Source organism: Sorex araneus, chromosome 2 (genome assembly GCF_027595985.1).
Source record: "Sorex araneus isolate mSorAra2 chromosome 2, mSorAra2.pri, whole genome shotgun sequence".
Classification (NCBI taxonomy): domain Eukaryota; kingdom Metazoa; phylum Chordata; class Mammalia; order Eulipotyphla; family Soricidae; genus Sorex; species Sorex araneus.
Genome location: NC_073303.1, coordinates 342,163,006 through 342,235,094, shown reverse-complemented (window position 1 = coordinate 342,235,094; position 72,089 = coordinate 342,163,006). Strand labels below are relative to the sequence as shown.

Here is a 72,089-nt window from a genome sequence, read left to right as displayed (position 1 = left end):
TCTCTCTGGTAACCCCAGTAGCAGAGCTGCCATGAGCAGTGGCACCATGGTTTCAGCTTGAGTTTCCCAGGCAAATGCATGAAGCCAGTAAGTCATTTTGACCAGGGTGAGAACCATTGAGTAAAGAAGGCCACTCATCCAAAAGCTTTACCTACTGGCATGTGCACTCAAGTGCTCCATCTTGGATTTCCTTTGTAAAAATAGTAGACCATGAAGTCACTCTAACCATTACATACAGTTATGAAGGTCAGAGAGAGTGGCAGGAGATCTTTATTTTTTATTTTTTATTTTTTTTTTTGCTTTTTGGGTCATACCAGTGATGCTTAGAGGTTACTCTTGGCTCTGCACTCAGGAATTACTCTTGGAGTGCTTGGGGGACCATTTGGGACTCCGGGGATCGAACCCAGGTTGGCTGCATGCAAGGCAAATGACCTACCTGCTGTTCTATTGCTCTGGCCTCGAAAGATCTATTCTATGTTTCCTTTTTCCTTACAATTATTTTAAATAATTTAAGAATGTCACTACCCTGCAACATTAAACTGCTTTCTTAGTTCTTCTGTAGCACTACACAGAACTGACTTTCAATAAATTCTTCCAATTGTTTACATTTTTTACATGATAAATCACATCATAATGATCATCCTTGTACAGAGATCTATCAGTTTAAGAGTATTTCCTGTAGTAGCACCTTGCTGTTGGAGTGTTTAGTGAGTCAAGATTATCATAGGAGGGACCAGAGTCATAGTACAGTGAATAGGGATTCAATCCCCAGCATCCCAAATGAGCACTGCCAGGAGTAATTCCTGAGTGCAGAGCTAGGAGTAACCCCTGAACATCACCCAGTGTGGCACAAAAAGCCAAAAAACAAACAAAACAAGACAAAACCAAAAAGATTTTTATAGGATACATTGGCAACTGATGTTCTTCATTCCGCATGAGCAGATCTATGTTAGGGTAAAGGGTGGAGGTCGAGGGAAGACCTGCAGAAAAGTAGTTTTTCTCTACCTTTCTTCTCTTTCTTTTATTGCTTCTTTGATTTTACCCCATTTATTTTGCTAACTCTCTAATTTGTTCTTTGGGCTGTGAATTGGGTAAGGTATATCCTTAAAACATTATTTCTAATTTTGAAGACTAAATTTCACACTAGTTACAACACAGTGGATTTTACTACCTTTCTGAGGATGTTCCAGATTGTGTGGGAATTTTGTTGTTCATTGCCAGGGAAATTCCTGGATGAAAAAAGACTCATCCATTTGGAAAGCATTAATTTCCCCATCTTTGGTATTCACTACTGACAAAACTGTTCTCAAAAGAAATCTGAAGACTGTTTTGTGTATCTTTGTTCATTTGTGTTATCCTTTTATGTTAATTTTTTTATAATGCCATGATTTACCAAGTCGTTCATAATAAAGTTGTTGCAGGAGTTAAATGTTCCAACACCAATTCCATCACCAGGATGTTCTTTCCTTCACCAATGTCCCTAATTTCCTACCCTTGCAGGCACAATCAAATTTACTTCATACAGTTTATTACAACACAAAGGCAAATGGAATAATCAAATCTTAGATCATTAAGAATCAATTTGTGATAGCTGTTGTATCTCACAATTGTTGTGTCCAAGTTTCAGATCCTCAATTGCAGAGAGACCGAGTCCACACACAATAATACAAAAGCAACGGAACTTTATTACTAGCCTGAGCCAGCACTCACTCGAGCTAGGGTCCAAGTCTTATTCAACACAGTGAATCCTTGACAAGGACTCCGACTCCAAATCACAAGCAGTTTATATAGGGTTCAGAGTTAAGAAGCAATTTATATACTGGTCTATTTTTAGCATTGGCCCTATTACAATGGTGGTCAGCAATTAGGCAATGGTTACCAACAGTTTGTAAGGAGGGTACAGTGACCCTTCATCACTGGTCAGAGCCAACTGCTCAGTTTCTTATCTTGGCAAATTACTCAACTGGGAATTTTCCAGAAGCTGCAAGTCCTGCTCCGGTGAAACAGAAACTGAGGCCTAGCTGAGACTTAATGTTAGCTGCAGCTTGTCATGGCATCGGTTTCGCCCTCACAACAATGATGTTACTAAAGTCACTGTCTGAGGATCTGCTGTGCTGTGCAAGGCAAACGCCCTACCTGCTGTGCTATCACTCTAGCCCCCGAAGTATAGTGTTTAATGGGTGTTCATTCTCCTAGAAATTATCAGACAAGGAGAGATCAAGCGTCGCAAAAGTTACCCAGTAGTTTATTTTATTTTTTAAAAAAAGCTCCTGAAAATGTCTAAATATACATTTATCCTATGACTCACAATTCTAATCCTAATAATTTTCCAAAAGAAATGATAACATATGGCCACAAGGTCTTGAGTAAGAACCTTCATAGTAACTTTATTCTTGATAATATAAAACTGGAAAATGGGGGCTGGAGTGATAGCACAGTGGGTAGAGCGTTTGCCTTGCATACAGCTGACCTGGGTTCGATTCCCAGCATCCCATATGGTCCCCGGAGCACTGACAGGGGTAATTCCTGAGTGGAAAGGTAGGAGTCACCCCTGTGCAATGCTGGGTGTGATCCAAAAAGAAAAAAAAAGCCTCAAAAACTGGAAAACAGCCATCTGTCAGAATGAATAAGCAACTTGGACATAACCACACAGCACTAGTGCCAATGAAAAATGTATTGCTTTTATACAAAATACCTGCATGTCTCAAAAATATTATGCTGAGTGAAAGACATCTTATTCTAAAACCCACAAACATATGATTCATTTTATATGAAGTTTTAAAAAAGGGAAAACCTGAGCTAATGTGGGAGCAAACAACCAAGCAAATAAAACTTTTGCTTGTAGGGGTTGGGATGGGTCCCAAGCAGGAAGAGAAAACAAGTATTTTGTGGTATAATGATCTTTTATACATTTTGAAGGGGGACACATTTTCAGAAGTTAGCAAATAAATATTTAAAGTTGGTAAAATTTCATGGTATGTAACTTTGCCTTAGGGGTGGTATAAACCAATCTTGAATGTTAAAGATAGACAATATGATACATCTAAGGGGAATTGTACTTAATAGTTATTGGAAATTTATTTTAAAAAGATAAAAAACATTTACAAAAGTAATGGATAGATAGAAAAAAATGGCTAGTAGATAATATGTAATAAAAGCAGCACATGAGTAGTGACCTTTAGGTGATACAAGGTATGCTATTCAGTTAATTTTAATGCTATTTAATTTAAGGTCAGTTCAACAACAACAACATATTGTGTAGCTGTCATATATAAAATACTGTCTTATGAACTGAGGCTAAATTAAACAAAGTTCTTGATTCAGAAAGCCTACTCTTTCACAAGCAGGACAAAGGTGAAACCAAATAGTGATGGTGTTGCAGCGGGTTAGGACCATCTCTGGATTCGTGCAGGGTACATTGATTGTCAGTGTAAGATAATCTCATTGACCCATAGAGTGATTCAGTGCTAAAACCCTTTGTATTTAGCAGCTCAAGTTGGTGCATCTCTGCTGACTGGAACGACTGTAGAAACTGGAGCCTCTGCCACCAGTTCCACTACACATCCAGGTCAGGAACCTTCAAGATAGGATTAGCTAGTGACTTGGGTTTATATATATATATATATATATATATATATATATATATATATATATATATATATCTGTATCCTGTCTCCCTCCCCCTTGCTTGCTTGTTTCTGCTACTGGATTGGCTTCCCAGCTTACATATGCCCAGTTAGATAGCCTATGGACTAACCCCTGTTGTCTCTGCTATTTTGGGACCAGCCAATTAGATTGCATACGAAGAACTCAATGAATGCTTGAATTACTAAATGCTTTTCTACTTATTTCTTCCTTTTCTGGCTCCTCCTACATGGTGTTTTCCTGATCTGGCCACTCCCCCCTTATTTCCTCAGTATGAACAGGGACAAACTTATATCAACATTTTTCTAGAATGGTCTAAATTCAAGTTCTTTTATTTAATTTTAAACATAGAGGATTAAGTAAATCACCAATGTTATTTTGAGTTCTTAACTTTGCAAGACATTTTTGATCATTAAATTCTCAGGTAGGGAATTCTCAGGATCAAATGCTATATTCTAGTTTTGTTTAGGAAAACATTTTTGCCCTAGCCACATCTTGCCTAGGTCCTTGCTGGTTCTATGGCCTTGTTGATATAACATTTACAATTTACCATACAGCAAGAAAATAGGAACTGAAAATACAAAGAAAAATCAACAAAAGGCAAAAAAAAAAAAATCCAAACAAACCCCAAAGAGGTTAATATTTAACATTCACCTGGCTTGGAGTGATCTTCAACTTTCTCCTCCTCTCTGCGGTGTCTCCAGCTCCAGTTCAGCCTCTGCTCCTTCCAGAGCGCAACCTCCAAATCTTGGTCCTAAGACTTGGCTGCTGTGTTGGGTGTAGAACCATGTTCTAAGTCAGTGACCTGGAGTGATGTTTTCATTCCTACTCTCTTCCTCTACACATTTCCCAATCCCCAGCAAGGTGGGGCTCTTTCCAGCTTATCTTTTTTTTTTCTTTAATTTTATTTTTAAATGAAAAGTCCACCTCTGTAAAAGACTTCTTAGATATTGTCCTTAGATTCTCTCTTCCTCTTTCCTCTCCTCCTCCTCCCGTCCCCGTCCTCCCTCTCCTTCTCCTTCTCCTCCACTTCTTCCTCCTTTCCGTCCTCCTTTTTCCTTTTCTCTTTCCTCCTTCTCTTACTCTTCCTCCTCCCCCCTTCCTCCTTCTCTTCCCCTTTCTCCTCCTCTTGAACTCAGGGCTTCACAACATGAAAGGTGAGAGCTGGAGAAACAATACTGTAGTACTGCAGATTAGGAACTGGCCTTGTATGCACCTGGTGCTACATATACCAGGTAGTGTACCTCTGAGTGCAGCTCTACCAGGAGTGATCTCTGAGTACAGAGCCAGGGGTGAGCTCTGAGTACTGCTGGGTATGGTTTAAAAACAATGAAAACAAAACAAACCCTTGCTCCCCCTTCCCAACCTCCCCACCCTCCAAAAAGTAACTATTTACTGCTGAGATACACCTGGGCTCCTGAATATTTTTTCCTCTTTCTTGGATACTTTTTTATAAAACATTTGAGACTGCTCCAGTTTTTCAAAGAAAGTGTTTGCAGATACCTCTGCACTGCAGTCTGGCTCACTGGAGGGCAAGGGCTAGATCTCCCCCATCTTTGAAGCCACCAATCTGCTTTGCTCGTAGGTAACTCCACAAATGTTTGTCCAAATTAATGTAGTTGAAAAAAGTCAACATCTATCGTGTCTGATCAATCCTTTGTCCAGCACCATTTCTGCCCATGTCCAACCTTTTTAATAGAACTGAAGGTTCCTGATTGACCTTTAGAAAGACATTTTTGTATTTCACTGTAGTAGCATTTTTATCAGACTTCCACGATCTGGACCTTGTTTCCTAGGCAATCCGGAAGCATTTCACGTTTTTGGCTTGGGAGAAGTTGAGTCAGCAAAGGGAAGTAGAGGTCTTTATGAATTCGCTTTAATTATTCCCCACCCCCGCCCCTGCTTTTACCTTTGATAGATTGACTTCGCCTCTTTACTGTGTGCATAGTGCTATCTTGTGGCTAAAGAGTATATGACACTCATCCTCACCATAGTTTTGGATGTGCTGACTGGCTCAGATCATTATGTTTATGTTATTTCATTTAGAAGATTTCCAAGCAACACAAGAATTGTTAAGTGAATATTCACCTAATATGTTGCTAAGCTAATTCAATGTGTGGTTCATCTAGCAAGTCTTTTTAGAACTGTTTATCATGTTTGTATTTTTGTGTGGTTTCCTACTTCTTTCATGAAGGTATCCCAAGGGCTATTTTTCCTTTCCCAACCAATTGTTTGTTTTTGAAGAAGTCCCAGGTATATCTGGAAATATTGGAGGCACACTCCATGGACTCCACACCAGGGGTGCCCCAGAAGTGGGGCAGGTGAGAGACCTTCCCGCCCCAAGGAACCCAGCCCCAGCAGCCGACCTCCACTACCCCACCATCGCCACGCTCCAGGCCTCTTTCCACATGTTCGGGCCGAACCTCACATGCGGAACTTTGTGATCTTGGACTCTGAGCTCAACGGGACCGGGAGCAGAGATCCTCTGCCTGCTTCCCCCAATCTCTGGTGACCCAGGGGTCACACCCATAAGCCACCTCCTGCTGGCGCCAGATAATCTCCTCATTGGTCACCATCCAGAACTCACGACTGCTTCTTCCGGAAGGGAGCATAAAATGAGGCTCCCATATCCATGCCACTGGACTCCGCGCCAGGCTGTTTCCACTCGGGCGCCCCAGACGGGGGTGGGTAAGAACCCTCCCCGTTCCAATGGACCCAGCCCCAGCAGCTGACCTCCACTGCCTCACTGCCAAAACGCTCCAGGACGCTTTCCACATGCTCGGGTCGAGCCTCACGCAATGAGTGAACATATTCCTGAATCGCGTGGCTGTGAAGTGGTCGCACGATACCTCATTAAAAAGATGTTACTGGCGCTTGCTCAAGTATATTGATGAACAATGGGATGACAGTGATACTCCATGGATTGGAAGAGAATGAAAAAGCTCAGGATTGCTTCTAAATGAGAAAACTCAAAAGGTTGGCAAATTTTTCCAGGCTGGAGCGAGAGCACAGGGAAGAGAGAATTTTCAAGAATGCTTATGAACAATAGACCTATCCTATTATCAGTACACATCTGAGGGCTAATAACCAAGCCACATCTCAACTGACAGAAAGCACCCCCAGATCTCCCAAATCATAGCCAGCTAGCAAGGTGGCCACACTGCCGACTGCGCCCTGTTTTCCTCCCACAGCCAGTCACACTCCACTCCCTGCTAGCCTAGGGAAGTGAAGGTCTGAGAAAGTCAAAGGTAAACAGTTTTGGTTTATATTAAAAAATGCAAAAAAAAGCACCCACTCCGCCCCCCAAAAGGGGGCTGGAGCGATAGTACAGTGGTAGGGCAAATGTCTTGCACACGATCAACCTGGGGTTCGATTTCCAGCATCCCATTATGGTCCCCTGAGCACTGCCAGGAGTAATTCCTGAGTACAAAGCCACAAGAAACCCCTGTGCATCACCAGGTGTGACCCCCCCAAAGAAGCCAAAAAAAATTTACTGAGTAGGAACAGAGAGATAGTACAGCAGGCAGGGCACCTGCCTTGTACATGGTCAAGTGATCAGTGTTCGATCTAGTTGAACACGGTTTATGGTCCCCCAACCCCTGCCAGGCGTGATCCCTGAGCGTGAAGCCAGTAGCAAGCCCTGAGCATTACTGGGGTATTGCCTTAAATTTTCTTAACTCTCTTCACTCTAATTAGGGATATACTTATAGGGCTATCTATTTCATGTAAGTCTTAAAATGTCTTATTATGAAATTGTTAATATTTAAAAATTATATGTCTGTAAAATAATATAGTCATATGGTTTTTGAGAAAAATTGTTTGATCAACTTTACAGTTTTGTAAAGTTGATCAAACAATTCACGAGTTTAGCTCTTTTTATCTATGTGTTAGTATGTAGGTGTCAGCACTTTCGCACGTGCAAGAGAGAGAGAAAGAGAGAGAACTCATATGTGGGATAGAAGTGTCATGAGAAGGTGTCATATGGTCTAAGTCATTGGTACTGAAGATTTTGTCAATAGAGCTGAGTTTACATGGGTGGGTATACAGAGGAGACTGAAAAAGAGGAACAAGAAGTTTAGGGTTTATTTTAGAAATTTTCTTTTTCTGGCCTGATGGTGAAATGCAACAATCTTCACACTCCTTAAGGAAACTTTTTTGTAGCATTTTCAGCAGTTTTTCATAATAATACAAAATATTTCTGTTCTGCTTTGGGGCAGGGATTGGGGTTGGGGATAGAAACATCCGAAATATGTTGGTGGAAGGTGTAATGGTGTTGGGATTGGTGTTTGAATATTAAATGTAATTAAATATTGTGAACTACTTTATATCACTTGTCATCCCATTGATCTTCGATTTGCTGGAGCGGGTGCCAGTAATGTCTCCATTCGTCCCTATTGCATGCTAGTGTAGCCCAATGGCATCTGCTCACTCCAGGAACACAAAGAGCCTCAAACCGTTTGTTCAAGGTTTTGACGAAGAAGTCTGGCCATCTCTTAGGTGGGCGGCCACGTGGTCTTTTGATGTCCCGTGGAATCCAGTTGGTAACAGCTCTAGTCCAGCAGTAGTCTTGAAATCGCATTATGTGTCTGGCCCATCTGATTTTTGATGCCTTGGGAAATGAGACAGTATTCCTGATTCTTGATTATCGATGGAGGTTGAAACTCCGGATTCCTTCTCTCACTTGAGTGAAATGTAATATTCCAAGCATAGCTCTTTCGATTCCTCTTTGGGATATAGCATTCTCGTCCTGTTTTTATAGGGCCCAGGTCTCTGAGGCTTATGTTAGTGCAGGAAGAATGTTGGAGTAGAAAAGATGTGCCTGGAGCTGGAGGTTCTTCATCATATTAACTACTTCTTCAATGCTCTTGAAGGTGTTCCATGCTGCTCTCTTCCTCCTGTGCAGTTCAGGTGCCAAGTCATTCCTCATATTGAGTTCTCGACCCAGCTGCTGCATTCAGAGATGTTCGTTCAGTTGAGAGCAAATAGAATGTCAGGGACTAGTTTGTTTTTCATGAACATTGTCTTGGTGAGATTCAGCTGCAGTTCAATTTTTCCACATTCATGGTCGAAGTCAGTCAGCATTTTTTGCCTCTTGGCTAATGTTTGGTGTTATTAGAACGATGTCATCAGTGAAGCAGAGGTGGTGTGGTTGCAGACTGTCTATCTTCACTCCCATTTCTTCCCATTTCAGTTGTCGAATGATGTTCTCGAGGGTGGCACTGAAGAGTTTGGTGAAATGGTATTACCTTGCCGAACTCCTCTCTTTACGTGGATGATCACTTCCTGGTAGAATGGTGAGATCCTGGTGGTGAATTTGTAATACAGCTCGCAGAGGATCCTTATGTACTGAGTTTGAATGCCCTGTTTGGCTAGGGCTTTGATGACCGCTTCAGTCTCAAAAGAATCAAAGACCTTCTTTAAATCGGTGAACGTTAAACAGAGCGGCATCTTGAACTCTCTTTAAACCTCAATGAGCTTGGTCACCGTGTGGATATGGTCAATTGTGCTGAATACTTTTCGGAACCTGGTTTGCTCACATGGTTGTCCTTCATCTAGTGTTCTGCCTATTCTATTCAGTATGACTTGAAAGAACAACTTATAGATGATGGATAACAGGTGATAGTTGCTGATGTTGTGGATGTCTCCTTTCTTGTACAACAGAATGGTCCTGCTGGTTTTCCATTGGGACAAAACCTTGCATTCAGACAGGTAGCATGTGAAGAGCTGAGCCAGTGCATTGATGAGTACTGGTGGCAGATTCTTCAGGTGTTTGGATCTGACCTTGTCTGGACCAGGTGCTGGACGCTTCTTTACTGATGAAATGGCATGTCCGATTTTGGAAAGGAGAATGTTGGGAACAACATATCCATCCTGCGGAATTTTGTATGTGGGCGGGTGGATGTGGCTGTTGAAGAGATTCGAGTAGAAGTTGTGAATAATCCTCTCCATTGCCTTCTGGAAGATGCGATAGATTCATCAGGATATCAGAGGGCAGTCATCTTGGACTTGTAGTTGGTGAAGGACAGGTGAGCATTTCGAATACTGTTCCCGGCTTCTGCTGCATCAGCCAACACTGCTGCTCTTCTCTTTTTGTGGTCTTCCTTTATTGCTTCTCCTTGTCTTCCTTTATCATTTCTCTTCCTTTATCGCTTTGCAAGCTCAGACATTAACTTGTGATTGCCTGAGGCTCGTGCCAAACCACGTTGGTGAATGAGCTTGAGAGTTTCTGAAGACAGGTGTCTGTTTGTGGCTTTCCCACTCTCAGCATTCCTCACGCAGTCATGGAGGTGCTGAACCAGCCGATTGTACTTCTCGTTGATGTTGTCAACAACGGCATCTTCCCATGTTGCTACAATAGTGCCAAAGCGCTTCCAGTTGGTGGTCATTCTGGTAGTTCTCTTCTTAAACGTAAACTTTGCAGCCCCTTCTCCCCACTCTGTGAAGTAAAATTTTGCACGAAGAAGATGGTGGTTTGGAATTTTTGGGACAACAACGACATCAGTCAGGCAAAACCTCTGATTGAATATGATGTGGTCAATTTCATTATGGAACTGTCCACGGGGAGACTCCCATGTCCAACGTTTAGATTTGGCCTTCTGGAACTATGAGTTACTATGGATGGTCTTGGTTGACATGATGACCTCAGACAGTCTCTCACCCTGTTCGTTTCATTCTGGGCCATCGGTCCCGATGTGGAATTCTTCGGGTGACCTTTTTGGTCCTATCTTGGCATTAAAATCACCAACAATGATCTGGTAGAAGGTGTGGTCTTCTTTATAGAACTTCCACAGATCCATGTAGAACTTCTCAATTTCTTCTTCATCATAATTGGATGTTGGTGCGTAGACAACGAAGATAGAAACTGCTGGCAATGAGCCACATCTATTCAAGTGTAATCATCCGATTCGGGTTGTTAGTCATTCAAATGAATCAATGCTCATGGCCAAGTTCATGTTGACAAGGACACTGACACCACCAATGCCTCTATTGTCACATGTTCCAAGGAACATTTCTTCTCCAGTGTCAAAAAATGGCATGATATGATAGATGCCTTCTCGTTTCGGTCAATCCAATGACATTGTACTTGATCTTCTTTGTTTGCATCATCAGGTTCTCGATGGATGCTTCAGATGTCAGTGTACGTGCATTGAAAGTACAGTCATTTTCCCACTCAACACCTTTATTGCAAACCACAACACCTAATTAGAGAGAGAGAATAAAAGGGAATACCCTGCCACAGTGGCAGGGTGGGGTGGGGGGAGATGGGATTGGGGGGGTGGGAGGGATGCTGGGTTTATTCGTGGTGGAGAATGGGCACTGGTGAAGGGATTGGTTCTCGAACTTTGTATGAGGGAAACATGAGCACGAAAATGTATACATCTGTAACTGTACCCTCACAGTGACTCACTAATTAAAAAATAAATAAATTAGAAAAACAAAAGAAAGTACAGTCATTTTAGTCCTTCTTCATTTTGGCAGCCTAGTTCATTCCTGACCTTTTATCAGCCTCTCCTTGCTCATCCTTCTTAATACTGCCGTACTGGGGGCTCTTTCAGGGTTAAGGGAATGAGGCCCATTGTTGTTACTGTATGTGGCATATCGAATACATCACATATCGAGCTAATTTATAAAATAAAAAAATTAAAATTTTTTTTTCTTTTTCCAATGTAACGGTATCATTCTTTAAATTACACTGAATTTCCTGAAAGGGCCTGAAAGCCCGTCAGGGATTGCAAACCAGAGCAGTGGGCTTCAGTCCTAAGGAGTGTGGCCAAAGACGACTGTTTACTTCATGAACTCCTGCTGTACCCGCTTCCTCACTTCTGTATCAATTCTGGCTTTGCTACACTTCTGTGGACTTACTGAGCACCAGGATGTGAGTTTGGGACGGCTCAAACAAATTATGAAAGCGCTTTTAGAAAGTGCCCTGTTACCAGGATGTGGTTTTTCCTAATAAAAGACCAGTGCTTCTGCCTTGGAACTGCTGCCCTTCCCTAGCCGGCCAGCCAGCCAACTGGTGACAATAAAGACTTCTCCAAACACTATTTTTTGTTCTCTGGTGGTCTTTTGATTGTGACCCCACAACATTTGGAAAGCTAAAGGGGAGGGATCCTTTAATTAATTTTTTTATCATCATCATCGTCATCATCGTCGTCGTCATCATCATCATCATCATCATTATCATCATCATCCTGTTGATCGTCAAATTTCTTGAGCAGTCTCAGTAACGTCTCCATTCATCGTAGCCTTGAGATTTTATTTATTTATTTATTTATTTATTTTATTTCACCCATCCCTTCACCAGTGCACATATTTCACCACCAATAATCACAGTATAGCTCCACCCCGTCCCCCCACACCCCTAGCCCCCCACCCCCTTGCCTGTGTAACTGGTAAATTTCACTTTACTTTCACTTTGAATGCATTCAATATTTCAACAAAACTCACTATTATAGTTTGGAGAGTCTCCCCCCTAAAGTCAGACCTGCTGAAAAGGAAGCATTTGACAATTTGTTTTCCATTGCTGAGAATGAAGAGGTATGAGGTCGAGTGACTGCACCTAGTGGCCTCAGGTTTTGGGTTTCTGTATTTTAGTATTTTAGTAACTAAGTCCAGAGAAATATCTGCCAGAAATTGCATCATTGCAAACTTGCACTTCTCAATTATATTATATTCCACATATGAGTGCAATCTTTCTATGTCTGTCTCTTTCTTTCTGACTCATTTCACTCAACATGATACTTTCCATGTTGATCCATTTATATGCAAACTTCATGACTTCGTGTTTTCTGAAAGCTACATAGTATTCCATTGTGTATATGTACCAGAGTTTCTATAACCAGTCATCTGTTTTTGGGCACTCTGGTTTTTTCCAGATTCTGCTAGCCTTGAGATTTTAGAAGCCTCTCTTTACTCGTCCTTTCCAATGGTGCCGCATTTTTTTAATATTAATTTTTTATTTTATTGGATCACTATGAGTGAGATAGAGCATTACAAAGCTGTTCATAATTGGACATATTGTAATTATGCTAATCATGATGGCCGGGCAGCCCAAGGCCATGAGGGAGGGGTGCTCTTCTTCCTAATTGTTTCCATCTCCTGGAGCAATTGGTTGTCTACCCGAATCCCCAGACAGAGGAAGTGCTTCAGTGGGTGGAGTGGACTGTGCCAGCGGCTTTGGCTTCCTGTCCTGGGGCTACTGGATCCACCTGGTTCCAGGGAAAGGGGCTAGAGGGAGCTGCCAAGGCTGGGCTAATTGGGCAAAGGAGCTTTGCTAGATTCAGTAGAGATGGCATTTGTGAAAAAGCAGACTCATCTTTGGTCCCTCTCACTTCCTTGGTGTTGGTCACTTTCCCTACTCCCCCCTTCCTCTTCTTTCTCTTCCCCTTCATCTTCTCCCCCATCTTGTCCTTCTCTTTCTCCTTTTTTGTCTTTCCTAAACTCCCAGGAACACCGTGCTTTCCTGCTGGTATATAATTTGTTGGCAGTTAATTTTATGATATAGACAATCATAAGGTATAGATACAGGTATAGATGTTCACAAAACAGACATAACTTTATGAATAGACTTGATGATGACTTGACTACTAAAGATAACTTTTTAGAAAACACCATGCTTAATGAACCTAAGGCCATGAATGAAGGATATATTTTCAGCTATGTCATTATTTTTTACTGATATTATGACAAGAAAATTATGACTGGCATCAAAAGAACTGTTTAGGAATGAGCTGACTTTGTTTCATGAGATAATGTGTTTGATCATTAAAAAAATTATGTATTAATATATGGTTTCAGGGTAAAAAAACTAAAGCTGTTCATGATGGAGTTTCAGTCATAAAATGTTTCAACACCCATTGGGGAGCATCCTTTGGCTACTGGTAGTGGGAGGCGGGTTCTCTAGCAATGGGTGTAGTGTTGGAATGAATGAAAAATATAATTTCAATTGATACTTCAGTAAAAATGATCATGTGATCTGGCATTGATATATGACAGAATAGACATGTATACTTCTCACTGGCTAACTGTGAATTATCTGCTTGACCTGCATGGCTCTTGTATGATGTTATAAATATCCAAATAGCCCTTGGCAGAAAAAAGGTATCTAGTCCTATTTTAGAATATCTTGAATTGCATGTACATATATTTGTTGTTGTTATTGCTGTTCTTGTTTGTTTGGGCCATACCCAGCGATGCTCAAGGATTACTCCTGGGTCCTGCACTCAGAAATTACTCCTGGTGGTGCTCAGGGGACCTTATGGGATTCCAGGAATCAAAGCAAGAGTCTGTCAGGTGCAAGGCAAAAGTCCTGCCTGTGGTACTGTTGCTCTGGCCCCAGATATTTTGTATTGTAAAATATTGATGTGAATTTTGATATATAAGCAGAAGTTCTGATCTTTTGCCTTGGAATCTAATATGAAGCTAAAATAGCCTCTCAATGTTTATTGAATTATTTCATCTTTGTTTACTTTTGGTTCTGAGGCCATACCCTCCAAGACATGCTTAAAGCTGACTCCGGACTCTCTGCTCAGGGATCAGAGAGGTGGGCCTTGGGGTACCTATAGGGTGTTAGCATTAAACCTGGGTCAGGTACAAGCAAGGCAAGTGCCTTGGAAAGGTGTGCAAAACCTCCTCCAGCCAAATTCAACAGGTGCCTTCAATGTTATCTTCTCAGTACAGAGCAAGTTCAGTGCCTGAGGAGCAAGACTGTTGCAAGCTGAAATACAGATTGCTCAGTTAAATGCGAATTTCAGAATTTCACATACACAATAGCCCGAGAGCCTGGCTGTCTTCCCCAAGGCCCCTCGGAAAGGGTGGTCTTCAGTTTCCCTCCTCGCCCCGAGCAGAGCTCCTTTGGCCAAAGACCTCCTGAGCCTAGTCACAGCCATGCTCAAGGCCCCTCTCCACATGTTCGGACGAGCCTCACACATGAAGGTACCAGCAGAGGAATCCAGGAGTGTGGGATCCGGGGCTGAGATCTCCAAGTCTACTCGGATCGGGACTGGGCCTCTTTGAGACCAGAGTTCCCATTTTCCAGTAGCTAGGCGGTCACACCCAGAGACTGCTCCCGACTGTTTAATCCCACCAATGACCAACATCTAGAGACTTAAAACCAAGCTCCCAGAAGCTTATACATCTTATAGCCTAGTTCTCCCTCTGGGAGAAACTTGCAGGCCACTGAGAGTTTCCTGTCCACATGGGAGAGCTTTGCAAACTCCCCATGGTGTATTCATATGCCAAAACCAGTAACAATGATGGGTCTCATTCCCTTGACCCTGAGAGAGCCTCCAATGCGGCATCGTTGAAAAGGACGAGTAAAGAGAGGTTTCTAAAATCTCAGGGCTAGGACAAATGAAGACGTTATTGAGACTGCTCAAGAAATTCGACGATCAACGGGATGATGATGATGATGATATATGTATATATAACTTCAGGGCACACTTGCAAGAGGAAAACCCTCATGATTTATCTGAAATTCACATTTGAGTTCTGTCCTCTTTCATTGAGGAGAGGATGGGGGATGGTATTCTAGGAAAACTGGCTTAGCTGGTTTTAAGCAATTCTAACCAAAATACTGAATTCTTGTAAAATAACAATCCAACAAACACCTGCTTTCAGGATGCTCTTTTATCCTCTAACAATGTGGTGTATAATAAACCAGTCGGTTGAAAACTCTAGGCTCAACAGAACGAAGAATGGATTATCTCTCCCCATCTCCCCTTTTTCCAGAAGCTTGGCAGTCACACCCATAAGCTGTCACTGGTGCCATATAATCTCATTAACGATCATGATCCAGAGACTCAATATAAATCTCTAGGAAGAAAGTACAGAATGATATGCCATAGCCATGCCTCTGGACCCCACACCAAATTGTTTTATTCGGGGCAACCGGAGTGGAGTAGATGAGGCCCCTCCCCGCCCCAATGGACTGGGTCCCAGTAGCCGAAACCCTTCAGAACTCAATCGTTGTCATGCTCATGATTACTCTCCACATGTTCGGACAAGCCTCACCCATGAATCAGTCTATTCCTGGACATCTTATACTTTACACCACCAATATACAAGAGCAGCACATCACATTTGATTGGAAAGGCAACCATCTTAGGGGGTAATATATTTACACACACACACACACACACACACACACACACACACACACACACACACAGAGGCGGATAGGCATTTGCCTTGCACATGGCTGACCCAGATTCCATTCCTTCACCTCTCTCATACAGCCCAGCAAGCTACCAAGAGTATCTCGCCTGCACGGCAGAGCCTGTCAAGCAACCTGTGGGCATATTCAATATGATGAAAACAGTAACAAGAAGTTTCACAATGGAGATGTTACTGGTGCCTGCTCGAGTAAATCGATGAGCAACGGGATGACAGTGCTACAGTGATAGAGGCACACAAGGCTGAACCTTTAACATCTTACTAATCTCTTACAGGTTTTAATGGTGCCTGGATGAAATCCAACAATCTTCACACACTTTCCTCCGAAAAACCTTTTTTTGTCTGATTTTTAGAGGAATATTCATAACAAGCAATACAAAATAAATTATTTTGGTTCACTTGGGGGCAGGATTTGGGATGGAAAATATGGTAGTGAAAAGGTGTAATGGTGGTGGGTTTGATGTTCGAATATTAAATTTAATCAAATTTTGGAAAAAAAATAAATTAAAAAAAAGAAAAAAAACCCTGTCAGATTCTTAGTAAAATGACATAAGAATAAAAAGTTACTTGAAAGTGAATTATTCCAAAGGTAGGCTTTTTATTTAAATATTTTATGATGATACACAAATATAATTTCCCATGGGACAAATGTAAAAACTAAAACAAATCACCTTTTCAAGCTCAAGGAAAACCTTTCATAAAATTTGATTATGCTCTATACAAGAGACAGGTCAGGATTTTCAAGCCTGTCCAAGGCAGAAGTTTAAGACCGAGTTTTGTTGGTTCAGAGAACAAAGTTCATATTTACATTTTCACACAGCAGAGATACTTCTGTTAAACATCTGGTAAAATATTAACTGTTAAGTCTATAATAAAATAAGAAAAGCAACAATAATTACTTAGTACAGAGTAAAAAATTTAGATCATGGAAGAGTGTCCTTCATGCTGGCCAGACTTTCGATGTCTGAAAATATCTACCTTTTACCCAAAACAGTCAGTGGGAACAAAAAGTGTTAACACAATGCAAGTCAATGCTATCTCTAAAACCATGCTACAAAAATAAAATTCTGAAAATCGTTTTCCCTAGAAAAATATCTTTATAAATCATTAAATTACAACCTTTAAAATTTATGAAAATTTAGTTGTGAAGAATATACAAATTATTACTTATATATTTACATGTATTTTGAAATGCTAAGTGAGTTATTTTTCAGGGGAGAATTTATTAATTACCAGTCAAAACACTCAGATAACTTTTATGAAGAAAAGGCAATGATACTGAATAAATTCAGTCCAACTAAGTAATATTTAATATTCATGCAGTAAGTCATGACCAACCAATGACTCTGAAACAGAGAATAATGCCATAATTTCAAATTCACAGCTATAGATATTATCATGGCTTTTCATGGCTCCTACAATTGTAGATAAGAGAATGGCTTCTAAAATTCAGTTTAATTTCACAAATATTTATTTAGTATTTCTATGAGTCACTTGAGAATATAAAACAGTGAAACAGGCACAATTCTTACTTCAGTGTGTGTTCTCTTAACCATGCTACAAAGTGGTTAGTTTGGCTGTATTAAATTAGAAGCTAATGTATCTTGAGAGTTAAAAAAAAAAGCCACGTTGTTTATATTAAAAAGTGGTGAATTTGGGGCTGGAAACAGCACATGTGTTAAGGCACTTTCTTAGTTTAATACCCAGCTCTGCCAGAAGTGACTTCTGCGCACAGTTGGGAGTAGACTCTGAGCACTGTGGGTGTGCCCTCCCCCTCCCCCCCAAGTAAGCAAAGGAAAAATAAAGATTTTATATTTATAAATTTTGCCCTGTATTACTACCCTGAATTTGAAGTCTTGTGTATTTTCAGGACTACTGAGTCACCTTGTCTCTCTCAATATTTAAAGAATCATAGAACTCACACATGCCTGTGTACAGTTAGAGAATCAGGCAGATAAATTCCTCCATGTAAGTACTGTAAAAGCCAATCAACTTCATTGATTTAAAAAGCCTCTGGTTTTCAAAAAAGACAAAAACCGGTAGCCCAGACTATGTATTTTTGGATAGATGAGTTGTTAGGATAAGCTGCTGCAAAGGGTGGAATTCAGGAGAGTGATGTCAGAAGTCAGAGTGGCACACCAACAGGTTCTATCAGCTCTGAAGGTGACCGATGCACTCCATACTCCTACGGTTTGGAAAATGCATAAAAACCAGGTCGATCATCTCGTGAACGTGCCTTGCGAATATTACTATCCCAACCTTGCTAAAAGGCACTTAGAGGGTGGCCTCATTAATATCCCCTCAGTGACTCGATAGTGTTCTGCTGGGCAATTTTGGAAGCGGAGGCAGTAAGGTCCTTTGCATACAAGCCACTGAGAGAAAGTTGTAGCCCACCGGGTGTGTCAGGCTCATGAAATGACTGGACTCTGAAAAGAAGAACTGACCCGTGCCCGTGAAACAGGCTCCTAGTTTGGTGGCTGCCGTGCGGGAGTAAGAATGTGGATGCGACTCTGCTCAGAAGCCCTGGAGGGAGCTGCGGTTCAGTGGGAGCGTGAGGACAGTTCCTATGAAGCCGAGTTTGGCTGAGGGGCAGGACCTATCCTGGACACCGAGGTCTTCCGGACCGTCACTGAGCTTTCAGCAGGGACCTGGTAACTGGACTGCACAGAGGACGCGGGGGTCAGCACCCTTTCCGTCACTGTCACGTTGGGCCCTATTGCGACACTGGGTCGGGCCAGAGTGTGCAGCATACTAGCTTGGGAGGCCAGGAAGCTCTCCTTTTCCCTCACCATCACATAATTTGCATCTGACAGGTGTGTGGCGCCTTCCTGCAAGCCCACGAGGCCCCCATTGGGCTGCACGACTCTCTCTGTAACTACGACATTCCCGTCATTACGGTAACGCTGATCTACCAGGGTGGTGGCTGGAGCGTACACCCGCTCGGTCACCACAAGGCCCTGGGGCTGGCTGGGGCGCAGGATCACGGTGCTGGGGCGCAGAGCAGAATCTGTGGTGTAGGAAGTTTCTGTCACTATAATGTTTCGAGGGGCCGCGGGCTCAGGAAGAGATGTCGTTGTTACCTTTTGACTCTGACTGGAAGACCTTTCAGTGACTATTTCCTGACTCACTATCCCTGTGTTTGCTTCATGCAAAGATTTTGAAACTGACAAGGCGGCACCCGCGCCATAGATGTTCTCTGAGAGGCCCTGGCTTTGCTCATTGACTGAAGCTCCCTTCTGTTCCGTGTTTTGCACAGCTTTTTGCTCAGTCTCCAGATCTATATCTATTTTTCGACCCAAACACACTTCGGCAAGTTTCTTGAATTTAAGCCCTAAATCATCTAAGAAGATGTCGTCGAGCTCGCCGTCGATGAAACTGCAGCAGCCAATGGAGCCATGCAGGGACTGCGTGTCGTCCTGCGAGTACACCAGGAGGCAGTCTCTGGCTGTGTGGAAGTCATTCTCCTCCGTGTATGAGGCTGCTTTCTAAAATGGAAAGAGAGTCCCAGAATCAGTGACATGTATATTCCTGCCCCTCAACCTAAGCTCAGTCGAATTACATGGAAACATCACAGAGAGACAAACTGAAGCCCATCCTACAACATGACAGGCACTACTGAGATAGCAAGTCTGTGTTCTTCTAAAAAAAATTATTTATTTATTTATCTATTTATTAATTTATTGGGTTCCACCCAGTGACATGTTACTCCTGGCTCTGTGCTCAGGAATTACTCCTGGTGGTTCTCGGGGGACCATACGGGATCCCGGGGATTGGACCCAGTTTGGCCGCGTGCAAGGCAAACGCCCTACCTGCTGTGCTATCACTCTGGCCCAAGCCTGTGTTCTTAAAAATATAACATCACACACAAAAAAGAAAGGGAGTGGGGACTGTCTGAGATTAATCCGGATGATATACTTGACACCGAGCTGTGCCCAGACAGGGCCGACAAAGGCAGGCACCTGCAGTAACCGGCGACATTGCCATATGCATGTGTCACCCTTTGAGTTTCTAGATGTGCTCACTACGCTGCGGTATATAACGGACTGTCCATATACGTGCACGTGGGAGATATAGGGGAAAACAATGGAAAACATGACAAAATATGAATAATTAGGTAAAGATTATAACTAATATTAATAACCAGGTAAAGGCTATGCAAGAGTTCAACATTTCTATGATTATTAAACATTTCTTTTTCTACAGCATTAGTTGCACACACATATAAGAACCAAGACTGAATCAAGTAGTAGTAGAGCAAAGAGGCAAAAACATATCAAATAAAATGAACAGAGTTCCAGACAGAGCTGGACAGTGAGAGGGAAAAGGGGGTGTGTGGTGTTTGATTGATACCGACATGCCATCACTGTACCTAGGTAGTACCTCATCAAACCAATACTTAGGGGCAGAAGATGGTGTGAAAGAAGTGAAGGAGGAGGGAGCAGACTGTGGGGACGCCCAAAGTGATGTGTAGCCAGTCTGAAGGGAGGGGCAGAAACACACTAGCCTCCACGGACAACACCCTGCTGCTCCTCTCAAGGAGGGCCGCTGCCGCTGACTCTGCCATCTCCCTTTTGCAGGTGGCCATATGGGCCTTGTTTTCACGAAAGGCACCCAACATGCTTCTACTCCCAAATTCCAGGCATGGGGGTCTTGATTTCATCTGATCACCTTTCCTATAGCGCGCCTCCTAATTTTGTGTGATGCTCCTCAACAGTGAAATCAAGAGTAGTGAAATCACAGTGAAATCAACAGTACACCCATTGAAAAGAGACCTTTTAAATGGACAGGTATATTGTGGGTTTTACATTTTGTTAAAGTTTTTGGTGACATCCAGTGGTGCTGAGGGGCTACTCCCAGCTCAGTACTCAGGGGGATCGTGTAGTACTGGGGATCAGACCTGGGTCTTCATCATGCCAAGCATGTACTCAACTTTCTGAGATGCTGAGCTCCCTCTTCAGCCCTGCTGTTCGTAGTTAACTGAAGTGAAAGGGCAGTATTGAGGGAGAATACGAATTCTACAAAGAATGTGGGGTTCACTTATGGAAAGAGAGAAGGAATAGAAGTAAAGGAAAACCAGGTATGCGGGACTTTATGACTGAGAACTCTGAGTGCAATGGAACTGGGAATGGAGATCCTCTGCCCGTGTCCACCTCCCCCCTGGCTCCCCTTGTCTCTAAGCCACCCCTGGCTGGCACCAGATAATCTCATCATTGGCCATACCATGCCGCCAGACTCTGCACCAGGCTGTTTTCACTTGAGGCACCCTGGAGGGGGGAGGGTGAGAGCCCTCCCCTCCCCAAGGGACCCAGCCCTACCAGCCGAAAGCCTCCAGAACTTAACTGCCGCCATGCTCACAGCTGCTCTCCACATGCTCGGGCCGAGCCTCGCCCACAAGTGAACCTGTTCCTGGACCTCGAGGCCACCTTTGCAGCTGTGTGACACTTCATAGGACACACCCTACCCATACTCCAAGAGTACACACCACTTTGGATGGGGTTCAAAGTAGGAGGCAACCAATTTTAGAGGGAAATATATTCTTTTACACACACACACACACACACACACACACATATAAAAGCACACAAGGCCCAACTTTTAACAACATGTTAGTGATCTCTTAAAGAACGGCTTAATGGTCCCTGGGTAAAATACAACAATCTTCACGCTCTTTCCTCTAAGGATACTTTTTTGTAGCATTTTCAGCGTTTTTTCATAATAAACAATACAAAATATATGATCTCGGTCCTGCTTTGGGACAGGAATTGGGGTTTGGGATGGAAACATCCAACATATGGTGATGGGAAGGTTGTAATGGTGGTGGGATTGGTGTTTGAATACTAAATGTCATCAAATATTGTGAACTACTTTATAAAATTAAAAAAATAAAAATGGTAAAAGGCAAAAAACACACCAAAAACAGACAAAATAGCACTAATATCGCATTGAGATCCAAAGCAATTATTACCCTATTGATAACATCGTATTATTCCTAGCCCCCTCCTTTTCCTCCCATACATAAAACCCAGTGCTTACCTCAAAGAAATAATTCTTTAAAAATTCCTCATTCGCGGCCACTGCAGCTGCTCGAGCTCCCGCCATGTCTGTGGAGGCAGCCTGGACTCTTCTGTTCCTTTCAGCGCTTACGGCAGCTCCTATAGTCCCTGCAGGTCGGGTAGCCCCGCCAGTGAGCAAGCTTTGGTGTTCTTCATATCTTCCGTCCACCTCAGTCTCTTCGTGTTGCCTTTTGACAAAGGACGTGGAGCTACTTCCTTTGCCAACCATAACCCTGTTTGCAATGCTCCCCCCTACTGCATGGCCGACGGCCACGCTCTCCCTTCGATCTGTTGTCAGCAGTGATGGCATAACCTGCGAGACCAAATCCAGTGGAGAACTCACGTTAGAGGAGAGGCGTGGCAGGACGGTTGAAAGGAGAATTTGAGATGAACACGGAACAAGCTATCTCCACCGAGACACAGGAAAATATTTTGCATTGAAGGAAACTTTAAAATAGGGTCTTATTTGCTCCAATAGGACCAGTGACATTTCGTCTCTCCTTTGCCATAGGATGCCTTCTCTTTATAAATCCTTCCTCCCTGCTGAGGCCTTGGGCAGGCAGGTCGGGTGCAGGACAAGTGCCTGACCTGTAGTACTATCTCTTTGGCCCCTAGGTTGTTTTCCTAGATGGACCTGAGGTCACTCTCCAAGCCTTCATTGCCCCTGATTCAGTTCAGTTAATGTCATTGGGGCTGGAGCGATAGCACAGTGGGTAGGGCGTTTGCCTTGCACGTGGCTGACCCAGGTTCGATTCCCAGCATCCCATATGGTCCCCTGAGCAGCGCCAGGAGTAACTCCTGAGTGCAGAGCCAGGAGTAACCCCTGTGCATCGCCAGGTGTGATCCCCCCCAAAAAATCAGTTAATGTCATTTCAAACAAAAGTGGTGGATGCAAAACTGGCAAGTATTCTTACAGAGAAGCACTTCACTTCTCTCTCATCGGCAGGTGGGGTCAGCAGCCAGTACCAGGGACAAGGGGATGGTAGCATCTGTGTACGATGCTGAGGAATCATTGCTTTGGTGCTGGGCACTTCTATATCTCAGGCACTGCTGTCTGGATTGTCTGATACTTGACACTCTGTAATATCCTATTTAAGGGCGCTGAGTGCAAGGACGATGAGAAACACAGGGCTAAGATGCAGCAGAGACAAAGGAAACTGAATACTAAGCAGGCCCCAGAAGGGGCTTTGCAACATTTTCCAACTCCTGTGTGGGTTGTGAGCTTTACTTTGCCAGACTTATGGAGGATGGGGATGGACATGGGATGGTGTGTGAAGAGAGACTGACCACTGTAGATTGGGGCAATAATATATATCCTAAACCTGCACACATATTGCCTTCTCTAATCTGTGTTATACAGTCTCTCTGTCATTACCTAACCCTTTTTGTATACGTTCTCCATAAAACAGGATCTTCGGGTATAGCAAAAGCACTTTGACGCTATCCTAGCCACAAGATAAAATATGTTTAGTCCCTTTATTTAATTTAACCAAGGCATGGGAATGAAATTCATTTGACCACTTTAACCCCATGATGTAGAATGTTAGAAACTTTCCCCCTGTCTTCTTTAAAATCAGAAAAGCTAAGTTTCCTAGAATCTCATTCTCTGACCTTGTCTTCTGGAGGTGCGCCCTCATTATTCCAAGGATGCAGCATCTCAACAGTGCCAGGAATGGGGGTGAAGCCTTTGGCGTCTTCTCCACAAGTGGCCATCAGCAGTAAAAGTGGCACAACTGCATGAAAAGAAATTGAGTGCAGAGGTGAGCCCCAAATGTCTTTCTAGGAACGATACTGCCTGATTTTGCAATTTACCCATTTTTTCCGAGGGGTGCAGTTGTCACTTGTTTGTCTATGTTTCTTTTCTTCACCCTGCTCCAATCTAAACAAGCTTATTTGGATGCATTACAGCAAAGCCTAGAGACATCTTAAAGGATGAGAAATTGTAAGAATGTAAGACATCCCGGAGTAAAAAATGAAGTTTGAGCTCCAGCACCTACTTGGTAAATGGAGACAAGGAATTTACGATTATGTCTGTACTTTTAGCCGTTAGATAGAGATAGTGATCTAGTTCACTGTAAACTGCTGGGTGTTACACGTTCAACTAAGCATCTATCAAGAGTCTGAGAAGCTCCTCCTGTCTCTGGATCAGCTGTGCTGTCTCAGGGGCATTCCTCTACTCAAATGCAGGGGGCATGTGGATTCATGAGAATCCTTTTGTTTTTCCTGAAAGGAAACCCTGGGTCTTTGGAGGACTTGCAAGACGTGCGGGTGGCTGTCACTGGCAGGAAACAGACTGTTCACTGGGGCTGGCTATTCTTGGCACTGGGGAAGGCTCCAGGCAGGTGGAGGAAAATGGGATGCTCTGACAAGCTGGACACGCAAAGGGAGGAGTGATGGGTCATAAAAGCAATCTTATATCCATGATTAAAGTTCAAGCGCCAAATCTTCGACAGCCTTCTCTGTTCAAGCTTCTGTTCCAGCCAGTGGGACACAATAGTGAAAGTCAGATACTGTCTCTTCCTCACAACTTATCAAATGGGAACACCAAATCTAATGCTATAAAAGATTCCTGAAGTTATTGTGCATAATGTTGGTTATTTAAGTCTGGAAATGTGTGTGTGTGAGTGTGTGTGTGTGTGTGTGTGTGTGTGGAGAGAGAGCGAGAGAAGAGAGAGAGAGAGAGAGAGAGAGAGAGAGAGAGAGAGAGAGAGAGAGAGAGAGAGAGAGAGAGAGAGAGAGAGAGAGAGAACCATGTGGTCCAGAGGACCAAATGGGCCTTCTGTATGCAAAGCATGCACCCGGATCTTCTTTGAGCCATCTTTCTGGCCTGGGAAATATATTTTCATAAAATAAAACTATGCAGAGTCCTAAAATAAGCTTTGGCATATTTGTCAACGATCAATTATAATTTCCCTTTTTATTTTCAAGTGTGGTTATGGAATAGCTATAAAAAGAATTAGTGACAACCACGGGAACAAACTCCCAGCAGTACTACACTTGAATTGCTAGAAAAGCTATAAAGCTGTGTTTGAAATACTTACGAAGCAAGAGTAGAATCGCCAAAATTATGATGGCAATGGCTGCGGGTCCCAGGCCAATATAGGAGGAATGGAGCGCTTCCACACAGCCACTGCCATGCAGACACTCACACACCGTGAGCTGAAGGATCTGCTTCTCAGGACAAGTGTTGCCCTTGATGTCGGAGATCAGGAACTGAATTTCACTCCTCCCAGGCTTTTGCTCATGTTGCTGAAGTAGCACACTGGTACCTGGAAGGAGAAGCAAACGGAAATGGAGTGAGGCAGGGGGGTGGGGTTAAGTAAGTTACAGGAGCTTTCTGTAACTTCTAGAAGGATTCAGCTCCCGTTTGAAGCTTCATCCATGCTTAGCTTCTCTATGAATTAGCTCCATGTGCTTTAGAGAATCAGTTGGGCTGGCCCAATCAGGCAGGTTCATAGCTAAAGATGGGATCTGGAAACCCAACTTTTGTGATAATGAATTGGAATAGTGTGTGCTTTACTAAGTATGTTCTCAGTACTAGGAATATAACAAACAAGTTGTGAGTTAGATGACCTTTCCAGTGACATTTTCTTTTTTTTCCTTTCTCTTTTTTTTTTGTGTTTGGGTCAAATCCAGGATCTCACATATGCAAAGCAAGAAAGAGCTCTACTCAGAGTTACATTCTGTCTTTGTTTTACTGTTTAGTTAGTCATTTAGTCTCTATTAATATAGAACAGTTCCAACCACCTTCTTGAACCTGAAAAACCTTGAGATTTTGAAGGCCAATAATTTCAAAGATTTATTCAAAGAATGCTCCGCAGATTCAATATATTTGAATATTTCTACATTTGGCTGGAGCGATAGCACAGCGGGTAGGGTGTTTGCCTTGCATGCAGCCGACCCCCGTTGGATTCCTCTGTCCCTCTTGGAGAGACTTGCAAGCTACTGAGAGTATCCTGCTCGCACAGCAGAGCCTGGCAAGCTACCCATGGCGTATTTGCTATGCCAAAAAGAGTAATAACAAGTCTCACAATGGAGACGTTACTGGTGTCCACTCGAGCAAATCGATGAACAATGGGATGACAGTGCTCCAGTGCTATTTCTACATGACTGTATATATCCAAGCATGGAAGATTGGGCTATATCTTTGGCAAGAATATTACACTGCACTGTTACATGGACCTTTCATCTAACTTAAAAAAAGTGATGGATGGTTAGTAAAATTTTTCTTTCATATGAATAATAAGGAATGACTTCAGATGACTAAAAGCAGTAGAAGGGATGGCGAGTTTTTCTGATACATATGATATTTATTGAAAACAAATTTACTTGGAAGGTATATAAAATGAATACACCTGGATAATAATTGGGAATAATTATGATAACATATGCAAATAATTATAGTAATATATGTGAATATTAATAATAGGGTAGTTATTTATTTTTTGGAAGTTAAGAAAGTCTTAAGTTTTTGTCTTTGGGCCACACTCGCTGGAGCTGTGATTTGGCTCTGTGCTCAGGGGAAGCACAGGCCATGCCAGAGATTAACGCTGGGTTTAACGTACTCTCTCTTTTAGCTGTTTCCCCAGTCTAGCACACTCCAACCTTTTTATAAGGCATTAGCTTGACTACTATGGTTAGACAAGCAAGTATTCCTCATCTTTGAGGCCAAACAACTACCTATGGCGAATACCCAGTTTATAGACATTAGATTATTTTCTTTCACCCCTTTTCTATTACCCCAAAAGGGGATTTATTAATGGTAGATTAGTGATTAGTGATACTCACCTAGAGCTTAGAAGCTTGTTTTATAAACTCCTTTCAAAACTATACTGAAATATCACTTTAGAAAGTGATATTTAAAGAAACCTACACTGTAAGGAGTTTAGGGATCATGGACATGGACTTGGGTCATGGTACAGCACACTTCCTCATGCATGCATGTGTGTGTGTGTGTGTGTGTGTGTGTGAGAGAGAGAGAGAGAGAGAGAGAGAGAGAGAGAGAGAGAGAGACAGACAGACAGATGGATGGACAGAGACACAGAGACACAGAGAAAGAAACCCTGGGTTTGGTTCCCAACACCACGTGGCTCTTGGTCACTGCCAGATGTGGCCCCAACAACAATGATGATAATAACAACAACAAAATTACCCATCACGTTTAAATATGCCAATCGATATTTAAACACGTAGTCCAAAGGGTTTTGCTCACCTTCTTGGCGTACTATTTTCCATTTTTCTGCCATCCCAGGTGGTTTGTCAACAATAAGGAAATTGAAAGGCCCGCTGTTTTCGGGTCCGTCCAGGTCCTCTGCCGTTGCATTCACATACTGCTCATCATTACAGATGTTCTGCACAGGGTTTACCAGTGTAGGACAATTGTCATTGATGTCTACAACGTTGAGAAGAATGGTGCCAGTGACTGATTTTCTAGAATCATCTTTAAAATGAGAAAAAAGTGTGATATTCTGGTTATATTGTGGACAATGGACATAATTCAAACATTCTTGCCAATCTGATAAGGAGATTATAGTCACAAATTAGGGCACTGGTTATTCAAGCTATGTTTTCATCTTTAGATCCTATAATTTATAGTAACCCACTACATAAGCAGCAATGTGAAGGTTTACATTTACTAAAGAGATTTTATTTTTCCATCATTTCTAGTTAAGACTCTTACTGTTGAAAATTAAATCTAAACACACAGTCAAGAAATATATCTATTTAATAACAACTTACCTTTTTTCAAAGTATATTCTATTTAATTATTAAATGCTCATTTTAAAAATCAAGACACAGTGATTTACAACATTATTAATAGTTGTTTTAGGTATAGTACATTTCAGCACCCATCCCACCGCCAGTCAACCTTCCTCTTCCAGTGTTCCCAGGTTCCCTCCCTCACACCCCCTAGTAACTCTGCAGTTTGGATACAGAGCTCTGCCACTCTACACCAGCGATGCACCCATGGCCTTGACCCTAACCACCTCCCCCCCACTACTACCATTCACTTCTTGCTACCCTTCATGATTTCTTTTCCACTCTGTCCTTTTCCTTCCTACATTCTAAGGTCAAAGGTGACAGTAATCCCTCCTATAATTCTTTACACTTCTCTGTCCATTTATTCTATATACAACAGATGTATGAGATGATCAGTAACTTACCTTCTGATACAGCCACAATCTTTACTGTGTATGTACCATTTTTGACATATCTGGATTCAAAATCAGGAATTTTTGCAAGTCTAATTTCAGATGTGACAGAATCGATAGTAATCCAGTTGTCTATGTCTTCCAATTTGGAATATCTGTTACAAAATAAACAAATTTTGAAGTTTTGGTGATCTTAGAATCTCCGATATCTATAACTTAAAAAACTTTTTTAAAGCATTAATTTAAAATGTTTAAATTTCTGAGCCGGGGGCCAGTGCTCGGCTCCAGCCGGCCGGGTTTTCGGCCCGGGTGCCCATGCCTCTGCAGAGCCGGTGGATGTGGAACGAGCGGGAACCAGAGACAGCTTTAGGAATTGGGGTTCCAGCAAGTGCTTGCACCCATGTATGGAGACTGTGAACTAACTTTGGCTATATGCTGTTCCAGGAAGGGAAATGATTCATTTTCAAACCTAAATCTTCGCGGACTTAATTACTATAATATAGAAATTGTAAACCGCGCGGCCGCAGTAGCTTCATTTAGAGATAAAATGAAGAGACATTTTATCTCTTCATTTTCATCAGTGGAAAACTTATTATCAAATATTTCCCTGTTAGTAGAGCTGTATTCTTAGGGGATAAATTCCAACAAAAATAGTGAGTCTGTTTTGAAACTCTAACAACAATAGTGAGTTATGTGTTGAAATCTGGAATGTAATCAAGGTAAAGAGAAAAGGAAGTGAAATTATCACTCACGTACAGGGTGGGTTGGGGGGTGAGGGGTGGGATGTATACTTTTTTTGTTTGTTTGTTTTGTTTTTGCTTTTGTTTTTGTTTTTATTGGTGGTGGAATATGGGCACTGGTGAAGGGATGGGTGTTTGAGCATTGTGTAACTGAGATATAAGTCTGAGAACTTTGTAACTTTCCACTTGGTGATTCAATAAAATAAATTTAAAAAAAAATAAAATGTTTTAAATTTCTGTATCACACTAAGGGGTTTTCCTTATGCTCAAGACTTATGGCTTAAACTATAAGTTTAAGTATTTTTGTTTGTTTGTTTTTGGGTTCCACCTATTGATGCTCAGGGCTCTGTACTCAGGGATTGCTCTTGGTAGTGTTCAAGGAACCATATGGGATGCAGGGATTGAACATGGGTTGGCTACATGCAAGGCAAGTGTCCTATCTGCTCTACCACTGCTGTGGCCCTGCCTTCAGGTATTCCAAACTGTCTCATGCTTTTTAACTACATTTAGACAGAATTATCTGAAGTCACTTATCAAGCCTCAGCTTCCTAGTCCTGTGGTGAAGGTAAATGCCTCCCTGCCTCTCAGCTGCAGGAACAACTAGAAAATTCCATCTATAGACCTTTATAATTCTGAGTGTGAAGGAGCAGTTCATATTTTGTTATGATTTAAAAAAATTGTTTTGGGGCCACATCTGGAGGTGCTCAGGCTTATTCCTTCTCTGCATTCAGGAATAACTCCTGGAGTTCTTCAGGGATCATGTGAGGTCTTGAAGGTTGAACCTGAGTCAGCCACATACAAGGTAAGCACCCTACCTACTGTACTATTGCTCCTACCCCCAACCCTTGCTATGATTTTTTTTTAAAAAGACATTTAAAGCAATTAAAAAATAAACAGATTCATAACTAGGTCTTACTTTGCATGGGCTAGTTTTCCAGTGTCTTCATCAAAAGCTTGGAATTTTCCAATGACTCGGCTGATGCTTGATTGATTCATGCTCTCGCTAACTTGAAATGAAATTTTGCTGCTTTTAAAATGAATGCCTTCTTTCACGTTTTGTATGTCTACTATGAAGGGAATGTGTACGGGCTTAAATTGAACTGACTTGTGAAAAGCTGCTTTATTTGTGACAATAACGGTGCAGTTGATATGCTTAATTTGTTCATAATCTACGTCCTAGAAAGACACAAAGAGAATTCTTTTAAAGGTAAGAAAAACTAGAATACACAAAACATACACATACACAATACACAAGTGTGGTTTTAATGTTAGCTAAAACACATGACAAATACAGCAGAACTGGTTTTAGTGTACTAACCATGCAATTAAAAAGTGTCAATTTGGAAAAAAAAAGTATCAATGTGGGTATCCATAAAAGTTGAAGGTGTTTAGGGAGCACCCACAGTCAACTATTTATTTATTGTTTGGTTTTGGGGCTACCACCCAGTGGTGCGCAGAGCTTACTCCTGGCTTTGTGCTCAGAAATCACTCCTGGAATGGGGTTCTGAGGATTGAACTCTGGTCAGCTGCAAGCAAGGAAAGTGCCCTGCCTGCATTTAGTATCTCTTCAGCCCACACAATCAAGTTTTTAATTGCTAGTCTCCTATAATAAATATTTTTTTAACAATCTAAAGTGAGTACATATATATTGGTTTGAGGGCCACACCTAGTGGCGCTCAGAAATCACTTCTAGTGGAGATTGTGGGATCATATGTGGTGCCAAGAATCTGAAATTTCAAAATTTTATCCTTATTATTGTTAAATGCCACGGTCATCACGTTATACAGTCATCTACCAAGGGTTCCCAATATTTTTATAGCCCATTTTACAAAACAACCCCATGTTAATAGTTTAAGGAGTATAAGTATTTTAAGGACTGTTGATTGTCCATTAACTTTTTTTGTTAAGAGAAAATAATCAGGGGCTGGAGTGATAGCACAGCGGGTAGGGCATTTGCCTTGCATGCAGTCGACCCCAGTTTGATTCCCAGCATCCCATATGGTTCCCTGAGCACCGCCAGGAGTAATTCCTGAGTGCAAAGCCAGGAGTAACCCCTGAGCACCGCAGGGTGTTTCTCTTGTACACACCCAGGTGAGTTGATCCCTATAGGGTTCCTTGAACACCTTCCAGGTGTGGCCCAGAAAAATAAAACAAAGACAAGTGCATGATGATTCTAAGTAGTGTAAGGGTCACTTCTTCAAATGCAGTGTTCTAAACTCTCGTGCTTAGATAAAGAAAAAAATTAATCGTTTTATTGAAACTGGGGGGCTAGGGCGATAGCACAGCAGTTGGGCTTTCACCTTTCACGAGGCCAACCCGTGTTCGATTCCTCCGCCCCTCTCAGAGAGCCCGGCAAGCTACTAAGAGTATGGATCCCGCACGGCAGAGCCTGGCAAGCTACCCGTACATATTGGATATGCCAAAAACAGTAACAATAAGTTTCTCAATGAGAGACATTACTGGTGCCCGCTCGAACAAATCGATGAACAACGGGATGTCAGTGACAGTGATTGAAACTGGGGGTCATAATGACCACATAATTTTTTAGAAAAAAGATTTTAAACTATAGGATTAGCTAAGAACGTAATTTAACTGTAGAGCAGTTTGATATTCGTAGAGCTCAAGGATCACGCCTGGTGGGTTTGGGGGAATCATATAGGGTGTTGGGAATAGAACATAGGCTGGCCGCATGCAAGGCAAGCACTTACCTGCTGCACTATCTCTCTGGCCCCCACAAGTGCACTTTTGTTATAAAGGTGAGTTTCTGAGTCCTTCTCAAATAAAACTGATGAGCAAGTTTAAGAATCTGCATTTTTGGCAAGGTTGCTGACTAGGTAATAAGCACCCAGAGAAGACCAGCAGAATGAGCGGACTACCCGTTGAGCAGTGTTTGCTTTTAGATGTTATTATTGAGACATGGCTTTATTGATACATATCCATTAAAACATTTTAAGTAGAGGGATACCCACTAGAGACAAGGGGTCATGCTAGGGAACTCTACAGTAAGGAAACAAGCTGAAGCAAGGCTGCCACTGTGTGAGCGATAATGTCGCTGAGACCTTGTGGTCTAGTTAGTCTCAAAGTTCCTTACCTGACTTTGAACTAGAGTGGACACTTCCTAGCCATACACTAGGCAAACAGGAATGGCTTCTCTGACACAACTGTGGTGCCAGGAAACTAAGTATGCGAAGCTCTTGTGTTTGGGGCTCAAAATACATGTTTCCTCTGTACCTGATTTTCTCATTTCAGTTTTGCAGAGTAAGTACTTACCTTAATAAGGGTCACAATCCCTTCATTTGTCTGAGTATCAGTTTCTATGTGAAAATAACCTTCTTCATTTCCTGATACAAATGTAAAATTTGCCAACCAATTATCAGAACCCACTTCATCTGCATCAGAAACTTTTATGCGAATAACTTCTACGTTAGCTTGATTTTCTTCAACAGACCCTTTATACTGCAAAACACGAACACATGGGGTTTACGTTTGTTTTCACACACCACAAATATAACTGATACACTGGTAGTTAAGACGAAATATAAGTAGAAGCATTTATTATTATAAAAGTAATAGTTACCACTTTATTTTCCACGACAGGTACATTGTCATTGACATCCGATATATGAATCTGAATTTGAGCTTGTTTTGCAGGTCTGTCTGTGATTTGTACATTTTTATTTCTCACATCCACTATCAAAGAATAGCTGCTGTGCTCCTGCAAGGGTGATGAAAAATACCTACTGGGTTAAAAATGAATTGCTTCCAAGTCAGTCTTTTTTGTTTGATTTCACTTTATCATCAAAGGAAACAAACCGTAGTGGGGGACTGTAGTATATTTAACTCAGAAGCTTTAGGATTTTTTTAAAAAATGTGATAAGCTGCCATTGGCTTGATGTCAGAGCATTTTTAGAAGGGCATAAAAGTTATGGCAAGATGTAGACAGTCAAAATCTTAAATATGTCATTGGTGATATGAGTAGGAGATGAATGCTTCCCCAGAATAGTCTCTGTGAAAAATAGTGCTGTTCAAAAGGTATTTTTATTTTATTTTTTCGCTTTTTGGGTCATGCCCAGCGATGCTCAGGAGTTACTCCTGGATCTGTACTCAGGAATTACTCCGGGTGGTTCTTGGGGCACCATATGGGATGCTGGGGATTGAACCCGGGTCGGCTGCGTGCAAGGCAAACACTGTACCTGCTGTGCTATTGCTTCAGACCCAGTAATTAGTTTTATATTAGAAGTGATGGTGAGATTGTAAGGATTGCTTCTCTCTATCCCATACTTCATTCTTCAGCTAAACCCGGAAAGCTTATCTTCCAAGAAAATTGTCCTATTAAGGAAAAACCCGTTGCACATTGTCCAGACACCCAAGACACCTGGTTCTTCAAGTGATGCCCTAAAGGGATGTCTCTGATGCTACTCTGTGCCGTGTTCTCCTCCAGGTGATGGCTCTATAATGACTCCATTCAGTGGCTAGAGTTTGGGGCACTGAGCAGCAGTCCTAGTGCCAGGGGTACTGTGTGAGGCAGAACTGCTCAGTGAAATTAGGGGAGATGAGGTTCTGGAACCAGATGCCTGGGTCCAATTCTAACTTTCTTGCTGGCTGTGCTGAATGAACACCTAACCTCTTTAACCCCGAGTTATCTTCTGCATAAAATGGAATGATTGCTGGAGTTTGCCTTCAGGTGCTCCAAGGCAGGCTCAAGGAGTCTGTCTATGTAGAAGGACGAGAACAGCATATGGCACACGACAAATGGTCAACCAGTGACAGTCACCACTGGCTAAACTTTCCATATTTTCAGAGATAGAAACTGGTTGAAAAAAAAACCCAAAGTATTCATTCAAGATATCCATTTAAGTTTTATGTGAAAAGGTGTGGAGTAGAACTGTGGCAGCTAATAGTACTCTTTAATTTGACAAAGGTCCTGACGGAAATGTTGTCACAGACCTTTCCCTTTGTCAGAGGACTCAAATCATTTTTCAGGAAATACAAAAGACATTAACGGCATGTGGTGGCGATTTACATTGGATGCAAATATAGTCCTCCTACAATCATCAACACTTAATGTTGCGTAGGGACATTAAAAAACATCTTCTTGGGTCACGGATGTGGTTTACTGGTAGAGCACTTGCCTTGCATGCATGAGGTCTTGGTTTAATGCCCAGCACCAAAATAAATAAATAAAACAAAACTTGTTTTCATCTAAAATTTCCCCTTAGCTTTAGAAATTTAAAAATGAAATCTTGGGGGCTGGAGAAATTGTATAGGGGTCAAGTTGCTTGTCTTGCATACACGCCCATGCTAGTTGGATCCCCAGCAATGCATAGAGTCCCCTGAGCACTGTCAGGAGTGACCCTGGAGCACAGCGCTGGGAGTGGTCCACCATGTGTAGCCCCTAAACCCAGCTCTCCCCCCACAAAATCTTAAAGACAAAAGACTTTAGAATATGCCTCCTCAAATTTCTTCCAAATGGGATTTCTAACAACTCTTGAAAAATACTTTTTTTAAAATTTATTTATTTGATTTATTTTTTTAAAAAAAAATTTAAATTTTACTGGATCACCATGAAGATAGTTACAAGCTTTCATGTTTGTTTGTTTTTTTTTTTAATTTTTAAAATTTTATTGATTCACCATGAGTCACTGTCACTGTCATCCCGTTGCTCACCGATTTATTTGAGCGGGCACCAGTAATGTCTCTCATTGAGAGACTTATTGTTCCTGTTTTTTGGCATATCTATTACACACCATGAGATAGTTACAAGCTTTCATGTTTGGGTTACAATCTCACAATGAACAAACACCCATCCCTCCACCAGTGCACATTTCCCACCACCAATATCCTGGGTATACCCCCCCTTTCCCACCCTCCCCCTGCCTCTAAGGCAGACAATATTCCCCATATTCTCTCTCTACTTTTGGGCATCATGTCTTGCAACACAGACACTGAGATGTCATCATGTTTAGTTCATTATCTACTTTCGGCATGCATCTCCCATCCCAACTGGTTCCTCCAGCCATCATTTTCTTAGTGATCCCTTCTCCATTCACCTCTTCCAGCTATGGGGCAATCCCCCTGGCCCTTGTATCTACTGTCCTTGGGTGTCAGCCTCATGTGATGTTAGAAAAATACTTCTATAATGCTATCTAAGTAGAGTTCCATTTCAAATGCTCCCCCACCTCCCTGCACTGTTTCATTATTGAACCACAAAGTTTAAAAGAAAATCATTATAGAACATCATAGCAAACAGAATCCTGATCTGATTGAGATCTAGGATAGCACTATCCTTGTGTGCTGTTAAATTTCTTAAAAATAAAAAATGTCAAAAGAATAGATAGTACTAATTTCAAATATATATATATATATATATATATATATTTTAACAATGGTGCCCAAAATGCTTCAACATGTAATAAAAATGTTATGTGAGGTGCTGGAGAGATAGTATTATTGAAGTACTGTGCTTGCTTAGTACACAGCTGCCCTAAGTTCAATCACTGGCTGGAGTAATTCTGGAGTAATTCCTGAGTGCAGAGCCAGGTGTTACCCCTGAGCATTGCTCTATGTGACCCCAAAACAAAGCCAAAGCAAAAAAAATTATTTGGGTGATATTTTTGCCATACCAAATCTTCTCTATATTAATTTTAGAGCATGTTCCAAATCTGACTAATAATCACATTTCGTGGGCTGGAGCGATAGCACAGTGGGCAGGACATTTGTCATGCACGCAGTCACCCCAGGTTCGATTCCTCCACCCCTCTCAGAGAGCCTGGCAAGCCACCTTGAGTATCTCACCCGCACGGCAGAGCCTGGCAAGCTACCCGTGGCGTATTCAAATTGCCAAAAACAGTAACAATAAGTCTCACAATGGAGAAGTTACTGGTGCCCGCTTGAGCAAATTGATGAACAATGGGATGACAGTGAATCACATTTCGAAACTCAATACTACATAAGACTAATGGCTGTGATACCAGAAAGCACATGTCTGGGAGATAATTGCAAGAGTCACCTTATGAACGAGGAATAGAGAACAAAATACAAATATTAAAAAAGAAATAAAGACAGGAAAAACTGAAAAAGGTGGAGTTTAAAAGAAGACCACTGGAAAAAACTCTAGTGCACAAGAACAGAAGACTGGTTGAAGAAACTCTGGTACATCTACACAATGGAATACTATGTGGCTATTAGAAGAGATGAAATCGGGGCTGGAGTGATAGCACAGCGGGTAGGACATTTGCCTTGCACGCAGCTGACCTGGGTTCGATTCCCAGCACCCCATATGGTCCCCCAGCACCGCCAGGAGTAATTCCTGAGTGCAGAGCCAGGAGTAACCCCTGTGCACAGCTGGGTGTGACCCAAAAAGCCAAAAAAAAAAAAGAGATGAAATTTGCATATAAGTGGATGGATATGGAGAGTATCATGCTCAGTGAAATTAGTCAGAAAGAGAAGGACAGACATAGAATGATGGGCCTCATTTGTGGAATATAAAATAGCATAACATGGGACTAACACCTAAGGACAGTAGAGATAAGGCCCAGGAGGATCACGCCATGGTCTGGAAGCCGGCCCTACATGTTGGGGAAAAAGGCAGCTGGAAAGGAGAAGGAACCACTAAGTAAATGATGAGTGGAGGGATTGCCCAGGATGGGAGATGTGTGCTGAAAGTAGACCAACGACCAAAGATGATGACCTCATAGTATCTGTATTGCAAATCATAATGTCCAAATTAGAGACACAGTAAAAAGGATTGTACCTGCCACAGAGGCAGGGAATGGGGTGGGGTGGGGTGGGGTGGGACCCTGGGAACAATAGTGGGGGAAAATGTGCACGGGTGGAGGGATGGGTGCTTGTTTGACTGAAACGCAATCATGAAAGTCTGTAACTGTATCTCACGGTGACCCAATAAAAGTTCTTAAAAAAATAAAATAAAAGAAGAGCAATGCAAATATTAATTTACCTCTCTGTCCAAGTTACTACTGATTGTATAAATTTCTCCCGTATATTGATCTATGTAGAATGCTGGAACAGGCTGTTGAGATAGGATTCTAAAGGAAAGTTCAGAGTTCACAGTATTTGGCTCGTCTGCATCAGTGGCATTGACTTTCGTCACAAGCGTATCTGGCATTAGAAACAGAAGTGTCCAAGATGAAACTCAACCTTTAGCACATGAAAAACTGTTAGTTTCTTTGTAATTTCAGTTTATTCCAAAGGACTTTACATTCTTATCAAGCTCGTAAGTTTACCAAGATCAAAACATTTAATTGGATAATAATGTTAAGCGTAATGGAGTACAGAAGTAGGAAGAATAAGATGAGGATAAAGATAAAATTTAGTACAAGCAAATCTTAGTGTGAATTTATGAAAACTTTCTTATTAGAAAGGCTCAAATTTGTTTCAGCTATTTCTAACAATCAATGCAAAGAAAGAAGAATGAACGGATTGAAATATATGCTAATCAAACACACACAATTCAATGGAATTCAGTGGTCAACTTAATGTATTATGTATTCATGCTCATTTTTAATGGTGCACACTTGAAACATATAATGCATAAAATATGGGGAACAGCTCAAAGGTCTGGAGTGCATGCTTTGCATGAAGGAGTCCAGTTCAATCCTGGTGGTACATGGTTTCTAAAGCACCGGGGGAGTGACCGCAAAGCACTGAACCAGGATGAGCCTCTCAGCACCACAAGTTTTGGCTCCCAAATGAAAAAATCAGAAGAAAGACAGCTCCTCTTATATTCTACTTAAATAGAAATCTCTCCTGCAAGTCTTTATAGAGAGCACTGCTCGGAACAATGGTATCAATAAGCCAGCTAACAGAAACAATATGTTAAGGGTTTGCACAGTACTTGAGCGGGCCAAAGTCAACCAGCCAACTCTGCCTGTAATGTAAGTTTCACTGAGCACTGTCACACTTATTTCTTTCATCATACCTGTGGCTACTTCGCTGCTATACTGTTGAGTGGTTATTAGGAGACCTAACATGTCACATAATCTATTATATGTTCTCAGGGGGAAAAAAGTTGTTTTGTAAAGGTTTTGGAACCACACAGAGTAAATATGTGTGTGTGTGTATACATATATTACTGTATCACTGTCATCCCATTGATCGATTTGTTTGAGCGAGTGCCAGTAACATCTTCATTGTCTCTGTCACGTGCTAGTGTAGCCGAATGGTATCTGCTCACTCCAGGAACAAAGAGCACGTTGTTGTTACTGTTTTTGGCATATTAAATATGTCATCATGGGTAGCTTGCCAGGCTCTGCCGTGAGATATATATATATATATATATATATATATATACACACACACACATATATATATGTACATGTATATATATATGTATATACGACAGTGAGAGTGACAGTGACATATAATACAGTTCATTTAAAGACTTCTGGCCCACACCTGGAGGTGCTCAAGGGCTGCTCCTGTCTCTGGTAGTGCTCGGGAGACCGTATGGGATGCTGGCATTCAAATGCAGGTTGTCCTCATCCAAATGCAAGGCAAATGCCCAATTCACTATACTATCACTTCAGTCCCTTTGCAAAAACCCAGAGCACTAGATTTCGTACTAGTTTTCCTGTCTCCATTAAAATAAAAGATTTAGTGTTTGGTGCAATGATAAAATGACCTTGGGTATTCATTCGCAGAAAGACTAGACTCACGTGCAGCACTCAGCTCTTCGACAGACCCCACAAATAAGTTCTGTGTGAATACGGGCTCATTATCATTGATGTCAAGGACTTTAATGCGAAGTTCCACTGGTCGTTTCTCCACATTGTTTCCTTTTTCATCCAAAGCATAACCAAGTATCTGAAATCATGACAATGATAACGTGAGGTTTGACTTATGCTAAGGTAATTTCCTGAATATCAGTAGAGTAATAGAACAGATTATAACTATTCCTAAGGAAAAAGTACAAATTCAAACATGTAAAATCATCCTTACCCGAAAATATGGTGTTTCCTCTCTGTCGAGAATCCTGGTGACACTCAGATCTCCAGTGTCCTTATTAAAGATGAATGTACCATATGGTGGTTCTGTAATCCCATCTCCAGTGTATTTGTATGTAACTTTCACTCCGCTTTCTTCTAAATCAGAGTGTATCTAGCAGAAAAATAATGGAGGAATGCCTCAATGAGTTAAACTCTATAATTTTTATGTATTTTTTTTTCTGTTTTTGGACCCACACCTGGTGATGCTCAAAGATTACTCCTGGCTCTGTACTAAGGAATTATTTCTGGTGGTGCTTGGGCGACCATATGGGATGCTGGGGTTGGAACCTGGGTGGACCTGATCCAAGTGCATGGCAAACGTGCAAGTGCAAGTGCAACTGCATGTGCAGTATCGCAAAAAAAAAAAAAAAGTGCAAGTGCAGTTTTATGGCTCCAGTCCCTACTCACATATTCTTTTTTAAGGTTAAAACACAACATTCTGTGGGCGATATTTATTTATTTAAATGTACCTGAAATATGTAATTAAATTTAATTAAACATAAACAGCTGTTTGATTGCATCATCTACATACCTAAACTTGGTCATGCAAGATGGTCATGGGTACAATGGTCACTGAGAGTGCCAATGTTGCATGCTTTAGCAATGCCTATGCACATACTTTTAACTGAGAATTCCCTTTGGAGACTGTGAACCCTGCCCTTAAAGAACTTAGTATCTACCAAGGGAGCTTCAACATGCAGACAACTTCCAAATAGTGTCTATGTCCTGCAGTAGAATGCGGAGTAACTTGAGTTGAAATGGAATATCACTGTATCACTGTCATCTCGTTGCTCATCGATTTGCTCGAGAGGGCACCAGTAATGTCGCCATTGTGAAACTTGTTACTGCTTTTGGCATATTGAATACAACACAGGTAGCTTGCCAGGCTCTGCTCTGTGGGTGGGATACTCTTGGTAGCTTGCTAGGCTCTCCGAGAGGGACGGAGGAATCGAACCCGGGTTGGCCGTGTGCAAAGCAAACGCCCTACCCGAAATGGAATAAGGAGAGGAAAAGAAGTGGTGAGATGGAGAAGGGAATTCTATTAGAAGGTGCTGCTTGAACAGAGGTATGATGTCAAATACTGCAATACTGGTGGGTAGGACTGTTGGTGGTAAGAGTAGGGAGAACTGAAGGGGAGTTAAGGGGAAGGGTGAGATTTGCAAAAGGGCAAGCCATACATTTGTAAAGATCTCCTTCCTCTTTTGATCCCTACTAGGGAGGGCAGAAGTTAATCACGGAGGAAATGTTAAATCCTTTCCTGCCTAGAGAAAGCACTAGAGAATTCTACACAAGAAACTTTACTGTTAGTGTTTTTTCCAAGTACAGTTTCTCCAGATATTTATCTTTGCACAATTGCTGCATCAAGTACTCAGAATCTTTTTCTTTTTCTTTTTCTTTTTTTTTTGCTTTTTGGGTCACACCCAGCGATGCACAGGGGTCACTCCTGGCTCATGCACTCAGGAATCTCCCCTGGCGGTGCTCAGGGGACCATATGGGATGCTGGGATTCGAACCAGGGTTGGCCACCTGCAAGGCAAATGCCCTACCCGCTGTGCTATCGCTCCAGCCCAAGAATCTTTTTCTTTTGTCTTGTTACTTCTCAAAAAATTTACTGTTTTTTTTTGCAAAGACGTTATATAAACTCAACTTCTAACTAAACATTTGAGCTATTCCCATGTGATATACGTACAATACACATTGACAATGTCTATTTGTTTTTTGCTATTCTATCTTTTGTCAGTTTATGGTGTTCTGTCCAGAGAATCTAGCTGGACAAAGAATTTTTCCTCCATCCTCTGAGTTATCTGAACACTTCATTAAACAAAAAGTCAACTAGTACCTTACCACATTCATAAAGTCAAAATCCCCCTACTTTGGGGGAGAGGGCCCACAGCAGTTTTACTCCTGGCTCCATGCTCAGGGATCACTCCTAATAGGGCAGGGGCCATATGTACTGGGGGTCAAACCCGGGTCAGCCATGTGCAAGTAAGTCCCCTACCCACTGAACTATCGCTCTAGCCCCAAGTGCCCCAATTTTTGCCAGTGATGTGGCAAAATGAAAGATCTTCATATTGGTGTTCTGTTAAAAATTAAGTTTGGCTGATTTTCATACACATCTGAAATATTTAAAGGCTAAGAATATTAATTGTCTATAATTTTAAAAGTGGCCTCACACTGTATTTCAGTGATGCTCATTTGTTTCCCGCTCTCTGGACAGTACCTTGGCGATTGGGTTCTTTTTGGACAGGTCCTCTCCCTCTCGAAGGTTCACAACAGCTGTGATCCAGGCACGCTTTTGCCGTATCAAGTGAGTCTGTTTAGGAAGCGGCTGGTTTTCATTTTCCTTATTCAAGATCTACAATAATAAAACATTGCCCAATTATAATGTATCCTAAAAAAATTCAGGATGGCATTGTCACGTACAAGAAATGTAGAAAGTCATGCAAAATTTTGATATAACTTTCATATTTCTTAGAAGATTTGTTAGGGGTCGCATATGGTAGTGCTCGGGGTTCCTTCCTGCTCTGTGCTCAGGGCTTTCTGCTAAAATTGGCAGAGCTGTAGGTCAGGTGGTCGTGGGAACTGAACTGGGTCTCTCCAATGCAAGCATGTACTCTAACATGGTGGGCTTCTTTCTTTCTTTAAAATTTTTTTATTATTATATAAGGTAGTTCACAATATTTGATTACATTCAACATTCAAACACCAATCCCATCACCATTCCACCTTCCACCACCAAATCTGGGATGTTCCCATCTCAAGCCGCAGATGGGCTTCTGTCTTCAAAAAGGAAATGTCTACATGGTAGAAAACTCACAAAACATCAAGAGATTGAGTCAATACACTAAAGTTGGCAGTATTTTGTTTTTTTAGTCACTAAACAAAGTATTCCTAGAATCAAGATTTAAAAAGGTTTGACAAGTTGTCATGCCTATAACTTTACTGATTAAGAATAAAATTTAATTTTTGTTATGGATTAATTTTTGTTATAGTACAAATTTGTATTCTTAAATTTTTTTTTGGGGGGGGTCATTTCTGAGGCGTTACTCCTGGCTCTGCACTCAGGGATCACTCGGGTGTGGGGGATTGAAGTTGGCTAAGCCATGTGCAAGGCAAACGCCCAATCCACTGTCCTACCTCTGTGATCTGATTTTTAAATGTTTTAAGCTAAATATTATCAATCTGTTTAAATTTGTTGAATTTGACTAAAACTTGTGAAACTACCAGGGTAAAGGATTAAACTGCCCATCTTTTATTTTTGGATGTATAAGTGGGAACTATTTTTAGTTAAAATTAAATTTTATTCTTAATCAGTAAAGTTATAGTAATAAAAAATTAACAAACATTTTAAAATATTGAACTCTTTTGTAAATTGTTACTTAGGTTCAAATAAGGAACATTTCAATACAAGTGACCTAATACTTTAAGATTTGAGAATTATACTAGATTAACATTTTATTCAATTTGTGTGTGGGGAGGGTGGTGAGCAGATTTTGGGTCAAACCCAGTAGTGCTCAGGGCTTACTCCTGGCTGGGCTCAGGGGACCATTTGGGGTAAAGAAGGGAATTGAACCTATGTCAACATGTGCAAGGCAAGCACCCAACCCTCTGTATTCTCTCTCTGTCCCTCTCATTATTTTGACATATGTAACATTCATTTATTTAAAAATACTTATAGGCCACTGATTCTTTTGTTTTTAGTTGCATTTTTCTATAGCTTAAATTGTGTAAAAATATTAAAATGTTTTCATAATATATAATATAAAGATTTTTATTTTTCACTCCTATTTCACTGTTAGCAGTAACATATGATACCTTTTGTAATAGTTTCTTATGACTCCACAACTCCACATATAAAAAGGGTTTTGTTCCCTATAAAAATGGAATTATAGTCTCATTCTGTCTCTTGATTATTTGGTAATTACAGATGTTTTTCCGTGTTGCATGAATTATTTTACTATTCTTCTATTTGATGCTTCTATGAAAAACACTGGATATATGTCCTTGTGTCCTTGACTGAATGGGAATGGCTAGGTCTGTGACAGCACATGCTTTTAATCTGATAAAATACAAATTGTTTCTATGAGATTAAGTCTGAGTCCCAACGATGGAATAATCTCCTTAGTTCCTTACCTCTAAATGAAGTCCATTGCCAAAGGTAAAGTAGATCTGGAAAACAAAATTTGTTATTTGTATAGTTCATTAATTGTCAACTTTATGATTATGCAATTTTACCTAGATTGTTATCTTCACGTTACAATGAAAAACATTTTTTTATTTTTAAAATTTTATTATATATTTTGGTGAAGCTGAGGGGACTAACCCAGGGCCTCACACATGGAAGACAAGTGCTCTACCCACTGAGAATGTTCTGTCACTTTTTTTTTGTCTTTTTGGGGTGACACCCAGCATTGCTCTGGGGTTACTCCTGGCTCTGCACTCAGGAATTATTCCTGGTGGTGCTTGGGCAACCATATGGTATGCCGGGGATTGAACCTGGGTTGGCTGCATGTAAGGCAAATTCCCTACCCACTGTACTCCGACCTGACAATGACACACATTTTAGATTTGCACTCTAACCTCCTCAACAACTGTGGGCACAACTTCCAAATGACTAAGTGCTAAGGTTGAGAAATTCTGATTTAGGCCTTATTTCTCTCAGAACGGTCAAGAAGGTCATAAATGTTTCAAAGATCATGAAATTATGTAGCACTGTCACTGTGAATTTAGCCCTGTCATTCCAGTGTTCATTGATTTGCTGGAGCGGGCACCAGTAATGTCTCCATTGTGAGACTTCTTGTTACTGTTTTTGGCATATCGAATACGCCACGGGTAGCTTGCCAGGCTCTGCTGTGCGGGGCCGGATACTCTCGGTAGCTTGTTGGGCTCTTCAAGAAGGATGGAGGAATTGAACCCGGGTCGGCCGCATGCAAGGCAACGCCCTACCAGGTGTGCTATCGCTCCAGTTATTTTTTTTACATAATTACAGAAATTATGTAAATTTCCAAATCAGTAGCCTACTGTGGACACTACACGTGAAATATTTATTCCAATCTCCACTCCTTTCCACTTTGCTTTGGACATTTCCAGTTCTGTATGTTTGGGGAAGGGTTTTCAGCATTGGAAGAATGGTTGCAGAAGATGACCACTATAGTTTCTCCCAACTATGAAATCTGTAATATTTTTTCTCTCACAAAGAACCTGATGATAGAAAAATATTGTGTCTAACGGCTTCAAGCTGCTACTTAAGCTCCTTAACTGGCGATGATCCAGAGATACACAAAAGAATCTCCAAGCTGAGTAGCTCGCTGCAGAGATGCCTCCAGACTTTAAGCCACGCCGACTTCACGGGGGTGCCTGAGATGGGGACAGGAGTAATTCCTTCACCTGCCCCCTAAAAACTCCTATGGCTGCCAACTTCCAGAATCCAATGAGAAGTGCAGGTATGTGGGTTCAGAGACTGCAAATTCCAGTCCTCAAGGGAAAGGGGATGGGCTAGTCCTCCCATCCTATCCCCGTCTCCATGGGACCCTGGAAGTCATGCCCACAAACTGCCTCAGTCTGCTACTTAAGCTCCTTAATGGCCATGCTCCAGAGACACACAAAAGAATCTCTGAATTAAGCAGCTTGCTGCAGAGATTTCCCCAGACCCTAATTATCTAAAATTTTAGAATTTCAGGAGCATGTGGCTGCTCTTGTGGCCACTTGACATCTTATGCTATTTATAACAAGCATATGAAAGAGAGTATGGGGGAGACTGTCTGCCATAGAGGCAGGGGAAAGGGTGGGATGGGGGGATAGTGGGGACATTGTTCCTTGAAGAGGTGCACTTGTGAAGGGTTGGGTGTTTGATCATTGTATGACTGAAACTCAAACAGGAAGGAAATTTGTAACTATTTCACAGTGATTTATTTATTTATTTTTATTGAATCACTGTGAGATACAGTTACAAAGCTTTAATGTTTGAGTTTCGATCATACAATGATCAAACACCCATCCCTCCACCAATGCACATTCTCCACTACCAATATATACTCTCCTTTTCTAGCTACAACCTTCCACCTCCATGGCAGACAATTTCTCCCATATTCTCTCTGTACTTTTGGGCATAATGATTTGCATACAGATACTGAGAGGTTATCACATTTGGTCCTTTATCTACTTACAGCACACATCTCCCATCCTGAAAGATTCCTCCAACCATAATTGTCTTAGTAATCCCTTCTCTATTTCAGCTGCCTTCTCCCCCAGCTCTCCCCCAGCAGAGAATCTCTTGCCCGCATGCCTGGCTGTCTTCCCCAGGGCCCCTCGGAGGGGATGGGCTCCAGTTTCCCTCCCAGCCCCGAGCAGAGCTCCCGGTGACCGAAGACCATCGGAACCTAGCCACAGCCATGCTCAAGGCCCCTCTCCACACGTTTGGACAAGCCTCATGCACGAAGGTACCAACAGAGGAACCCAAGTGTGTGTAATCCGATCAATGGCCAACATCCAGAGACTTAAAAGCAAGCTCCCAGAAGCGTGCGGCTGCTTATATCTTATAACCTACTTCTCCCTCTGGGAGAAACTAGCAAACTACTGAGTTTCCTGCCCACATGGGACAGCCTTGCAAGCTTCCCATGGTGTATTCATATGCTATAGCCAGTAACAAGCTGGATCTCATTCCCCTGACCCTGAAAGAGCCTCCAATGCGGCATTGTTGGGAAGGCCGAGTGGAGAGAAGCTTCTAAAATCTCAGGGATAGGACAAATGAAGAGGTTACCGAGCCCGCTCGAGAAATCGACAATCAATGGGATTTCGTGATTCGTGTGATTCTCCCCCAGCTCATAAGACAGACTTCTAACTATGGGGCAATATTTTTGGCCCTTGTTTCTACTGTTCTTGGTGTCAGTCTCATATTATGTCACTTTATATTCCACAAATGAGTGCAGTCCTTCTATGTCTGTCTCTCTCTCTTTCCGATTCATTTCACTTAGCATGATACTTTCCATGTCCATCCACTTATAAGCAAATTTCATGACTTCATCTCTCCTAACAGCTGTAGAGTATTCCATTGTATAGATGTACTAAAGTTTCTTTAACCAGTCACCTGTTCTACTGCACTTGGGTTGTTTCCAGATTCTGGCAACTGTGAACAGTGCTGCAATGAATATACAGGTGGAGATGTCATTTCTACTGTGCTTTTTTTGCACCCTTGGGATATATTCCCAGAAGTAGTATTGTGGGGTCATATGGAAGCTCACTTTCTAGTTTTTGATGGAATCTCACAGATTTAATAAAAATAAACAAATAAATAAAATAAGAAGAAAACTATTGTCTTCAAAATGGAAGAGGAATAAAACCTAATCTATATTCAAAGAATTAGGATTTTAGGTGAAGCAAATTAATACTTTCAGACATCCAATTTAGCAAATGTTTTGGGGAGGGCAGTGCTCAGGTTACCATATGTGGTGCAAGAACTAGGTTGGCCATGTACAAGGCAAGTGCCTAAAATCCTGTACTATATCACTGGGCCCAAAATTAAAAAAAAAAGTCATATATGGGTTATAAAGAAATATAGTAGGGAACAACAAACGCCCAAATTCATTGGAAATGGAGAGGTGGTGTTTTTTTTTTTGTGGGGTAGAGGAATTTGGGTCATATCCGGCGGTTCATAGGCTTACTCTTTTCTGTTTTGGGGTCACACTTGGAGATGCTTGGGACCACTCCTTGCTCTGCACTCAGGAATTAGTCCTGGAGGTGCTCAGAGAATCATATACGATGCTGGGAATAAAACCTGGATCAGCTACATGCAAGATAAGCACCCTCCCCATTTTACTAGGGCTTACTCTTGACTCTGTGCTCAGAGCTCATTCTTGGCAGTGCTTGGGGGCCATGTGGGGTACCAGGAACTGAATGCAGGTCAGCCAAGTGCAAGGCAAGCACTCTACTTACTATACTATCTCTTTTACTTGGATATTTTTGTCTACAGAACTGAGCTTACATGAGAGAGGCTCTCGAGACACTGGTGGAGGGAGTTGGGCATTCTGCTACTGGGTATGGTGTTGGGATGATGATAAAAGCATGAAAAGTATAATTAACAGCATCCTAGGTCCTAGTAACTCAACAAAAATAATAAAAAGTAAAATAAAATAAAAATTTTAAAGGAAACTTGTCAGGTTGAATCATAGATATCTTGTAAAAATTGGCATTGTGGAAATCGGCAAGGAACAGATTATTTTGGCAGAGGCAGGAGGTATTTGCCAAGCATCACTGCAAATAGAATCAATACATTCTTTGTTCTCAGGGTAAAAACTTTTAGAAAAGATTTCCTGTTTTGAAGTCACCTTGAGGAGCATAAGAAGCAGAATTCAGGAGGACTGATGAGTCATCCGTCTCCCTGGCCAATAGGTTCTTGGGTTGGCGGAGAGTAATCTTGATTCTTCTATGCTCGATGAAGGACAATCCCTAAAACTTTAGTATTTCAGACTGACAGTCTATTATAGATGAGATGCAGAAGGATACAAAGCAATGTAAAATATTATTTGAAGGCTGAGACATTATAATGACTGGTTATTTCCAAACAATAAGAAAGAACCTCATAAAAAACTACAGTGGTGTGGTCACTGGCTTGTTTGGTCAATGGCTCATTCGGTCAATGGTCAATGGATCTCTCTCAAACAGTTGACCTACCTCATGCCTGTTCTTAATCTCACAGTTAATTCTAGGTAAAGAGAGAAGTGCCAGTGTTCTCTCCCTTTCTTATCTACTTTTCCAACCAGGCAGTGTGTTTTCAAATTCTTAGAGTACAGAAGGCAAATTAGAAACTGCCCTGAGGGTCCTTGGTTTATCCTCAATCTATTCTTAAAACATTTCAGTTTTGGCTGAACTCTTTCTTTCTTTTTTTTTTTTTTCTTTTAAGATTTTTTTTTTTTAATCACTGTGAAGTAGACCTTTTACAAAGCTGCTCCTGATTAGGGAAATCTTAAGGAAATGAAATGAAATGAAACTAGATAACGACCTTGGATTCCAGCTGTTTATCTTCTGTCACACAGACTGATTTTTCAATTTATAACAGAAAGAGTTGGTAGACTGGCCTCTGTAATGGCAGAAACAAACATTCTGAGGAGTTTCAGTGAACTATAGCAGTATGAGTAGACAAATGTCCATGGTGTGCTGACTTATCTAGGTTTTCAGTAGTCAGATTTATATTTGAATTTCACCTACCATCTCTTTCTCATAATCTTTTCTTTTGTTTATGTGTGTTGGTCGTGGAGGGGATGGCAAAGGGGTGGATGAAGAGAGTCTTTATAAAATGTAAAATGTTATGACTAAACATGACAACGTACTTAGGAAAAATCAATTGATAAATGACCCGTGCATGAGTACAACCTCTTAGCAGTCTCATTCAACAACTAATTTAAATATACAATTATCTTTATTTTCATAGTTGCTAATTAAAACTCAATAGACAAGAAAATAGTATAAACTTTAATTTTTGAGTTATAACTGAATTTAAAAAATCAACTCTGCTTTATATATATACATATATATATATATATTTTTTTCTTTTTGGGTCACATCTGGCGATGCTCAGGGGTCACTCCTGGCTCAACACTCAAGAATTACTCCTGGCAGTGCCCGGGGGACCATATGGATGTCGGGAATCGAACCTGGGTTGGCCGTGTGCAAGGTAAATGCCCTACCCACTGTGCTATCACTCCAGCCCCTCAACTCGGTTTTAGATAGCATGCTTTACAGTATTGTTAATAATGGTAGACTTTCATGCTTAACACATTCCAGCACCACCCCTCACCAGTGTGCTCACCAGACTGTGCACTATATCCCAGTGTCTCTTCCTCCAGTTCCTCCATTCAATCCTCCACTTGGTAACTTCCTGTGACTCTAAATTTTGATAGCAAAATTATCTACATACCAACTCTGACAGTAACTAGATTTTGATTATTTGGCTTATTCTTTACAAGTGTGAGTTAGTCTTCATGCAACATATGATTTTGTTAGAGATAGACTGAAATTAGCTTCAAAGAAGATATTTTTAAAACCTTTACTGCCTAAAGAACTTAACTGATCTAATAATCCCGTGCTACATTTTAGTTGTTAGATCATGATGTGAAGTCAAGATTTTTTTCCTTTTTAATGATAATGGACAGTTCCTGTGTTTTCCTTCATATAGACAACTGGAAGACTGAGAGAAGTCAACATCAGTGTCATTTTATATGCTATCAATTTCCCTGTTCCCTAAAACTTATTTTGAAAAAAATTATAGACATGCTAACAACGAGAAATATGCCTTTTATATTTTTTAAATTTAATTTAATTTTTAAAAAATGTTTGGGCCCCACCTGTGATGTTCAGGGGTTACTCCTGGTCTGCACTCAGGGATTACTCCTGGTAGTGCTTGGGGAACTATTCGGGATTTCGGGTATCGAATCCAGGGTGGCCACAGACCAGGCAACCCCCTTACCCACTGTACTATATTTCCAGCCCAGAAATGTGCTGTTTAATATTTAATTTTTTTCTGTTCCCAATGATATTCTAATAGGTATTATAAAAGTGATTCAGAGTGGCTTCACCACTTTTGATACCAAGGCATCATAAAGATGTTGGGCCCCGTCTGAGAGTTTCTGACTCAGCTGGTCCGGGATTGGGTGCAAGAACCTGTAGTTTTAACAAACATTCTGCTGTTCATCTTGCTGCTGTTACAGAGATCACATGTTTGAAAATCCATTGTGTAAAATCACGAAACAGCAAGGGAAAGTGAGAAGGAGCCAGGGTAACTTATAAATCAATTAAAGAGCTCTTCACTGCAGAAATGTGTGAAATGAGTGATTCTAAATCAGTAAGTTCAGTACTTTACTAAGTCTCATCAATTCACTTAAGAAGTAAAAACATTATACAACAGATTATATAATAGAACTACCTTAATCAGTATCTTCCTATGGTTATTACCTTTTCTTCCAGTTTAATTTTTAATGAGCCTGAATATTTATCATTTAAAAAATACTGTTACTTTATATTGGTGTTTTCTGTAAAAACTGCTACAACAGCTTTTGGAACCAAGAAAAATATAAGCAAGCCTTTTCTTTTTACATAATTTGAAAGACAGAAACCATGGGTCTGTTTCTACCATCTTGCTGTACCATATTCTTGAAAATTACACTAAAAATAAAATAAAGAACAAGACTTTCCCACTAAAAAATTTAAGCTAAGAAGTTCACATTTCCTACCGTTAGGTGGCACTGGTCTATTAATAAGACCCATCTCTGTCAGAACAGAATTGGCCAAGGGTTACACCAAGTCTGACAAAGTTCTGCATGTGGATGATGGGGGAAGGGGTGAGAGGGTACCAAAAAGATGGCAATTCCCAGAGTATAAGATTGCAGAAATATTGAAATTAGATGCTGGAGAAATCCTCAGAGTGGGGAGGAATAATATAATGCAAGGAGTAGGCCCTGGATTCAAGATAGGCAAGAGTCTCCTATCACATACCCACACCACCTCGGCCACCCCCACACCACCTCGGCCACCCAAGCTCTGCGAAGCTGACCTGTCTCTCAAATCTGCTAATCCCTTTACTTGCATGGCTGGAAAAAGGAAGAAGAACCACAACTTCTGAGAGGTGAAGTGAGCCTCCGCAGAGTAGAGCAGAAGCAAAGGAAGGAGATACTTGACAGAAGAGATGCTTGAAGATGATGACTGAGCTATGGATCGTGGCCAGTTTCTCACTTAGCACTCATGGGGTCCAAGGAGTGTGGAGCACTAAGAGGAAGCAGTGGCGGTGATGGTCCGTTTAAATTTTTGTATGTTTTTAGTTTGCATTGCAGGGAACTTGAAAGACTAGTGATAGGAGTAAATTAAAATAGGGGGAAATCGAATGGTTCTCATCTGTAATCTCCATCCAAATCTACCCTCTCATTCCCCCATAAATCAGATAGAAACTTTTCAGTGAAAGTGATTCTCATAAAGATGGTTTTTATGTAAGAGTTAGAAAACGGTTGGGTGGAACCCATAGTACAGTGGGTAGGGTTCTCGGCATGCACGTGGCTTACCCAGACTCTATACTCAGCACCATAAATAGTTCTCAGAGCACCCCCCTGCCCCCCACAGCACTGATCTGTAAGTGCAGAGCCAGGAGTCAGCCTTGAACAGCGCTGGGTATGCCATCAACCTCCACCACCACTCTCTTCCTCCACCAAAATGAAAATGGCACAGACTAGGTGCTCAATAATACTTTATCCATGACTGAATGGCTCACTGCTTAGTTGATTAGGAGAGATATTTAAATTTTAAAGAGGAAAAGTTAATTCCTACTTAGAACATTAATTTCTACTTAGAACATCTATTTACTTACTACCCTTTCTCAGTGGGGTTTCTACTGGCTCTTGATAGCAAAGAGCTACAAGTGGCCAAATCTTTTTTCTTTTTTTTCTTTTCTTGAGGGTTTTGGGTCACACCCAGAGGTGTTCAGGGATTACTCCTGGCAAAGTGTTCAGGGATCACTCCTGGCAAGGCTTGGGGAACCACACAGGGTGCCATGATTTAAACCCAGGTTGGCCACGTGCAAGGCAAGCACTTTATTCATTGTACTAGCTCTCCAGCCTCTAAGTGTTCTTGAAGGTTCTGCAAAATGCTGCAGGTTTAGCACCCCTGAGCTTGGAGTACTGAAGACCAGCAATGTCCTGGTTTTGTGAAACCATGCCTTAGCACTCTTCAACAGCCCTTGCTCCCAAACCAGTACTCCTACCAGCTATATCCACCCTCTACTGTATTTTTTAGGCTTTTCTTCATGTCTTTGATGGCAATATCCCAAACTTTGGAACATGTTTTTAAACAATGAAGCAAAACTGAACTCAGTCAACTACTATGTCTTCTTTCTCAACCCATTCTTAACCAGCTCAACTAAAGTTCATCTTTTTTATTTTAACGACTCAAACACTTTCCTAAACATTTACCATGTTGTGATTTCCACAGGTATCAAGGATGGGACCCATCCTTCTACACGTGCCTCTCCCTTACACTCTGCAGTTCAGTTACAATGAACTTTCATTTCCCCAAGGAGCCAGGCATTGTCTCTTCAAGTCTTTACTTAAGATCTTCTATCTAGAATATTCCTCTCCCTTTTTTTTTTTCATTTCATCTCACCAACTTAATTGTTTTCAGATCTTGACTATGGTACTCAGCTTTTAAGTTCCTATAGATTTTTTTGTATCTTATATTTTGTTATCACTTCTCTTCTTACCATCATTTACCCATTTGAAAACTAGCCATTTACCTGTTTACAAAACCATAAGCACTGTGACAGAAAATGTCTGACATTTTCATGGTCTCCCAATGTCTATCAGATTGATTAGCTCCAGGCAGGGGTTCACTAAAGGGTGTACATACATAGAAAGGTACAGTGGTTAATTATAATTTCTACACTGTTCTTCTCTTTGGGAGCATTTCTCGTTCTCATCTTATTGTAAGATGATGGTATAAGTCCTTCACACTATATATTCCATCTTCCTTCAGACTGAGTACCTAGCTTTGCATATAGTAAACATCTTAAGGTTTTTAATAACTAAAAAGAAATGAAAGTGGTATGATAGTTAAAGTAATCTGATACTTTTTTTTTGGCCTTTTTGGCATTCATACCCAGCAATGCTCAGGGGTTACTACTGGCTCTGCTCTCAGGAATGACTCCTGGCAGTGCTCAGGGGGGAATATGGGGTGCCAAGGATCAAACCCAGATTGGCTGAGTGCACGCTATGCTATCACTTCAGCCCCAGATACTTTAAGATAAATTAACAAAACAATCTCTTATTTGATGTGAGCTGTTATGTTTGAAAATGTTATCAGGTGTTAAATTTTGTGGCATATTGAAAGGAAGAAAAAAAAGTTGTGCTTAGGAAAACAAACTGATCCAAAACTCAAATATTTGTAATTCAAATTAAATTTTAAAATTTTTGTTATAATTTCGCATGTAAAATTATGTTTCTATTAATTTTCCATATACTTATATGCTTTATTCAAGAATAACTATTTTGCAATAGTTTCCAGTAATTCTCACTTATACCTGTGTGGTAATTACTGGAGGTTTCTGCTAATACATATTTGGTGATATTAATTTTGTTAATCATGTACTTTTCATGGTCAGTGAGAATTTAGATCAACATTTTTTTTATACTTTCCCCTAAGGTTATGGATAATTTGTTTAAGAGTTCCCATCTTCCCATCACCTATCCATTTTCTGAAACAAACAAAATAAAATTGTATATTTTAAAATTTTGGCAGAGTCTCTTGTCCCTCGTGCCTGGCTGTCTTCACCGGGGCCCCTTGCAGGTTGAGTTTCCCTCCCCACCCCAAGCAGAGCCCCGGCAGCTGAAGACCTCCGGAACCCAGCCACAACCATGCTCAAGGCACCTCTCCACAAGTTTGGACAAGCCTCACAAATGAAGGAACTGGCAGAGGAACCCAGGTGTTCGGGACCTGGCGCTGAGATCTCCAAGACTGCTCGGATTGGGACTGGGCCTCCTCCACCCAGACTCCTCATTTTCCAGTAGCTTGGCAGCCACATCCACGAACTGCCCCAGGCACCATGTAATCCCATCAATGGCCAAGATCCAGAGACTATAAAACAACACTCCTGGAAGCTTGCAGCGGCATGTTCGGCCACACGCCCTTTTGTAGCCTAGTTCTCTCTCTCAGAAAACCTGGCAAGGTACCAAGAGCATCCTGCCTGCACAGCAGACGCCTGGCAAGCTCTCTATGGTGTATTCGATATGCTAAATATAGTAACAATGATGGGTCTCATTCCCCTTACCCTGAAAGAGCCTCCAATACAACACCACTGGGAAGAACAAGTAAAGAGAGGCTGCAAAATCTCAAGGCAAGGACGAATGGAGACGTTACTGGTACCTGCTCAAGCAAATTGACGATCAACGGTATGACAGTGATTTTAAAATTTTATGACTATTGAAATTTATTATGATGATGATGGGCTTTAATACTTATTAATGTTGGATTTATTCTAAAATGTTACCCAGTTACATATTAGAATACTGAATAACAACTCCAATGTTTCTGATAATTTATAGACAGTTGAGTCTGCTTGCTGTGGGTTGAATTGTGGCTTTCAAAAGAAGATATAATGTATTCCGAATCCTAGTATTCCTGGCTCTGTGCTCAGGGATGACTCCTGGTGCAGCTACGGAGATAGTATGGGGTACTAGAGATCAAACCTGAATTGTATGTATGCAAAGCAAGCACCCTACCTGCTGGACTATATCTCCAGCCCCCAAGTTATCTGAATTCTAGCTTTGAAATATTTGGACATCAAGAGGAAGCTTTCCTGGATATATTCACAAAATTGTCTCTCTTTTTCTTTTTGATACAGATGAAATAGTTGTGCTAGCTATGTGACTGCACCCAACATCTTCCTTCAAGAGTGTCTCTCTGAACTGCAGAGGAAGACCAGACCATATTAAGGACCACCTTGCAGCTATGGGATTTGAAAGGAAGCAAAATTAAACATGTTTGCAGTTCCTGCTGGCAAGCACAGATGTGGATGCAGTTGGATTTTTGAAGTAACCTTTTATGACTTTTCTGTTCATCACTAGATTCCTGGGTATGAAGAAACAGGAATTGGTGCATCCTAGTAAACATGGCTTGCTAGCTCCCAGTTAGAAGCAAGAGGAATAGTGTCCAGACTGTCATTGGCAATGTAGTTTCTGCTCACAGGAAAGGCACCAGCTCCTGGATTGCTGTGGTTCTGCTTTGTTTTCAATTTTAGTATAATTTATCTATTTCGATTCAGTAGTTCGTGATTCTTGGTGCCATATCCAAGATCACTGCCAAACTCAATGTCAAGACATTTTCTCCCCGTGTTCTCATCTAAGACTTTTCTAGCCTTACCACTAGCCTTTGATAAACTCTGTAAATTGATTTTTTGTAAACGGCGTAAAGAGCCTAACTCATTCTTTGGCAGCAGATACCCAGTTTTTCAGCATCACAGTTGAAATACCATTTGAAGCTGTGTAGATTTCTTTGCATGCGGGACACACCCGGTAGTGCTCTGGGGTTACTCAAGGTGCTGTGCTGGAGGTCTGTCCTGACAGTGCTCAGAGGACTGTGGGGTGAAGGGGCTCAAATCCTAACATTCTTTCTATAGCTTGTGCTTCAGCCCCATCGAACCACTTCTCTGACCCTGAAGTTCGGTTCTAAAGGCACTTGTCTTGTATCTGATTCCGGGCACCTAGCGGTCCCTCCAACCAATGACAGGCGTGGCCCTGTAATAAAAGCTGAAAGTCTGTTTTCCTAATCCTTCTAATATCTTCGAATAATGGCCTGAAGAAAATCACTTAGTGCTTTAAACAGCTTCAGATGCTCTAGCCAGAGTTAATTCTGTTTTCTACAACTGAATTGTGACCCACAAACTGCTACAATGTATATTCCCTTAATATTCTCAAGAATTTCTGTCAGATGAGGTGCTTTTTATTTATAACTATTCCACATCCAACTTCACACATTAGTATCAAGTATGAACTTCTTGCTGTTCTTTGATCAAAGGTAAACATGCCCAAATTTGTGCCACAAAAAGTACTGCACAAAAATAGAGTACAAATATTCTATGCTATTTCAGTTGCATATCTTACAGACCCAGTTACTGTTCAATAAAGTAAGAAAGTAATAAATTGCTAAAGATACAAAAGTAATAAATGCATATATTATTTAATCTACTTCTATAAATGAACTTTAATTGGCTTGCTTTTTATGCCATTTGAGGACGAAGGTTGCTTTTTAATTTTCATATGTAAGGAATTTAACACGTAATCCCTAAAGTGAGCCTGGTGCTACGTTAGCTTGATATTCTCCTTAACCAGGAAGTTTTTCACGAAGAAATCAGTTGCTCTGTTAAACTCGAGTCCAAAAAACAATACCCAAACTTGTCTCTGAAATGTTTTATTAACAAAACGAACTTGAACTGAGAATTACCTCAATGACTGGGTAAAATGAAATGGATACATAAAGGCATGAAAATAAATTGGTGTATGCCGAAGTCCTAATTAAGATGCTTTTGAAAGATCACCGGACTCTCGACTGATTTAGTTACATACACTATATCTTATATATATATTATATATATTCACTTTCCCATTGCAATACTGGAGAATCTTTCGGAAGTTAGAATTTTAATAGAGGAAATGCACTTAACATTTAAAAAAAATCATAATAATTTTATATCTATTCTCTCATGTATTCAAGTCTCTGGAAGATAAACTGATTAACCGGGTAACTGTCACTTCACTAAAACTCAGTCACCTCCCAACAAAACAGTTACAGTGACCTGTAGTTTTTTTAGAAACGGAGAACAGATCGTTCAAAACCCAACGGAAGCCCAGAAACGGGGCAGAGAAGTCTCGAGGTGAACTTTGTTGCCCAGCGGCTGACGCCCTTCTCTTTCTGCACAACCAGTGACAATCCCACGAGCCTGTGACTCACCAACTTCGAGTTGATCTTTTCCAACGAACCAACTTTTAAGGAAACTGCTTAAAAAAAAAAAAACACCAAACCTTCGAAGTTTCCACGCAAATCATGTTGGTGGGCTGCACGGGGATAACTTGCACATTACACACCCCCCGCGAACACTGTGCGGGGCGCATTTGAAAGGCCCCCTGGGGCCCGGATGGGGTTTGTGACCCGCGCCGGGAGCGGAGCCCGACAGTCCGGCGTCCCCGGCCGGAGCCCACGCGGCCGGGAGACCCCCCGAGCGGGCTGGGGCGACGGCCCGCGGGGTGGTCGTGGGCGAAGCCGCCGGACCAGGCTCCCCCGCCCCCCGGCCCCCACCCCGGGCCGCCGGGAGAGGCGCGATCCCCGCCCGGGGCGCGCCCGGGAACGCCGAGCTCCGGGCAAGCCCCGGCGCAGCCCGCCCGGCCCCCGCCCGAGCGGGCCCCGCAGCGGCGGGCAGGTCGCGGCCCAGCCCCGCGGCCGCACTTACCAGCAGCAGCAGCAGCCGCCGCCGCAGCGCCATCGCCTCGCCGCGCCCGGCTCCGGCCGCCCCGCGTCCCCGAGCGCGCGCGCCCCGCCTCCCCGGCGTCCAGGCGCGGCCCGAGGTGTGCGGGGAGGGACGCGCCCGCCGCCCCCCGCCCCCCGCGGCCGCCGCGCACCTGCGGCGCTGACGTGCTCGGGGACTCGGGGTGGCAGGCCCCGCCCAGGCGGCCTCTGCTTCCTCCCCGGGCCGCCGGACACCGGCCAGCCGCCCCGCCGCCGACGTGCCGGTGCGGGAGCCCCGGAGCCGCCGGGCCGGCCGAGTCCGCGCGCAGGTCCTGGGGACGCGCGGCGTGTGCAGGCAGGACTGCAGGGGACTGTCCGCGACGCTCCTCGCCCGGTCTCCGCGTCCTGCTCCCTGCAGGTCGGCGGCACAGTCAGGCCTGGTCAGCGGGAGGCGGTCAGGAGGAGAGGTCGCAGGTGGAGAAGTCGCAGGTGCTCTGAAAGCAGCAATCCCCTGACCCCCCGTGAGCCAGACACGGCTAGGAGAAACTTCTAGGCCGAAAAGAGCCGTGCCTATGCTTCCAGAGCATTTTCAAGATCTCTGTTGCCTGTAGCCGACGGTCAGAGTGTCCGAGTTCTCCAGCAGTTACTAGTTTTGGGACCGGGACAAGCTCTGGGTGCCGGATCTATCCAGTGGTGTCCAACACATAGGGCTGTTGTGTAGATTAAGTCAGAAAATATATTGAGGTCATTCACGGTGCCAACCACGGCTTCAATGCAGGGTAAATGCTAAATCGCACTCTTCTTGAAAAGTGCAAACCTAGTGCTGGTGTGGAAAGACTAGCATCAGCTTTAGACTAGGAACTTTGTATGAAAAGTTAACCATTGCAGCAGTGGAAGAGCCTATGAAGTCTGTTATGGACTTGTGGCTAGAAAGTGAGGTTTGGCATGAAATTTAACCAGCAATGGTAGAGTCATTCTGGATCAAACGTACCTTCCTCTCCTTTCCCAGCATCTCTGACCTTTTTCTCCTCATTTCTAGTCTTGGCAGCTTCCCAGATCTGGTACAATCACCATCTCTTTTCTTCCCCAATAACCAGAGATCTGTTCCCTAAACTGAGGGAACCACAGTGTTCTTTAAGTGTAGGGCTCAATTGCTGAATTGGTTTAATAGTTTTCCATTAATACTTTTCTTATAGAGTTAAGTGGCTCTGTAACTTAGTTTCTAAGAAAATTGCTTATTTTACCACTCTTGCCAGTATCTAGAACAGTGCTGAGTACCAGGGGAAACGGTCCTAAACATTGGTTACAAAGTGGAGTTAGTTAGGGGACCCTGTCTTGGAGTTTCCACTCTGTTCACTTGAGCTCACTGTGGGTGGTAGCACATGTCAGTGATAATTCTCATTCCCTTTGGACATTTACCTTGCACACGGCCGACCTGGGTTCGATTCCTCTGTCCCTCGAGCCTGGCAAGCTACCAAGAGTATCCCACTTTCATGGCAGAGCCTGGCAAACTACTTGTGGCGTATTCGATATGCCAAAAACAGTAACAACAAGTCTCACAATGGAGACATTACTCATGCTCCCATGAGCAAATTGATGAACAATAGGACAACAGCGCTACAGTGCAGTGCTTAAAAATTTATGACCTAGAAAAGTTGAAGGTCTGGTTGAAAGTTAGATAATACCCAACTAATTGCTTCTTTCTGCTAGGGATGAGTGTCAATCTATTTTGTAAATAAATTTGTGCACCAAAACAATGTGGTAATTACTAATGAAATAATAATATTTACTTTAAAACAAGTTAAAATGTTATATTAAGAAAATTATGAAAAATTTAACTTTAGTTGATTTCCCCCCTAAACTAGTTGAACATTATGATAGATGTATTTTTTCTTCCCTTCTTTGGTTTTGGGGCCACACTCAGTGCTCAGGGGTTACTCCTGGCTCTGTGCTTAGGAATTAACTCCTGGCATACTTGGGGGTTCACCTGGGGTACTGGGGATAGAACCACATATAAGGTAAAGTCTATCCCCACTGTAATTATTGCTCTGGCCTCATGATGTATTTTTCTTAAAATATGTATTTATAATATGTTAGTTCAAAGTATAATACATACAAGTAATTGATTTACCATCAAATTACTAAAAATATCTTTTTGAGCTATGTGTTTTACTTATATATACATAGGTAGAGTATATTAGCTTATTAAAATACCTTATATTATATAAGTCTGTCTGTGATCCCATTGCTCATCGATTTGTTCGAGCGGGCACCAATAATGTCTCTCATTGAGAGACTTATTGTTACTGTTTTTGGCATATCCAATATGCATGGGTAGCTTGCCAGGCTCTGCCGACATAATTTTATTTTGAAAGTTTTTTAAGAACTTCTAAAAAGCAACACTTATTTTCTACTATTATTTCTCCTGTGTCTAACAAATTCTGATATAAAGGTCACTATATAAATGGATGGTTCTTGACTAATGATTTGATAATAGATAAATGATGGACCAGTGAAAATCCCCATTAATTGTTGAAGAAATGAGAGCTGAATATTGTTGAACAACAAAATGCCCTCAGAGCCAATCATACATATGTAGTTGTTACAGGATAAGAAATGGTTATGCTGATTGGGAGCCTTATTCAAATGGGCAAAGGAAAATATATGAAATACTTCCATGCAATGTGAGAAAGTAGAAGGAAGAATCTGTTTTCTAGTTGAATTCTACTCACTTGCTTCTACAATTATTCAACAATTAGTTTGTTCTCTATTCAATATAGAATGCAAATCCAAACAGATAAAAATAGACAGTAAAATGATGCAACTATAGATGTTAATAAATACAATGCTCAAATTCTCCGCAGAGTGTTAGCAACAGTAAAGAGAGCCCCTAATTCATATTTTGGAATGCAAATTAGAGAATACTTCTTGGGAGTTTCTTGGGTTTGTGTGGACAGTGAGCTGAACCTTAAAGCATATGAATTCTCTAACAATGAATTGTTAAGTAAAGACAGAGTGATTCCAGCAAGACAAAGTAACTCAAAGTACAGACACTGTTAGTAAAAAGCGGGAGGCTTCAGACTTATTTGTGAAGAAATCATTCTTTCCTTTATTTATTTTTTTAAATTTTATTTTATTGAATCACCATGATAAGTTACAAAGCTTTCAGACTTAAGTCTCAGTCATATAATGATCAAACCCCCATCCCTTCACCAGTGCACCTGTTCCCCTCACCAAGAACCCCAATATACCCTCCTCCCATTCCCTCTCTCACCTGAGTGGCCAATGATCTTCACTTTATTCTCTCTATACTTTGGATACATTCAATATTTCAACAGAGGACTGACTATTATTATTTGGAATTTTCCCTTAACAGTCAAACCTGCAAAAAAGGAATCATTTCATAGTTTGTTTTCCATTGCTGAGAATGAAGATTATAGGATCTTGCGTGGCCTCGATAGTGGGCCGTGCGGTTTTGGATTTCTGTTGTTTTAGCTCACTTTATAGTCTAGATGCATTTCTGTAAGTCTCTGGGTGTCAAAATGGGTTAGTAGACCTCCTGGATCATAGTCTTTAAGGAGCAGAGGAGCATGTTGCGCTCCGGCTGCTCTGGATCTCATCTGGGCCGAGGGCCCATTCTTTCCTTTAGATTGACACACAGAAGTTAGAAGTAAAAGCTATTTGATGAAAATATGGTTGGTTTGAAATTTAGAGCAATGTCCACTTTGAAAAGGTTAGCAGTGTCTGAAGTGATAGAACATCTGGTAGGGTCCTTGCCTTGCATGCAGCCGACATGGGTTGGCTATTTTGTGAGACTATATATGACCCTGGTACCATATATGTTCTTGTGAGCCTTGTGCACAGAGCTAGGGGTAAGCCCTGGACGCTACTGGTATGGGCCCAAAACCAAAGAAGAAGGAAAAAAGAATAGCAAGCAGAAAAACAGTAAAGAGAACACAGATGCAAGAAGATTTAGGGGTTAGGAATAGTCACATAATTTTCTTTCTTATTTTGAGGTGCAATCATTTGGACAAACCAGGATCTTGAGTCATCCTCAACTTTTCTTTTTCCTTACTCTCCACATCCAGTCATGTAAGACTGTTCCCTTCTTTCTTCATAGCTTTGTTCAAAATGAGTCACACACAGAAGCAATCATGTTGTGATCTGTGGTTCTTGCATCTGTGACTTCACCCATTCCTTTTTAATGAAGTTTTAGTTCCTTGAGAATTAAATGAGTGGCCCAAACCCTCAAATATAGCATATATTGGATGAATAATGGTTTAGATTTGTGTTTCTTGACTAGGGGCTATATGGCCTCAAGCTATTCCCAGGGGGCCACAAGTGGAAATTATGTAAATTGGGCCTCCATCACAAGCCTAGGGGGAAGGCAATATTTCAGGGTGGCTGCAAGAACCAGGCTCTAAGGGAGTGACCATCAAAAAAGCTTCAGAAACATTGGCTTTGATCATATTAGTGATTTATTGAACCAAGTCCACATATCGGAAGGAACTAATCATAAATTAAAAGCAGTATAGTCGGGAAAGCATCTAAACTATTTTCTCTGGCTGGGTTAATAATGAATTTACTCAGAAACTGTTGGTCTGGGAGTGTGTGTGTGTGTGTGTGTGTGTGTGTGTGTGTGTGTGTAGTGAGCACACATACATGTGTTGCTCTGTGCATTTTTTTCTTTAACCATTGCATACACCCAGGGACTGGAAAAGGGTCAGGGTTGACAGGTGTATGTCAGAGTTGGAAAGTGGCTGATAATGCGGAGGTAGAAATGTCCAGGATGTACATGGAGTTGAGTGTGGCCGGAGAGCAGGTATATAAGGTGAAGCTGGGGGAGGTTTGAAAAGGAAAGAATCCTTATTCCTCTTACTTCTAGAGAAGGAGCTTTTGTTCTTTTTCTGTGAAGCCAAGCTATGACTGACATCATACCTAGCTGAGGAGGGTTGTTGAAATTCTTGGGGATTTTCCCTCAGACAAACCTCGAGCTGTTTGCACCTTAGGCAATGAGGGAAAAAAGAAAACCAACCTGGTCCGCTTGGTGGATGGTTGGGTGAAAAAAATAGTTGGGTGGAAAAAAGATTTGTTGACTTTTTGAGTTGAAGTTACTCAAACCTTAGCTCATTGCAAAGCAAGCACAACCTTCATGACCAGTCCATAATGGAGCAGAGAATTGAGCCTTGAGAGCAGACACGAGCCCCTGGGAGGCAGGAGCACTGCATCCCAGTCGGTGTCAGGCAGCTCTTCCCCACAGATTCTCTGTTGTGAGTTCACATCCAAGGACGCCCACTGTGGTGTAAGTCTCTGCACCAAATTGTCTAAGGAATTTTTTTTCCTGAGGCAGAGGGGAGTGAGGGGAAGAGAGAAATCCACAAAAGACGATTTGACTCAGTTAAAAAAAAACAAAATTGTCATTCTTGGGTCTAAGTAGAGGCTTGAAGATAGCTTAAGAGATATCTGGAGATATGTCCTGCTGGTTTTAAAATGTGGTGAAACTATAATAATGCTGATTTGAGGTATGTACACAGTGCTGGTTGTCTAGGAAACCCCAACAATGCTTCATCTGAACACCCTCCCCTTCCTGCTGACTAATGCCTAAAAGCTTTTAGCTGAAGGCTGTGTTGGTTGTTACATGTTAATCACCGGGAGAATGGCATGTTAATTTCTTATCAGTTATGGACATGATTGCACTATACCACAAATGGCATGCTCCACCTTAGAACCTTTGTACTCTCCATTCCTTTTCTCTGGTCCTCGGAATTTTATGCTCCAGACATGTACAAAGGTTATTCCCACCTTGTTCACTTTTTTTTTTTTTTACTTTGCAAGCACTGTTTGGGGGACTTATGGGTCACTTCTGGCAATACTCTGACCAGTTGTGTGGACTCAGTGCTTGAACTGGAGATGTAGTGCCAAGGAACACCAGGACTATACCCAGTATTGTGTGTGTGTGTGTGTGTGTGTGTGTGTGTGTGTGTGTGCAGGGATTGTGGAGATGTAACTTGGAGTCTTATATATACCAGGTATGTGCTCTAGTCCGTTGCACTCTCTCCCTGGATTCCTCATTCCTCCCTCCCCAAATATTACCTTATCAATGATATCTTCTCTGACCATCCTTTAAAAATATTAAGCTCGGGGCTGGAGCGATAGTACAGCGGGTAGGGCATTTGCCTTGCACGTGCCTGACATAGGTTCGATCCCCGGCATCCCATATGGTCTCCCCAGCACTGCCAGGAGTAATTCCTGAGTGCAGAGCCAGGAGTAACCCCTGAGAATTGCTGGGTGTGACCCAAAAAGCAAAAAAACAAACAAACTAACAAACAAACACAAAGAAAATATTAAGCTCATCCCCAGAGTCCTTCTCTGTTTCATTTTTCACTTTGACACGTGATAATCTGACTGTATACTTATAGATTATCAATTTGTATTCAATAGAACATAAATATTATGAGGGCTGAGATTTTTCCCTGTAAACCGCTGTGTATCCACTGTCTAAAACAGTGCCTCCCCTGTCTAGCCAATAAATCTTTGTTGAAGGAATACACAAATGAATAGATTTCATAACTATTTGAAAGATAGGATGTGTATGTGTATTAGAGGGAGGGGACATAAGCTGAGGGTTCAGATAACAAATCGGTAGACAGATTCCCACAAGATTTGAATAAATACGGTCAAACTCAGATGGAGTGGCTAGAGCTGATAGCACAGTGGGTTGGGCGTTTGCCTTGCACTCGGCTGACCCGGGTTCGATTCCCAGCATATTCCTCTGAGCACTGCCACGAGTAATTCCTGAGTGCAGAGATAGGAGTAAGTACTGTGCATCGCTGGTGTTACCCCAAAAAGCAAAAAAAAAACCAAAAAAAAAAAAACCAAAAAACTCAAAAAACCAAAAAACCCTCAGATAAAGGTGTGCTGTGAGGTGTGCTGGGCCCCACCCAGGGGGCCCCAATTCCTTGGCCCTGCTAAAGCTGCCCCACAGTGAAACGACGGAGGAATTCAGACATCAGTTTTGTGTTATTCCTTGCCTTTAAAACTCTGTTTTCTCAGAGGAAGCCAAGTGAGAAGCTATAAGCAATGTAGAACCCCCTTTCCCTCTCGAATTGAGAAACTAAGCATTCATACAGGAATGTCTCACTTAAGAACATTGACTTCATCTGTCTAATTGTATTTTCTGGAAAAAAATAAGAATAAATCTTTGGCTTTGGTTTTACAGATGGTTTGCTTATGGAGCTTCTTGGAAAGATAAGGACAGAAGCACTGGCTGGGGAAGAGAGCAGGGAGTGTTTGGCTGCTGACAGCAGCTGTGCGCTGGAATCCATCACCTGCATGCCAGGACTTGCAGAGCTGATGGCAGGCGCAGAAATGTTTACGGAGCATGTCAGACAGAAACCCTCCCGATGACCCACTGTAACAAATGAGCCTAGAAAGACAGATGGGAAAAGACTCTCTCAGAAGACAGAAAATACTGGCTTCTTACAGTTATTTCCCTCTTTGCAAGTTAATAAGTGACACAGCATTATGTAATGTAGAAATGGACAATGCAATAGCATTGGAAAGTAAGCCTGAATTAAACCCTATATTATAAATATCTTAGGAGAGAGAAGCAGAATCCCCAAAATAAATAATGATGACCATTTTAGAGAAAAATCAAGCCACTCGTTGACTTTCAAAATTAACTTGGTGGTGGTTTTTTATTTCAGTACCCATAGCAATCAAGGTAGTAATTTGTTAATTTGTCAATGATTTACTTGTTAAAATTATTAGAGTTGATTTAAGATTATTCAATAATGATGTTATTTGCATTTGACATCCCCCTCTGGAGGAGAAAGAGTGCAGATAGATTACAGCTAGAAAGGTGAATGGAGTTTCAGGGTAAACATGTATGCTAGGAGCCATCAGTCACCTGTGTCATACAGAGAAAATATTGGGACTCACTAATTAGGAGGACATAGCTGTATAAGTGATGATGATAAAAAATTTTAATATTGCTATTTAAAAAATGCAAATAATATAAGATTATAACTGGGGAATGATTTCATTATTAACTTTTACACTAAGAGCAGTAAATTAAGTATTGGCATGGGAGAGATAGTATAGAGGGTATGGCACTTGCCTATGAGCAGCTGACCTTGCTTTGAGTCTCAGTACCATGTATGATCCCCTGAGTACCCTTAGGAGTCACTCCTGAGCACAGAGCCAGGAATAGCCAAGAGCAGGACCTGGTATGGCCCAACTCTTTCCTTGCTTCAATAAATAATAAAAAAAGAATCTCTTAATATAATAAATCATAGTTAATTTAGTCACTTTCATACTATCTCTCTGGGTCATTGAGGACATTTCATACACACCCAGGGAACCAGAAGGTTAAGTGGCCTTTAAGATGGTATCAGAAAAGAGAATTAAAAAGTTTATTGTTTCTGAGAATTTCAGGAAACTTTGGGATGTGGGTACATATGACTGTGCTTAGGGTTTACTCCTGGCTCTCTGCTCAGGGATCACTTCTGCCAGTGCTGGGGATTGAACCTGGGCTTGGCATGCTTGTCTAACTCCCTGTACTAGCCTTAAAGCTGTATCGTATTTGGCTGGAGTGATAGCACAACGAGTAGGGCGTTTGCTTTGCATGGAGCTGACCCGGGTTCAATCCCCAGCATCCCATATGGTCCCCTGAGCACTGCCAGGAGTATTTCCTGAGTGCAGAGTCAGGAGTTATCCCTGTGCATCGCCGAGTGTGACCCAAAAAGAAAAGAAAAAAAAAAGCTGTACTATCTCTCTGGGTCATTGAGGACATTTTAATATTTTTTGTTGGAACTGTATGTTTCTGTTTGGGTTTTTCCTTTTTTATTTGGTCTTTGCTTTTGGGATTCTGGGGATCATCAGAGCTGTAACTTGCTGTACTTAAGGGATCATGTGTTGCTAGGGATGAACCCTGAGCCATGTGTGTTCCTGGCATGCTCACCATGTTTTGAGCTATCTCTTTAGTTCACTTATTGTTTTTCAGAGAACCTAGTTCAGGTTTTATTATATCTTCTAGTTCCACTTTTAATCATATATTTTCTTTAAAATAGAAATATGTTCAAATATATTGATATAAAGTTTTGCAATGGGAAAAATGTTGTGTGTATTTGTGTATGTGTGTGTACCTAAATGCGGTGCCAGGGATCAAACCAAGGGCCTCATGTCATGCAAGGCAAATGTTCTACTGTTGGATCATATTCCTGACCCTAAAAAAATTGCTTTTGATAATTTATTTTTAAATTTAATTTTATATTATATATATGTGTGTATATATATAATATATGAGGGACTCTCATTGGTGCTGGGGGGGACAATCCCAGCTCTGTGTTTGTGGTCACTCAAGGGACCTTGTGGTGGCACTATTGAGCAGGGTCAGTGGCATGCAAGTACCCTAATCCTTTATCTGGTCTGAGAGTTCAGTTTTTATTTTTTTGTCTTTGGGGCCACACCTAGTGATGCCTGCCTGTCTTTGCACTCTGGGATCACTCCTGGTGAGGTTTGGGTACCACAGGGGGGAATGGGTATCGATCATGGGTTGGGAGTTTTCAAGGCAAGTCCCCTGATAGTTCATTTTTTAACAATCACAGTGACCATTACCAGTATCAGGATATTTTCCGTTGATTTTTTTTTTAAATCATAATGTTCATCAGGAACATTACTATCTCTGTGCCTTGAAAACTGACCTTTGTTTTTCTAGACAGTTGTCTATTACTTTAGCAGAACTTTTTCTTTGTTTGTTTTTCAGGTGAACCTCTCTTAACTTTCCACTGAAACAACATATGAATGATATCATGTCAGAGTCATACCTGTCTTATGCAGAATCAGCTACCACTGAGTAAGTCAGCTAACAAAGATTTCTTATGACTAATTCTGAGGTGACCAGGAAGAAGAAAGACAGTGTTTCACTGTCCTTCTTTCTTCACTTTAGGATTAAAACCTTTATCTGAAATAATCAGTAAATTTGATGACAACTCCAAGTTAAGCAGAATGGTATTAAATGGAAGAATAGGAAGCTTAACAAAGCAAAATGCACAGATGCTCATGGGAAGAATTTTTTAGTTTATAAAACTGCTGATAGAAGTTTCCATTGTTTGGAACTATGGGAGAATCAGTTTTAATTTCAGAATTTAAAATAATTGAATCTTAATTCCGTGCAGCATGGCTCACTATTATTTATATTTGGGGTTTTTACTTTAGTAGTGTGACAAGCCATCTTAAAAAAAAATAGAGAAATATGTGGGTGCTAAGCTTTCAGGAATAACAGGATGATGGAACTTATAGAATATTTTATTTACTTTCAGTTCCTAAAGACTAGATTCATGAGGCCAATCAGAAGGTAATGCTTGAGTTCCAGATATACTTCTTACATAAAAACAGACCTTTATATAGAGGCCAAATTCCAGGGATACCAGGAAGTGTGTGCACAACCCTCCCCCCCACCTCCTGTCCTATGGCTTAATGATAATGAAATGTTACTTTATTTTTTTAAGTTAACAGATATACTAAGTGTTAATTATATATTCTTCAAGGAAGGGTTAGCAAAGTACATCTATGGTTTAGACCTCATTTTGAACTAATGTACTAGGAATGTTTTTTTTTTTAAGCACACATAGAAAGTCCTGAGCGATAATAGTGGGCAGGGCATTTGTCTGGCACATAGCTGACCCGTTGATTACCAGCATCCCATAAGGTTTTTCAAGCTCTGCCAGGAGTGACCCCTGAGCTCAGAGCCAGGGGTAAGCCCTGAGCCCAGCAGGTGTGGCCCCTAAGCATAAAGCACACATAGAATAAGACAAATTTCACTTCTGTGTTATGTTGGATCAGTTAGACTCTGGGAATGAAACTGCTTTGGGCAGTAAGTTGGCAGCAGAAATCACATAGAAATTGAATGTAAAAAGTGTGATTGATCATTTTCTTTTTCTCTTTTCTTTGTACATTAACTACTCTATTAACACATGTTTCCTGCTGGAGACTGAGTCAAACTTTTGTTTCTTTCAGTCTGATTTTCAGGAAACTACTTTTAGGCCAGAGTGATAGTACAATAAGTACTTGCCTTGCATGCAGCTCACCTGGGTTCTATCTCTGGCATCACATAGAGACCCCTGAACCCCACTGTAGGGATCCCTGAACTGAGAGCCAGGAGTATTCCCTGATCAAAAGACAGACAAGGAATTATATCCTCCCCCATTACTGTTGAGAATAAGATAAAAAATTGGTGGTAGGGAAAAGAAACTTTTCACAATTACCATGTTTCCATTAGAACTAAATATAACAGAAACAACTTACATTAGCTGGACACACTGATTGAGCAAATAATTCAGTTCCTTCATTTTGAAGTCTTAAATGCATTTCTCCAAGGAATCTCATCTGAAAAGTTAGAACCATATGGTGAGTCTCATCATTTTGACCAATAAGATAGCAATTTGATGTTATTTAATTAATCTCTAATTTCCTAAATATGCAGAGGAAGTTCTAGTTCAGAGTAAGCCAGATTGTATATGCTTCATGGCTAAGTCAAAAGATGAATGAAAAAAGACACATTACTGCAGCAATTTGAAACAGTAGAAAGAATATGAACGTAGTCCATTCCTAATTCTATCTTTGGTCAAGAGGCAACCTTTAGTCATGTTGGAGCATCTGCGAAACAAGATTTTTAATTATATATTGTAGATGTTTTGCGATTCAGTGAATTCTGTTTAGTTTGTGTATCAGGCTCTCTTCATTGTTTGGATTGCATTTATTTGAATATTTAAATGCTAACAATGAAAATATTTTTCAGGATCAGATGCAAATCTCTCAGGTGTTTTTATAGCAAGCTTACAGAAATACTTTAGAACTTCAGAAAATAAAGAAAAGAGCTTTTCCTTTTCTAATATTTTCCCTTAGGTCCTCCAATAGTGGTTTTGATTTTCAGCAAACACCAGCAAGTTTTCTTTGCTTAGAAACTCATTGTTCCAATCATAATATTCAACAGCTTCTGACTTGTTCTTTCAAAGGAGATATCCTTTCCTAGCCAGAGTTGGCGAAGATAGCAATCGCAAGTGTTGGCTTGTTTTATAGGTCCTGGTTGAGTATTGAAGAAAGTAAAATAATTACCTTTTCTTGGTAGCATATGTGTGTGTTAGTTTGCCTTTTTGAAAGAATATTCAAAGACCAGAACACACAAAAGTGGACAGTTCTGGGGTCTAGCAAAGTGTAGAAAAAGTAGCCAGTTAGCAAAATCTATGTAAGCATCAACTTTCAGCAGCTATAAAATTCCTTTTGAGGAAAAAAAAACCATAGCAATTTCTAAGAACTGAGAAAGGGGAGATCTGGAAAGGTGAAAATCACCAGAATGTAAATGTATTCCACTAAGGTTTATTGTACTTTTTTTTTTTTTTTTTTTTGCTTTTTGGGTCACACCCGGCGATACATAGGGGTTACTCCTGGCTCTGCACTCAGGAATCACCCCTGGCAGTGCTCAGAGGACCATATGGGATGCTGGAATTCGAACCTGGGTCGGCCGCGTGCAAGGCAAACACCCTACCCACTGTGCTAGTCCTCCAGCCCCTTGCACAGATTTTTTAACATATATACAAAAAGGGTGTGTGTAATTAATTGATACAACTGATAAGTTTGGAGACAAGTGAAAAATATCACCTTATGCTGTGAATTTATCTATAACCCTAAAATTTCTTCCTGCCCTCTTAGTTTTTATCACGATTATTTTTGTGGCAGGAACACTTAATCTAATATCTACCCTGGGCAAATTTTAAATTATATAACACAGTCTTTAAAACTCTAAGCTCTGTGCTCTCTGTTTTTTAAATACACATTTGTATCAATCAGAAATTGTGGCTGTCAGGCCCCAGATGAGAATAATTAAAAGTTTGTTTAAATGTGACCACTTTATTTAGTCTTACCTAAAGAAAATTTGGCAGAAACTAGGTGATTTTTTTATTTCCTCTTTTTTCTCATTTAAAAAATAATAATGATTTAAGAGAGAAGACTCCTTGCATGCCAAAACTTTGTATCTGGAACACATATTGCTCTATTTTAATTTCTAAGAAATATGTATTGGGTCATGTAGATAACCAAAATAAATTTCTTCTATTATATTATTTTAGTCTTTATTCCACAGTCCTTGCTCACAGCTTTCCAAAACTTTAGAATTTTCTCAGTGTACAAGTGACAAGGATGTATTTTGCTATTTTCCTGGAAGTACTATCATTGACTTTCTTTTTTCTTTTTATTCCTTTTGGAAAATACCTCAGGGCAGAACCAACCCTGTAATTACAAGGTTGTAAGTTTCAGCCCCACCCTCAGGCCCTTGGAGAGGGAAGAGGAGCTAGAGACAAATAGCAAATGCCAATGGCCAGTAATTTAATCAATCATGCTGGTGTTATTAAGTCTCCATTAAAAACTAAAGAAACATCCATTACAAACTTCCATTACAAACTCCCAAGAAAAGGATTTATAGGTTTTCTAGGTTAGTGTACCTCGGGTTCAGGGAGAAGGGCACAATTGGGGGGGCATGGACACTCTGAGTCTTATCCTCATAGCTTGCTTTCTGCATCTTTTTCCACCAGCTGAGTAACATTCTTTCTTTCTTTCTTGGTTATCTAGTGCATAAGTGGGCTTTTAGAGTTCTGTTTGTTACTCTGGCAACATCTAAACCTGAAGAGGAGGTTTTCAAGACTTCTAAGTCATAGCCAGTTGGTCCCAAGCACAGACACCAGCATGGATTTGTGACTGCCCTCTGAAGCATAGGGAGTTCAGAAAGACTGAGTGGGGATGGATGGAACCTGAGGTTATCTCTTGGAGGAAATGGTGAGGACTGAATTCCCCGATACCCTGCTGGTATTTGAGAATCACTTGTTGGTATGGGGAAGGTTCTGTACAAACTCTTATTGGAATTGGACCCCAGATACCCTTTTCACTCACTGTGCATTAATGCTTGGTAATTGAATCTGATGCTGGAAAAACTGCTTCAACTATGTCAACCAGTTGTACATGGAACACATGACTAAAGTCAATCTCACGTATTCTGAGTATTCATCTTTGGCTTAGTCGCAGTGCTTCTCTGCAGGAGACACCATGTCATTATGATACTTAGAGAAACACATGATTACCTGATTCTGTACTGCTTTATAATTAAGAAAGTTATAATTAAGAAAGTTCTTTACAATTCTCCTTTGATTATGAAGGGATATAATACTTCCCGCACTTTCTAAGATAATGAGGGCAACATAGTCTTTCTCTAGCAAGACATTGTTTGCTTTACAATATTATAATGTGATATTCTGTGTTTCTTTTGAGTATATAAAATTTACTGTTTGGTAAGTCAATCCAACGCGAGATGTTCCAAGGCATAAAGTATGAAATACGATGTTCTCATCAACTGCATTAGAATAATGGTAAAAATGGAGATGGCTTTAAAGAGCAAATTAAATGTTTTTGCTAAAATGTATTGTTTTTGAAAATTTGGAACTAGTGAACTTAATAGATACAGCTAAAGTTATTTTTATATCTAGACATATGTCATTTGACCTTTTCTAAATAGTGTGCTGTCAAATTAATTATCAGTGAATTTACTAAATGAGAGACCATGTCTTCAAAATGGCTATTTTTATTATTTAATGTGGAGGACAACTGGTGACCATGTCCTAAAAAATAATCACATTTATTTCAAAATAGTAGCAAATCATCTATTTGCTTTTTCCCCCTTTTTCTCTTAAATATATTCAGGGATATATGGAATGCTTTGTTTCTTTCCCTCTGTTTTTTTAATCCCTCACCCTCCCTTCAATTTTTAAAGTATGGATCTGTCTCATTGATTCTTAAATATTTATAATTGTATCTAGATTTCTAGGTTTTAAATTAATTTCCCCCCACTATTTTATGTTCTATTCAAGTCTTAGTGTTGGAAACAGATTTAGGTGCTAATAATATACTGAATAAAAATATATAAGTTTTAATACTTAGAGTCTCTTGCCTGCATGCTTGGCTGTCTTCCCCAGGGCCCCTCGGAGGGGATGGGCTCCAGCTTGCCTCGACGTCCCAAGCAGAGCTCCGGGAGGCCGAAGACCACCGGAACCTAGCCTCAGCCATGCTCAAGGCCCCTCTCCACACGTTCAGACAAGCCTCACGCATGAAGATACCGGCAAAGGAACCCAGGTGTGTGTAATCCCATCAACGGCCAACATCCAGAGACTTAAAAGCAAGCTCCCAGAAGCGATATTTTATAACTTACCTTTCCCTCTGGGAGATATTAGCAAGCTACTGAGAGTTTCATGCCCACATGGGACAGCCTCACAAGCTTCCCATGGTGTATCCATATGTGAAAGCCAGT

General features: G+C 41.3%; 1 protein-coding gene across 1 annotated transcript; it reads right to left on the bottom strand.

Annotated features, from left to right (window-relative positions):
* Positions 1–16,421: 16,421 nt before the first annotated feature.
* On the bottom strand, positions 16,422–50,347 carry DSG2 (desmoglein 2). The gene is made up of 15 exons (XM_004606126.2): positions 50,255–50,347; positions 42,902–42,937; positions 40,989–41,123; positions 38,722–38,880; positions 38,439–38,586; positions 36,722–36,882; positions 32,342–32,479; positions 32,035–32,220; positions 29,681–29,940; positions 28,037–28,179; positions 27,085–27,312; positions 24,914–25,141; positions 23,484–23,605; positions 21,853–22,185; positions 16,422–19,304 (listed from the first exon to the last, which is right to left on the bottom strand). Exons 1-15 carry the CDS (start codon positions 50,345–50,347, stop codon positions 18,384–18,386), a joined length of 3,291 nt encoding a protein of 1,096 aa, XP_004606183.2. The 3' UTR covers positions 16,422–18,383.
* Positions 50,348–72,089: the final 21,742 nt, after the last annotated feature.

Bases quoted from the DNA above. Each gene is read 5' to 3' on its own strand.
- DSG2 (XM_004606126.2), bottom strand. From the start codon at position 50,347: ATGCAAGTAAAGGGATTAGCAGATTTGAGAGACAGGTCAGCTTCGCAG. The intron at 23,606-24,913 runs GTAAGTATTTCA...CTTTTCATGCAG, and splicing joins GGCGATTCTACTCTTGCTTC to TTGTGCCACTTTTACTGCTG. The intron at 19,305-21,852 runs GTAAGCACTGGG...TTTCCATTTTAG, and splicing joins TAAAGAATTATTTCTTTGAG to AAAGCAGCCTCATACACGGA.